The 72,089-nt window shown below is 36.8% G+C and overlaps 2 protein-coding genes and 1 pseudogene across 2 annotated transcripts; 2 read left to right on the forward strand and 1 right to left on the reverse strand.

The window, feature by feature from the left end:
- Positions 1-661: 661 nt before the first annotated feature.
- LOC143303919 (fatty acyl-CoA reductase 1-like) lies at positions 662-4,210 on the reverse strand (annotated as a pseudogene).
- Positions 4,211-16,918: 12,708 nt separating this feature from the next.
- On the forward strand, positions 16,919-25,511 carry LOC143303920 (glutamate receptor-interacting protein 1-like). Its single transcript, XM_076626118.1, has 5 exons — positions 16,919-17,905; positions 20,238-20,484; positions 20,870-21,115; positions 21,179-21,356; positions 22,251-25,511. The coding sequence occupies exons 3-5, from the start codon at positions 20,923-20,925 to the stop codon at positions 22,513-22,515; spliced, it is 636 nt and encodes a 211-aa protein (XP_076482233.1). The 5' UTR covers positions 16,919-17,905; positions 20,238-20,484; positions 20,870-20,922; the 3' UTR covers positions 22,516-25,511.
- A 19,237-nt stretch (positions 25,512-44,748) lies between these two features.
- On the forward strand, positions 44,749-47,123 carry LOC143303918 (putative fatty acyl-CoA reductase CG5065). Its single transcript, XM_076626109.1, has 7 exons — positions 44,749-44,994; positions 45,089-45,405; positions 45,505-45,752; positions 45,976-46,159; positions 46,441-46,626; positions 46,719-46,973; positions 47,045-47,123. The coding sequence occupies exons 1-7, from the start codon at positions 44,749-44,751 to the stop codon at positions 47,121-47,123; spliced, it is 1,515 nt and encodes a 504-aa protein (XP_076482224.1).
- Positions 47,124-72,089: the final 24,966 nt, after the last annotated feature.

Here is a 72,089-nt window from a genome sequence, read left to right on the forward strand (position 1 = left end):
ATATTTATTTTCTATCATCATTGTTTATATCTCAGTAGACTTTTCAATGGTAAATTATTATTGTTAACGAATAACTATCTCGTAACATTTGTATGTTGGAGAATGAAAGAAGTTTTTGTCATTATAATTGTGGCGGATCGGTATCAATAGGACGCCGACAGGTCGAGGCATCAACGCGGCGCAACACCTCACGGGCAATCCGCTGGTACCAACCGCCAATACTAGAGGGCTACGACGACAACGAGTCTGTCTAACTTACTAGCGGTCGAATATACGGACGATTGATACAAATACCGCACCTAGCGAGACTCCCTCTACGTCTAAGGCAGGGACTACCGAGCATAGCCTTACTGACGAGTCCACCGCTAGTCCCGGGACGAAACACAAACTCTCTTTTCATCCGCCACATAATATTGACATTATAATGGAAAAATGTTCATATTCAGTAAGCAGATGAATTACTTACAGCTTTAAAATCATGTTCGTATAAATACCTGCATTCTTATTAAAATTTTATAGAAAAAATAAACAATGTCATAAATGGATTTATTTAGAAAGGAGACGAATGATAAAACAAAGTGAAAAGGATGATAAATCCCTTCCTCATAAATTGTATTCATATTGTCTTTGGTTCAAAAATAAAAAAGTAACGTTCAAGTAGTCAGTATACAAAACATAGTATTATCCATAACAAAATTTTTATACCGGATATTTTGGTGATCTGATGTATCCAGTACAACCTGAAATAACCAACAATATATGTATTTATATGTCGGGTTATCATTAGGATTTAAGTCGCGTAATGTTTCTTCATTTGAATTAGCCATTGTTTAACAAAACAGAGAATATATTTACACGAATAAACAAGATTTTACAAAATATTATGAATAATGAGTTTTAAAATGATATGATTGATTAACAAATGATAAGTTTAATTAATAATTAGATTAAAGAATAATAAGTTTTATCGAACAATAACAGGAACGAATAATATATTTTACGAATGATAAATTTAACGAATAATGAAATTAACGATTGATAGGTTTTACGAATAATGGATTTAATTTACGCTATTAACAATGTTCCGGGGTTCAAACGAATCCACGGTCAACGGGATAACTCTAAATAATTTTTATAACACAAAAATACGTTTGCTGAATCACTCGGTAAATTACTTGATGTATCACTTTCCAAGGCGATCACACGAATGAATATCTGATTAAAATCTTTTTCGTTATACGACTGAATTTGTTTGTTATATTCTCGCTGGAGGCATCGAGAACGTTCCAATCGTTGTTGCTAGGCAATATCTGTCAAAAGTTTGTTGTATACTCTTTGGAAACGTCGAGAAAGATCCAAACGCCGATACTAGGCAATTTCTGTCTGGAGATTGATTCCAAATACAACGTGTCCCATTATATCAGCATCTCTAAAGTACAATTCTATGTGATTTCTAGGGAGAACAATACAACCAATCCACACCTTCATCAAGCAAAACGTTTATCCCGTGACCGTGGCTACGTTCAGCGACCAGTTGTCACCTCGAACCCAATTTCGCTTTTCACAAATGTCAAACAATTACAGACGACAATTGCTTAATTACAGTTATGATAAAATCTAGGCTAAAGCATTAGAAGGCTTCCTCAAAATTGCATAGGGAAGGCTCCGGTTTTCCTTTCATCTCCGACATATATTAGTTCCTATTTTTTTATTCGAAGATACTTTTATACGTACCTTGCTAATCGTTGACGGGCTGTTGACTGAAACTCTTGTTTTAGAACAAATTTCTTAATTCCCATCAGGTAAACTTCAACATACTTCTCTCAATTCATATCCCGTAAGTCTAGTTTGACCATATCGCTGTCGTTGAACATTTTCACCTTCCTGGCCAAGTCGGAACAGTTATCCCTTTGGAAAGTCCTTTCGTGCGTGGTGAAAACTGCTATCGACGTGAATAGCTTAATGCCATTTTTGAGAAGTTCCATCATTCTGAAATATCATTTTCATTTATTATTATAGATGAAGTCGGAGATTATCCCAGAAAGATTGCCCTCGTTGTTCGAGGATCGATAGAATACATTCATTGGTATACTATTGTTTACTATTGTATACAGTATTGGTATACTGGAACATTGGTTTACTACCTCGGAGTCTTAAAAAGATATCTATAAAGAACGCACGAAATACATGCGGAATTACACTCGGACCATTGTACATACATCTAGTAGCTAGGACTGAACAACCTGGATACCATAGCGTATCGTTCAGTGGCATTTCTGTGCTATATTTTTCCATAGCATTTATCATCGGACCTCATCTTGTTAATTGAAACATTTTCATTTGTATACTTATTGGAATTATACTTAAAGTAAAGTTTACTATCATCCGAGTATCTCGGGGAATATTATGGAATTTGAATAAATATTATATTGTATCGCTATTCTTCTAAACTAATGACATATTGGGATCTTCTACGTTCGATTGCGTTTCCAGTATCCAAATTACTTAAATAAATTCGAACTTTTAGAACACTCTAACATTGGAATTACATTAGTAGAAAAAAATTCGTAATAAATATTACTTAAAAGAGTTAGCGTTCCTCGTACAGTTGTAAACTTTAACTTCAAGATCACGATGTAGCGTGGCATGTCATTCAGTACATATTATCGTGTTGATTACAAAATCAACAGGCACTAAGTCCAATCTCTCCTGCCCCGTACTGCTGTTGCACATCCTCTGCCGATTAGCATAATGGTACCTGATAACATTAAATTGGTTTAGAAATTATTTGTGAATTTTGATTGCCAGAAATATAGCGCTAAATAGATAAGAGAGAATTCTCGTAATAATGAGCAACAACAAATATAAACTATAATAATGATGATCTAGTGGAAAGCCTCTCATTTATCCTCTTACAAACAAATCGATTAACTCCACTTTCGTGAAATGTAAGGAGCGTTGAACAATTACTATTGAAAAAAATCTATGAAAATACCTGTAAATGCAGAAATATTCTGTATCCATCCAGGACGTGGTTCTTCCACAGAGACTCCAATTATACTTGGTCGGACTATCGCAACTGACAGATCTTTGCACTTGCTTGTTACTATCTGCACTGCCAAATTCTTACTGAATGTGTATGTGTTTGGATCAGTTCTTAAAATTTTTTTTTCTATTCGGTTGATGGACGTTTTTCCTAATTTGTCACATATATCGATCACCTCTGAAGGTTTCAAACTCGTGCTGCAAAATCAATAATATGTGAACATATTCTTCACTTTACAATTATAAATATAATATTCGTAAACGACGGAACAACGCCTGTGTATAACTTATCCTTACGTATAAACTTCTTCCCTGATCTCATAAGCTGTGCTAACGTGGACGAAGCTAATCGGATGGCTCAGTTCGTTCCAAAGTTCGATAACACGAGTAGTACCATTCGTATTCACATTAATAGCTGCGTGCAACGGCTCGTTGAATCTCACAGTGGCCGCGACATGAAACAATATGTTTACTTTCTCTAACTACACATTTCTATTTTCTCGCGAAGAACTTAAATCCGGTAGACTCACGCCACCTTTCACATGGTAAACTTTGGTCAAAACTGAGGGATGTTTCGCTTTGATGTTGTCGTAAATCTGAAAACAAAATAACACCAGCTCAATTCCAGAAAAGAAATTTAATCAATTTGGCTCCTGACAAGCTTAAATATTGAAAGAAACAAGAAGAATATTTACGAACGGGATCATCTATGAGCTTCTTAAATCGCTGTTCTATCGTTTCGTTAGTTTTTGGGCGAATTAGTATAAAAATGGCAGCGATGCGTGTACGCAGTGATGCATCAGTTTTTCCAGTAGACCTACTCCCACGAATCCGGTCGCTCCAATCACAAGGTTCCCACTATCGGCGTTGAATTCCACGGGAGCGAGTTTGTCTTATTCAATCCTTCATTGGTCCCATTTTCATTTGTTTCTTTATTGATTGTATCCATGTCTCAGGGTCTTTACATTTTCAGTTCTAATATTTGCCATAGATTAAAATTTATAGATATTATATTTGCCATAGATTCCCGACAAACAGTGTTTAGAAAAAGTAAAGAATTATGTGACTTAACAGGCAAGAAAGTATGGAATCCATAGATATTTAAAGAAACTGTCAAGCAATCTTAATCTGTATTTGAATAAATGAAATTTCATATGAAAGTAATTTTTCCCACATCCGAGCAGTATTGTGTCCCTGTTAGTTTTGATACCGGAGGCTCTACTGTATTTCAGATTACTGGTTGAAATTTTATTGCCACAACAAACTGACGAATGTAATAATGTAAATGAGAACCGCGGTCAATGAAATCAACCATAACATTTAACATCATTACATGTTATATGACATATATTGTTACGCCGGGCTTCTTTGCCTGGCCCAGGTCACACACCGCGGGCCAGACGGACACCAGATGTCCGCTTTTCCGTACGGCGTACCCTCAATATCCTTAAGCACCCGTCATAAACCCGAGTCACTTGCCTGCTAAGGTCCTTCAAAACAAACATCTGTGTCCGAAGCATTTCTAAAGACTATTGTCTACCACGGCGGGACAAGGGAAAGTTAGTTTTCTCACGTGCGCTGCAACTTTCCTCCCACTAACCACTTTCTCTCGAGGACGGTTAAGACCCTTCGGTTAACCAATTAACAGCGGAACCTGTTTCCCTCACTCTCTTAACTAACATCGGCACCAACAAATCCGATGGTCCCGTGCACTAGACACACCCATCCTTAGCTTTCCTCCGACACAGCATCGTCACTCAACTTCACTTCTTCTACATCGTTGGACAAGTCACCTACTAAGTATACGCTAATGCCCAACGGGGCAGTCTAAGCATAACGCGAGAGTCGGTCTCGGTATTGTCGAGCATACATTTCCTCTCCTAAATCTCATAGTGCTACGTCCACTAATACACTAAATCTAATTATAAGAGCCCTGCTCTAACGCACATATCTATCTTAGCTTCGTGCGACAAGTTGTTAATTACTTATTTCTCTCCGTCAGTGTAATCTAAGTGCTGGAAACATATAATTTATAATTCTGTGAATCACAGGGTTATACAACCTCAATCACCCCTATTATCTCAACGGAAATCAGGGGATCGATCAATTCGTGGTGTCGATTGTTATAATCGTAACGGGGATTTACGACCCCCGTTGACGTCTCTCCTTGCGATTACGTCTCCCCGCGATTGGTCGAAGAAACATATATTATATCCACATTTTTATTATAATTTTCATATATCCTGTAACTTTATTATGTACGTATGAATGTATATATTGTTATATACTATATCTGTCATTGCATACATATATATGTGTAATATGTTTTTATATCATCATGCCTATGTATGTTATGTTGCATTATGTTCTACGGCATTTAGTTTTGTAATTTGTTTTCTGCTTGATCTTTATAATACCAAGCCTTTTATAGCACAAGTTGTTGTGATATAGAGATTTAATACGTTGAGTATTGTACACGCACATTTATACATAGTATAAAAGTGAGGAAAATTGATATAATCAACTAATAACAATTTTATAAAAATACTGAACATAAAACCCTTTTAACTCACAAATGTTTATGAAACGATGTTTATATTGTTATTCGAAGAGATATTTTGACGCAGCATCTAAATAATTAAAAAATATAATTATATTTAATTTTTTTTATTAATCTTAGTCCGTGCCTTTCGGCTTTGGACGACTTCCAGATTACATCTCTTATAGAGTATAATTATGAACAATGTGATTAATATAACAAGAGAAATATATTTTATCACCATATAGAGTAATTTGCTTAAATTTAATAAAATAATTACGTAATAACATACTCCCTCTACTGCCATTTCATTGTTTCTTTTAAATGTAATCAATATTATGTATGTACACTTCAGTTCATTTGCGTATATTTCAGTTTATTTATTAAAAACAAGGGATCTTACCAGTTAAAATGTAAAATGCCTGAAATATCTCGCATGGTTAATGTTGTTACCGCGGAGCGTATTTTCAATTTTCGTAAACGCGAGAGTCGACGCAAATCTTAACAATAACTTATGAAAATCCGTTCCTAAACTCAATTTTTGACAAAAATTAACCGATGTCTCACGCAACTATCACGCGAAGGCGAATGTTCCGATTACCTCTACTAACTGGTTGTAAATTATTGAAAAATCGCAATAATGAACCAGTTTTACTGTGTATAATGTAAAATACAAAATGTTTGAGCATTCAAAAACTTCGTTTAAACTATTGTAGTAATTAATGACCCGGTGATATTTTTGATATATATGATAGTGGTAATAATGAATGACTTAATGAAAGATTAGGGAATAACAAGGAACCGTCTGTTACCTGATACTATTTCCACTGAGTATCGTTTACCAAACATCGAACAAATATACGACGTCACGATAGTGGATACCGACACGTCTGTTGTAACGTCGCCCAGAAGCCAGGAATCCGCCGACCTCAGGATATGCATATAACACCTGGTCATGCGATAGCGCTGAGAATAGACAGTAGCCGGACTCCCATCCGTGAGATATACGAATCATAGTGAGGAGGTAAAGATCCCAGTCCTTTAGTCAGTAAGTCAGTCTGTATTTTGCTATTGAAGTGTAACTTCGCCTTGTGAATAAAATATACGAACGGGCTATTGTTAATTCGCCCCTTTTTTATATATATATTACCTCGTCATTTATTACGTGACATTTTGGCGATCCTACCAGGATCCATTCGGTTCAGTGTAAACGAAATCACGATTTCGGCGTACGCGCATCACTGAAGATTGAAGGATCAGCGGACCTCTGCATAGATCAGCTCACATTGCGTGAAAACGACTTCTACGGAAAGCGGACTAAGATCATCGTCCAAAACTGAAACTGGTCAGAGCAACATTCACGAAAGGAAAGATACCCAGGTGAAGAACTGGATTCTTTTAAGCACTATCGTACTCAAAGAATTATTTTTTACCTAAATAAGGTTCTCTAAGGTTCTCTAAGCTGTGTCTAATTATTTATAAACCTTTACAAAGCTAAATAAATATCATAGATATTACAAATAGAAACATTCTCATATTTTTAAATTTAGATGAATGAGTCAGAATTATTTCTATTTTTAAATCAATCAAATTTTAAATAATAAGCAATTTTGTAGTCGAATATTATTTTCAGGTAATGTCACTACCACATAGTTTAAATGCCGATCCAATATAACGTTACAAAAATGAAAGCAGAAACAATCATTGAAACGTTCCATTCATTTTAATTAATTATTTCTATTCATAAATTAAACACAATCTATTCATCTATCTACGCTCTCTGATGTTAAATACTTTATAATACGATAACGGAAGGGTACAATAATACAATACAAAGATATAGATTCCGTCATAATTAATTAACCGCAGCATAATTATCACTTATTAATTTGTGACCTAGAATAAAAATTTATCAATAATTTAGTGATATATTAAATCTCGTTTCGTCTTGAATGAAATGCTTATGAAACGTGATAGAATTAAATAATTAACAAAATAATCAACCATAGCTGCTTCAACTTGTGATTTTTAATAAAAGATGAATCGTAACCGATCGATCAAAATATCAAGACTCTTTTCTGTTTAGATTAAACATGTTCTTAGACTAAGCACGAAAAATGTGACGGATAAAGGAATAGAAGAAACACATAGTCATTTATTAATGAAATGTCGCGGCCATGGCACGGCTAGACATCGCGACCCTCCACTAAATATTCAAGAGAGGAGCCGGAATACGGTAGATCCTCAAAAGCAAAATGAAACTATTTTTATCGCGGCATATCCGCCGTCAAAGTGTCTGAGAGACGGCGAAAATCGTATTTTACTAGCGGCTATGTCGCTACTAAAGGAAGGATTACATTGTAAGTACTTCGCGTTGCTAGCTAATGCTGGATATGTGTCAGCATAATTTGCGGTATTCCCAATATGATAACAAAGCTGCCATTTTAATAACGCAATCATGCGTTTATGTACTTTAGTCCGTTGTGTGTTGCATTATTAGACAGCAGATATTTATTCAGCTATGGGAAATACAACGCAAAAATTTGTAGAATGTACATAATAATGAAAACTGTCAAGTTGGAGCATACGAGACGTTGTTTTTTTTTCCAAAAAAATCTTTAAATCTTAATTGGTAGCTTTTTCGAGTCATCATACATAGACATATTTAACAAACGTAATAACTTCTATTTTTTATCGAATCAATGCACGTTCGTAATGACCAAATATGTACATGATTTTATTCTTTCAAATTGAGGAAAATTATCAATCCTGCGATTAAACAAACCTTGAAATGGGTCTGTGAGTGTCTCTGTTTACGGTTCTGTAACCGTGTACATTAAAAATGTTGTTTATAATAAATAGAATAGCGCGGATCTCTTTGACCTTCTTCAAATGCCTTAGGCACATGGGTATCGAAGAGACATAATCAAAATTTACTAAGAGTAGCTAATCGACTGTTTACATATATTCTTAAAATGTATACTTGTACTAAACATTTCCCAGTACGTTTGTAATTTGACCAATGTTGTCGGATTACATTGTGTTATGTTTGAGTGTTTTCTATGACACACACGAGCTACTGTATTATAGAAAGCCATCGAATATTATGATTATTTATAACGACCAACAATGTGATCGTAATATTTCTATGATAAATTTTAGTAACGTCAAGTAAACGTGATTTATAGAAAATGTCTCCTTTTCTCTTCTGTTTCTTTCTTTAATACGGTTGATATATAATGGTGCAATGACAAAATTATTTTTTATCAGTACCTTCTCATCGGTAATTTCACAATTTCGGGATAGAAATATACAATTTTGCAGACTAGATTAATTATAGAAAATTTAGTTTATCTATTCTGAACACTTTACCCCTAAAATATATATCTTTTTTTAACCGAACAACACAGACATATAAAAATTGAAAGAAATATCGAATTTGTATGCTTTAGAGGAATTATTATAATAACGTCGTAACATTGAAAAGGTTGCTCTGAAAATGTAACATTTGAATAGAAGGGCATGCTCGTCAACGTTGCTTTCATTGCCTTGATAAAGCGGTCGTTTGAAATATTGTGTATAGCTAGAATAATTTGCGAAACTGGAATGGTTTGTCCGTTGGTGCTTGAAATATCTTTTACTTGAGAAATTTGATGAATTATTCAAGATCCTGGCATTGTGTTTGATATTTTTATTAATACTGTTATGCAGTATTATTCGATCAACGCGTTAATATGTGGAAAATTTCTTGCAAAACCGGCATTAGTGGAATAGCGTGATACGAATTCTGTGGATTTGCTATATTTATCAGAATTCTACCAAAGGAAGAGAAACTTCTATGTAGCCTGACTCTGCAGAACTAATTTCCCAAACGTGCTCGTATATTGCTAATTACTGACGAAATTACTATATTTAAAATATTAATTTCGCTAAACCATAGATAATTATAATTTCAAGTCTTTACTTTTTTCTTTTTCCATTTCTCGTTGAACGAATCTTTTATCAGTGTAATAGCGAAGCATTTCTAATTAAAACGGAACCAAACACGATATATGTAATTTGAAGCATATTTGATTATTTAATGATGTTAACTTATTTTCTTTCGTCTATTAAATATATGTACATACATGGAAATGAGATTTAAACTATATCGTGTTTGGTCTCATTTTGATGGGAAAAATCTGACAAATAGCTCAGTGAAAGTTTTATTTAAAAAGAATCAGAAATAAAAAGGTTTCGTTATTGTCTCACGAATAATTAATATTGTTTCATGGACAACTGAATTCGGTTTAGGTCGCACTGCTCAGCCGTCGAACTTTATGGTGTGTCAAAGGGAATACTATGACCCATTGAAAGAAACTTGGTCCTAGATGTGAGGGTGACTACGGGTCATTTATGGGGAACAGGCGATCAATAAACGACTGTACAGTTTTTGTTTCTTGATGAAACAATATGCAAGTTACTTTATGTATCTTTTTCAACAATGTTGCATTTATGCAAACTTTACTCATTATTCCACTGTTTAGTTTTCGTAAGATGGTTAAGAAGTGTGATTTTTGAAAATATTTGTTAAGCAGAATACTATAATGCGGTAATGAGTATTTAATTCAAATATGTAGAAAGGAGCAACCTTTTTTACAAATGAATCTTATCCTTTTTCAAATGTTATTAATATTTTATTTTATATTAATTCATCCTATATAGAAAAAGTTCTGGGTTTATTATTTATGCTATTGACAATGCATGAGTTTCCTTCTATAAGAATTTACTTATAAAAGAATTTTTTCTTATAAAAGATTTCGTTTTCTAAAAACATGTTATATGTTTTAATAAATAGGAAAAAGTATTTTATTTAATATTTTACTTGGAAAAGATCTTTTAAAAGGCACCATTTTCAGATATTCTTATCTGAGAAACTACTGTATTACAGAAAGTACTGTATTTGCAGTACAATAGGGTACAAATGATAACGGTCATGAGTGATAATTAATACAAATGATCTTTTGTGTTGCTAACTTCCGTTCGATTGACTCATCTACTACAGTTACACCAAGCAACTTCTAACTACTATTCCAGTATCAAAGCATTCATTTATGACATGGTATTGTTTAAAAGGTTATAAGCTACAAAGAACAGGTATTAATCTTTTTATAACAAAGTGTCATGTTTTCAAAAATTGACAATTTGTTAAAATATAATGGAAATTTATTTTCACGTTCATACATTTTTACCAGTATGAAAATTAGACGCTCGACATTACAATGTAATTTAAATTTTGTACATTTTATATTGTGATTGAAATCTTATTTGGTTGATTTGTGATATGTTCATTGATATTAAAATTTTTAACATTTACTTAGTATTTTAGTTAGAATTTTAATTCAGGAAAAGAATGAATTTCTGCATGAAAATTAAAAAGTCTTGGAATTTCCATTTAGTTCGAAAGCTTCAGTGTTAAATACTTCTTAATACTTGTTGTTAAATACTTTGCTTAATTTGTCTTTAACTAAGACCTAATAATTTCATCAATGTTCGTAATTGCTTGAAAATGTTATATAATAGTATCAGCTTCTTTTTAAAACATTTTATAGTAAAATCTTTATAAAATTGTAATATTTTTTAGATAATTTCAATTCATTATATTATACATCATACATTGTAGTCATTTCTAATTAAGTTACTTTTGCGATGTTTAACTTTATTTTACGTATATTCTTATAACTCTCTATGTTACAGGGCGTAAGATGGTGCGTGCGCCGTCTGAATCTTTATATTATATACTGATCTACTACATACTATATACTATAAACTGACTCTTTTGAAGTAATCTTAATAGCTTGAAGGAATCTCTAATCCTGTAAGTGTTTTCGGTTTACGGATAGTCCTTAGAACAAACCTTAGGTTTATTGTGCGCTATTACAAGTTACGGAAAAAGGGGGTAGTTATTTTTCCAATAAACAATGTCACCCACGAGCCATGTTTGTAGGAGACTTCCTCCTCCTACCTTCATTTATTAACGTTGGCTATAACCAATGGGCATCGCGGATCGCCACCCTCGCTTTCCTCACGAAAAGTGTGAACAACGAATTCGCGTTTTTCGTTCAAAAAGCACACCCACACCGAGATTTCTTTCTATGGCGGCATTCGACACCGCAAATATCACCACTCGACACTATGTAGCGTCGGACGATGGCAGCGCAGTGGCTAGCTCCTTAGACTACGAACGTTCGGATCCCGGGTTCGAATCCCGGCGCCCGTATTTTTCCGAAGTCCGATTTTTCTTCCACGACATCTGAGTAAGAAGAAGAAAATACAGCAGTACACCCCGGCATGCGACATCTACAGCCAGCAGCAGCTATAATTATCACGGATATTTGGAAGAAGGTGGAGAGAAGATGGAGAGAAAAGGAAAAAAAAAGTGTGTTTCGTCCAGAGCCTGCTAGTGGACTCATCAGTAAGGTTTACCCAGCAGGCTCATGCCTTAGACACAATGGAAAGGAGAAGGAAAAGGGGAGGGGTGTCAAAACGGGATTTGGCGGTCCCTCCCCTCCGTCTGCTCCAGTTCGGGACCATTGTATGGAAGGTCGGATTTCTTCTATCTTCTCTTGCCGACGGTTCCCAGTGAGAGGCGAGCTTTGTAACTTAAAAATAATTTAACAAACATCCGTGTGTGGCGCCCTACACACGGTTGGACGGATTTCTGGGGCCCCTCTTCTAGAGTGGACATCAACCAAGTTGGCGCCTGTGTTGAAGCCATCTTACATAAAAAGGAGAAGAAGGGACGTCCCAATCAACATGTTTGCTTTTTCATAAAGGTCGTCCCCTTGGGAATGTAAAGAAATGCTGCAAGAACAATTACAACTATATCTACATCCAGTTCTTCAACACTCCTTCATTCAATCCGTGGCGGTTATCATCCTCTTTCCTTTCCGTCACTCCATCTTACCCATATGTGTCAAGATGATGTAGGATGGATAAAGAAAGGAAATGGAGAAAAGAGAAGTAGTGTTTCGTCCGAGATCTGCTAGTTGGGACTCTTCAGTAAGGCTTACCTAACAGACTTGTACCTTAGACACTACTGGGATATGAAAACTTGTGTTGGAAGTTATATTTATTGAAACAAACAGTGTCAATGTGACCACTAGTGAGAAAGCATTAACATCGCTAGGCCCTATGTTGATATCGATGGCCCCCTGGTGACAAATGTAAGACGTATTCTACAAACGTGATTTAAATTGAAACCATTATCATGAGTTATGAATATATTGTACATTTATAGTACATAAATTTAATAATAATAGTAATAAATTTAAAAGTGTAGAAATGCACAGATTGCATAGAATAATGTGCAAAGATATTGAAAATAAAGTTTCTTTTATACTGTTAAGGATTAACGTAATAAATGAGTTATGATACTTAATTGTATTGAATGAAAGAAATTTTTGTTTAAGTTCAATTTTCATAATTGTATTTCTGTTATAGTGTTAAATAAAGCTACGAATTTATATAAACAGCCACGGTCTCATCATAATAGATAATCAAAGGGTCGATCGCGTTTTCCATTGGAAAACCCGTTTTCCGGTGGAAAAGTTAAGCTGCGTAGAATACCACGCCCTCGTCTTTATTTTGACCAGAAAAACTGATATGTACTTTAAAGCCAATTTGTTCTTCTCAATCATCGTTGTCGCTTTTCGATCAATTGTCATTCGTTTGAAATTCACTATTTTCCATCTATGTTTCACAATCTTCGTTGCTTTTGGCAAATGGCACTATTATTGATTTTGTATATGTGGATTTGATCTTTTTTTTCTTTTTTTTTCTCTTTTTTTTCTTTTTACTTCGCGGAATACAGATTTTACTGATAAACAGTGAAAAATAAGCTTCGGCTATGTAGAACGTTTGATGGGCACGTGATAACATACCCTTATATGCAATGTTTGCATGTTTTATATGGTTGTGAGATTAATTTCATTTAAAAGAAAATAGAGATAACATTGGAAAGTTTTGCACTTGATCAGTTAGTAGATGAATATTATTTTGTAAATATCGTTATATAGACACAAGCAATATTCATCCCGGTATATCTATAACGTATTAGAACAAAATTTTTTGACGCATCGAATTCTCAAAAACTTTTGGTACATAGAACAGACTAGGATTAAGGTCTGTCAACTGAAAAACCAAATATCAACACAAAACCAATCAAAGTTCCTTCAGTGTAAATATTGCTTCGTCAATACAATCACTTTTCTTTTAATAGGCTGTAGTTTAACTATAAAATTGATCGATCAATGTACAGTAACAAAATTTATGTTTGTAATCTTCGTAAAATTACTTTACCGCTTTAGAATCTGTGTCTTCTGGTTATTTGGTTCTTACACATTTTTCCAAAGTGATAGAAAACTGGTCTAAATAACTAGTATCAGATGTTTGCTTGTCGCGATTGCTAAAAACAAACAACTATTTTTGATAATATTAATGCTTACTTTAATTCAGACAGAAACACAATCACATATAGTTATTTATTTTCTTCATATTGCATTAATTCCAAGTAACATTTTTAGGTACCTGTTACATTAAACGATAGTATTTTGATCTAAATTTAGCTTAAATTTTAAAAGATATGAATTTGCATGGAAGTCCACAATCTAATAATGACTATTATAAAATATGTTGACATTTCCAATGTCCAAAGAAATTCGATTGTACGACTCAGAGCCTGATGGGCCTGATTTAAATTCGTCAGGCGTGAAGACAAATCTTAATGTGGAAGCAAATCGGACTCGCAGACAGGAGGATAAACGCGAGGTACGAGCAAAGAGAGGAGGAGATCAGGTTGTCTACGGTCGAGCAAAGGCAAAAGAAGCCCGGCTTCGTGAAAGACGTGGAATAAACATTGTGTAGATAGCCGACAGATGAATTGCGATAATAAGGCGGAAATGGCTGGATCGATTGTCCCTTCCGTTTTCCAGCGAGACGCCGCGATTTTGATTAGTTATTAGCCACCTTTGTGGATTGATATCGCCGTGTACCTTGTTTACAATAATTGCGTAACTGGTTTCGGTGGCTTGATATCGTCCTATTTATTCCTTAAACACGCCAATTACAAGGTTTCAGTTTCGCGAATAGTTGTTCTATCGTGCCTCTTGTCGTTCTTGAAAGGCGGCTCGTTAGGTTACATTTTCCAATGAGGAAATTGATGGAGTCATACATTAAGATATCAATTACACGCCAATAATCTCTATAAAAAGATGTGAATAGAACGTAGAAGATTTATAATTGAGCCGATCGTATAAGTTTTAAATAAACAAGACACTTTGTCGATTTTTCTTTCGTTCATAGAGCGTTGGCATCGCGTATGCATAGATTTAGTACGTGATTTCCGCGATTTAGCAAACGACCGTTCTAATTTTAGAGGCGAATTTGATCCATTACTGCTCTTCTTTGAATTTCATCTTAACAGGCACTGTATAGGTAAGGTACTGTATAATCACAGTTTTCTGTGGAACAGAGATAAATACAAAACTTCTTCTTATCAGAATAGATAAAAGATTGGAAAGGGAATTTTAGATCTTACCAAGTCGTTAAGTGTTTTATACACACCTTGCTGTAATTTGAATATTTAGTTCATTATAAATGTATTCATGTATAATGTTTAAATGGTAGACATGAATTAATGATTAGCTAAATCGAATTTAAAGATCATATAGCAAACGTTATTAGTATAAAAATTAATCTACTGATTTTGAAGCGTACGTAGTCTTCTTTCTCTATGTACTTGAATTAGTGTGCAAAATACTTTCAGTAATTATCAATTTCATTAATTAATAACAATTACTTTATACGATACTTTATACAATTACTTTATATGAGCAGTAATATTGTAAGAACAAATGAAAATTGACAGACTTTTACTAAGGTTACGATTTTTAATTAAATTTAACCGAGGCTAAGATGATACGCTTTCTTTTATTTTTATGAAAGTATCCTTTCCTAATAATGTAGAGTATAATTCAATCTACAATTATGTGCAAGGAATTACTTCATTATTGGAATTTACAATTCACTTACAAGTTAAAAACTTTCTGGATGATAACCAAGTATTTCAAACTGTAGTGATAGTTTAAATTATTTTTATAGCAAATAAAATACGGTTCGTGGTAAATGAATACATGTCAATTAAATAAATATCGAACGTCGTTCGTTTTCTATTCATTTTTGTGCATGTTCATTATTACCCATATCTTTTCTCTTTTCATTGAAAATCGTCAGTGAATAGAAACGTAAATTACTTTTACGTGCAGCGAACCTTAATTCCTGTGAATACTTGGAAAATCTTTTCATTCTTTATTATCGGATATTGCCTTTTTTTAAAAATGAATGTACCAAAATCAATCAGAAACAGAGAGGCTACAGAAATAAATAAGTTATACCAAACATTTAATAATGAGCAATGATATTCAAATAATAAACATTAATTTCATATATCTACGTACATCTTTTATGTTAGTTACACGATAGTTTTATTTTGTATTTTAATTAAAGTGATATAAGTATTTATATTCATGCTTGATAATTAAATTAAAATCTCTGAAATGCTTAGACTAATCTAAAATAATCTTTATAACATCAATAGCGTCATGTCAATAGTGCATATTGTCGATATGCATTATATACAAATGTATATACGCGCATATTGTTTCTCTCTCTATTTTTATTATGTTTATTAGTTACACTATTTGAAATACTTCATTATTAATCATTCAATTATGATAGTCCTTATGCAATATAATCTTCAAACATGGTTCCCATTTCTTATTAGCAGATAACAGACAAATCCCTATCTTACCCTTTCCCGACACTCCAGAAGCATGAAACAAAAACAGATAACAACTCATTAAACGAAACTCTATTAAAGTCATCGATATAAGAGAAAAAAAGTAAGGACAATTAGTGAAATGTGAATGAGCAGTTTGATAAAACAGACAGGCCAATAAGTGAGATAACAATGGTGGGGTCGCAGGTGAAAAAAGGGGTAAGGGGTTCCGATTAGCCGGATCCAGGTCCAGGATAAGTTGGAAAAGAGGATGTGCGTCGAAAGGTCGAAAGTGGCGAGGGTGTAGAGTCATGGGGTGCCTGTGTGGTGGGGGGAAGAAAGGGATAGCACCTGCGCTAGATCCTTGGCTTGAAAGGCAGGTCGGGTATCGCGTTAACGCGAGCCGCGAGCAGTGTCGTATTGTGTAGACGCGCACGCAGCTTCGCCTCACTTCACTCCCTTTACACCTGTCGCGTTCAACTTCGCGCCTCAGCGTCGCGACCCGGCTGGCTTTCGCGTGGGCTCTTTCTCGACCACCGTTAACCTCATCGTACCGCGAGTCAAGTATACTGCCCGTCATACTAAATTCTACAACAGGAGTGATAGTTGCATCTACACGTCGCGTGTTACCGCGTGACGCATCATGAGACACGATTTTCATGCGAATGTTGTCGCAGTGTGTCGTCGACCAGAGAACGTTTGTATCGGTGCAATCGTTTGAGCGGTAACATTCGCAGTAATATACGGTGGAGCATCGTCGAAACTTTTGCTCTTTCTCTCTCTCTCTCTCGCTCGCGTATCGATTCAACTAACTCGTTGATTTACGACTTTTTTCTCTCTCTGTGAGACAGAGATCGGTGCGCGGATCATCGATGCAGCGATCGAAGTTCGATTGCTTGTGCCGAATCGATGAAGGCCATTCGAGAATCGAATTGTCACGAGAGCACTTGACTGTTTGAAATTCGGGTGGTGATCATCGAACTAATTGCCGGTGAGCATGGCATCCATCATCGTCGTTTTTGGTCTTGATAAGTGGCTTAACTTGCTCGTGACTTCCGTACTCTCGCGAGTCGAGTCGCGTCAAGTCGAATCGAGAGTCGATTGTGTTTCGAGTTGAATCGCGACGCTGTCATGCTTTATTCGTAAGAAGTATCGCGTTCGGACAATCCCTAATCGGTTTTGTCTCTCGCGAATGATGAAGAGAGAGGAGAAGAGAAAGTCTAATCGTCTTTCTTGACGCGTTGTCATTGTGTTCGCGGGTCTCTTTCGGATTCTCGCTATTCAAGGCTCGAGGAATCTCTTTGTCCGAAGTGAACTGTGACAGAGTTAAATTGCGATCGCCGGCGGTGGCTGTGTGTGCGTGTGTGAGATCCGAATTCAGGAGAATTCAGCGAATGGGCCACAAGTGCAGCGGAACTGCCAAGTACAATCGGCTGCTGTGCAACTAAGTGCATCAGCTGGTCATCGAGGTTGTCGAACAAACGTAATTGGCATTGTCATCACTCGTAAGTGAAAAAAGCTTCTGTTTATATTTTCTGGATTTTTTCTTGGATTTACTACGTCGCGTTTGTGTCCGTGGTGTTTATGCCGTTGTTTGTTTGGTTACTGTTAGAGATCGAACTATTTTGCGTGATACGAAATAAGATCGGAAGGTTAAATATTCACTGTGGAATAGTACGACATGGCACTATGATTAATTTTTAATTGTTGGTACTGTTTACTAATATACTAATAGGAAATAGGAAATACTAATAGGATATAGAGTGCTTACGATTAAACACAACTATCTTCCTATAAACATTTTTTTATTTATGTAATTTTGTTTTATCTATTCATGTAGGTAATTTTCCTTATTATTAGTTATTTCTTCTATAATTAAATATTATATTTTTCTTACTACTAATTAAGATAAATTAGATGTATTGGTTTAAATTGAAATTTCATCGTCAATTGATAAAAGGAATATATTTATGCATAAAGTGTAAACGTAAAATTAAGATGTATCTAGGAAATATGTAAAAAAAATTATTCAGGTCATTGCTTCAATCTTCAAAATTGCATTGCATATACGCAAAATTGTTCATGCTTTCGATATATGGTACTTTTAAACGTATGCACACTTCAAACAGAGTTTCCCTATCAAATTCTACGAAACGGCCCCACCGTCTGTGTCCCTTAATGCTCGAACGGCGATCGATTTCCTTAATTTCCCGTGCACCGGATTTCCTTAAAACGTTTTCTCTCTTTGGCGACTAGCCAACAAAGATAAATGTCGAGAACTCGATTTAAGGTGCTTGAAATGGAACGATCGCGGCACGATTTTATTTTCACTTGCGAATAGGTAAACGTGTGTACCAAAAATTCTCTTTTTACTATCGTTTTTTCCACCATCAGCGGAAATTCCCTATCAGTATGTTAAAGGAAGTATTTCTTTCACGTTTAAAAATTATTTATTTGGAGTTTCTACATAAGTAATATGTGGTAAATTCCAGTCGTTCATCTTTATATAAAATTGCTTTCAAGCAAATTTCTCAATTAACTTTTATTGTATAAAACGCTTGTCAATGAGAAAATCTCCGCACCAGTATTCCTCAATTCTTCGAATCGTGCATCTTTCTACTGGCAAATTAATTTGTAGCAGTATTAGTGCTACTTTTCTATTTAAATATTAAAAGCTCCACGTAGTAAATGATTTCATATAATATAAAACATATGGAAAACGTATTGAAATTGTGATAGTTTTTAATTGTTTAATTTCGAAATACTTTTATCCAGGAATCACTAATTCATTGGAATAGTGTAACATCTGATTAATCGTCAATTTTGAAATATCTGCCAGAATCAATTATAAAAGCGAACTATATTCTAGGATGTGAGTGTCATTATTTTACCAATGTTTAAGCATGTTCGACAAAATCGTAGGATTATATGTAGTATACGTTATATTACCTTTATCTCATTATTATACTATTTGTATTAAATTATATTATTTATCTAGAATCATGTTTCAGTATTATATATGTCGGGTTCGCATTCTGATCAAGGTTAGGGGCGTGAAGCGAATCTTTATTTGGATTAGACATTGTTGTTATTGCTGTTAATTGGTCAACTTCCATATTGGTGGTCAGAGAAGGACGCTAGCCGCCCTTGAGAGAAGGTTGCTAGCGGGAAGCGTCGTTCGTTAGAAAAATAGATTTCCCTTATCTTCCCGTAGTTGGGACAAAGACTGTTTGTCTGTCTAAAGGACTTTAGTTAACTAAATCTTAAGATTCATAACGGGTCCTCAGGCTAGCTGAACATGTACTGTGGAGATGCGTCGACATCTAGTAATCACCTTACCTAAAGAACAGGGTCTGCTTGTGGCGAGCCACGGGACAGAAACCGTTGGAATGTTTACTGTCGCGTGTCGCTACAACTATTTCTTTTAACGAGAGCTATAGAATTACTCCACACCTCTGTTAGGTAAAAACGTTTATCCCGTGACCTACGTTCGGCGACTGGTTGTCGCCTCGAGCCCAAGCTCACTATCATAAATCTCGAACAAATACAATCGGTTTAAATGACGACAATTGCTTAATTACGGCTATGGTAGAATCTAGATTAAAGTGGTAAGGGACTTTCCCAAAATTCCAAAGGGAAGGTCCGGTCTTTCATCTCCGACATATATAATACCTTTAATGGGAATGTTTGTACTTTGACTGGTATTTACTTCCAAGAATGATAGAAAAGTTCAATATATGTTGTTTCGTGTATTTGTAATATATCTTAGCTTTTTGTATAAAAATTAACCAATATTGGAATCAATTGGAATCGAAATGCCTTTTATGTTTGTTTTAGATGAAGACTTCAAGTTTACCGAATTACGGAACATCCATACAATCGAGAGGTTATCGGAAGCCGAGTTTGTCGCGTCATCTAGGGGTGAAAATGAGAACAGGAGCGATCTACAGCAGCCTCGAGCAGGAATACACCGCCCTTACCGATGATATGGAGTCGCTATCATCAAAATCAGACACGGAGTCTTCGATTCAGTCATTGTCTGCATGATCAACAGAATCTCCTTTATCGGAAGCATATGTGCTGAGTTAGTAACATTCCTACTTCGACTAGATTTTTCAAGTATGAACAATTATCACTCGAACCTATATTTAAACGTACACAACAATTAACAAATTTTTAATACAACGCTATGTTATGGATACATATTGTATCGTCATCGTACTATATATTATTCCTATATTTAATTGCATTTCTTGAAATCAATCGCGTTATGTAATTCAGTAAATCAGATAACATATACAACATAAGATATTTTATCTTCTTAATCCTATATCTCAAGAAGTTAAGGAATTCTGCAAACATATTAATTTCAATATAAAAATATCTCTACGAACATGATGCATTTCATCATCATGCAAGGATTATATGATTTGTAAATTTAAATTTTGTATGATTTCTATTTCCAACAGACGCTGACATCCGTACAGATGACGAGACGTTCCGTGTGCGGGAGGACGAGTCGATGTCCGTTTCCTTAGCAGCGCCTGTTGAAGAGTTGTCGTTTGCCGAGGAACGAATCCTGCAGACCATTAAGTTGGAAAGGGGCCACGGTGGCAGCATAGGGTTGCAAGTGACAGAGGGTAACGATGGTGGCGTCTATGTCCAAGCGGTGTCGGTAGGAGGATCGGCCGATATGGCCGGAAACGTGAACAAAGGTAAGCTTGAAGCGCCATTCTTTACCGGAGCTGCATTAATTCGGAGAAATTTATTGACCGCAGGCGATCGCATCGTAGCGATAAAGGGGCAGAATTTATTGCATTTGCGGTATGAAGACGCTCTGAAGATGCTGCAGAGCTCGTCCGATACGATCGAGCTGGTCCTCTCTCAAGCTACTTCCCGTAAAAACGCAACCTCCAGGAAGAATTACGAACAAACTGCGGAAAATAACTATTTGGAGTGAGTATGAAGATGTTCCTTTCCTTGAATCTTACTTCATCTTTTACGTTTTATTAATTAAATTTAATTTTAATATTAGCTAAGCGAGGGAGCAGTTGCGTCTGAAATGAAAATAAGCTTTCTTGTTTACGTTGAAGAATTTTCAGTTGAAGAGGTTGATTCTTTCATTGCGACTGGGTGATGTAGAACTTTATATTGTGAATTTGTTACATTATTTTTAATTCGTTTCAAGTAAAGTAATCAAGTGAAACATTCCAGTACTCTGTTTCGCTATGCGCTTAATTTTAACGAGAATGGAAGCAAAATTTTGGGTCTGTACTTAATAGTTTTAAACATATACGGGATATTATAAACGGACTGTTGATTATTCTTGGTATGTAGGTTATCTTTGAAATTTGAAATTCTCTAGATGTCATGCTCTAAACTCTGGACAAATATTACAGCATATGATATAGCAGAGAATGTAATGCGGTACGCGTTGGAATTTGTCAACCGACCACATTTTGTCTTTTGTGGAAAATATAAACGAGGATAATTAAAAATTAAAACAGGAAAATTAAAAAAGAAATTAAACGCGCTATTTTGTGCAAACAGAAACTGAAAATGATAAAGTTTTATAAAATATACTTATATATCGTTATATTCATATAATAAAATATATAATAATGCTGCAAATGTGCGTATATTTGAAAAATGTGTATTAAGACAAATATTAAACAATTACATGTGTTTTATTTAATCGGTATATATTAATATAAGAGTTGATTAAATTAGTAAGTTGAACACGGGGAGAAACTCAATGTATACGATAGAATGGCTTTTCAGTGTCTGATTGAACAGTGTGATTATTGATTTTTCAAGCAAACTTTATAAGTACGCTTTCATTGATTTCAGTGACATCAGATTCGACGTGTCCTCGGAAGCAGATACGTCGAGCATGACAAACAAATGGCTCGTTCAAAGGACCACCGACGTTGCATCTGTACAAAACACCTCGAGCGCGTACAGCAGTGCCGCATCGAGCGCAATGGGTAATCACAATGCAAACAGCCTATACATGGCCGATCTTGTCGATAATGATGCACTCAAGTCCGCAAGTATGCTGCTGAGTATAGAGGACTTCGACTTCAGCAGGACAAGTCGCCAAGTTTTTATTTAATCGTCGATAAAGCAAGTTGGTACTTACTCTACAAACCCATTTCTATCTAACACGTATGCTACTTTTCTTACCGTGCACTCAATGGGTACTTAATTGCAGTGAAACAATTTATATGCATTTTGATTTTCGTGTGCTGTTCAGATACGTGTTATATCGAAAGTTTTAGTTGAGAATACTATTAAAATAACGATAACGAGAAGAATAACGTGTCGTCGATATAATAGAAATACGTAAATGGAATGCTTCATAAGACTTAGTATTATTATATAGGCACGGTTCGATCCGTTTGTGTTCCTGCACGATGTAGATTTTGGATAAATGTCGGAGAAATCGATTTTCTTATCGAGTTTCCTTCGTTCCGTATATTTCGTTCGACCGACTTTTGATTTTACTCGTTGCACATTTAAATTCCTTTCGATGTGTGAACGTATCCATGAGCAGTTAAAATTAATAAAAAGTTTACCATTTTCGAATGGTAAAAATTTTGAGATGTTATTATAATTGTAGAAAATGATTTATGATAATAAGATGTAGAAAAAGTTCGATCGATGTTAAAAGTTACATCGTTTTTTATGTAAAATAGTACATGATTTTATTATTGTATAAGTATCCATCATTTTATCACACGTTATAGGAAAACGTCATTAATAGAATAAGTATAGAAGTATTTCTTTAGAATACTTTCTCTCACAATCAGAAAGTTACATATGTTGTATTTTATTCTGGAATGCATTATAATAATATCAAGATCAATAGTTGTACACCTCAAGTGTATGTAGTATGTACATGAAATTTATATTCACATGTAGATTGTGTAGATTGAACATTACATCGTTTCAAATTATAATTATAAACAGTGTAACGGTAAATCATCTTTTATTGCAAAGTATCAATTTAAATATTATTTAGATACGTAATTATCAGAATTTCGGCAAAAGTTAGTGAACATTACGGAAGCAGGTCAATACAATTTTTACTATGCTATTAACGTGCGCATCGATTTCTTTTACTTTCAATCGACATCTACATTTAGCACGAAGACAAGTGGATAAATGATCGTGCATATATTTCTATACACATATGTATATGTATATGTACTTGTACAAGATGAATGTGAGTATTATTACGCGATAACGATTCTGTAAAACGCAATGAGATTTATCCAATTGCCCCGTTGGTTATGCGATTTTTTATAAACTTTAATTTACATAGGTAGGTAGCGTGAAGCAGAGAAAGTGCGAGTCGTACGAGATTTGTCGCATTTAAGAGGATGTTGCACGTAGCGATGCACTTGAGAACGCAGCTCGAAGAAGCAATAAGCCGCGATGCATTTATTTCTTTTAACACAACCTACCTTTCTAAAGATTTATCATTAAGTAAAGATCAATTGGAAATTGTACATTTTATATAGTTAGAAAGTTTATGTCGATCAATTTTTAATTGTCTTCGTTTCATTACTTTATTTTTATTATGAAACATTATACGTAATTCGTTTACCGATATCGGTATATTATTGAATGAGATTTATAATATTTGAATAATTTTATTATTTTGTAATTTTTAGAGATCAATTTTATTTTTAATTTATCTTTGCACGCATAATGATTTTTTTTTATAATTGATTATAGTATGTTGCATAATAGTACGAATACTTTGTTACGTTTATCGAGTCACGAGTTTTAGATTTGTTATACAGGTTTTCGTGCATGTTGCAAACGACAGCGTTCGATAAAAATGTTCAGTCAAATGAAATGGTCATTATTTTATCATCGTTAAATGAATAGAATGTACATATCTGCAACAAACAACAGAATAATTTGGAAATGACAAATTGGAAACGTCGATCATACGCGAATAAAGTTCCAAAAATATTTGCGAATATTTTTAGAAAGTTATTGCATACAAATTGTTCTATTGCAAAGAACGATATTTCCATAAAATTCTTTTTAGCATTAAGGTATCAGTTTGTTTTTCCAAACACGTTTACTATCGCTAAAGAAGATATAATAAACTATATTTTGCATTCTGTATGGAACAGTGGCAGAATAAAGCAGTCGAAAAAGCGGAAATGAAAATGAAAATCAGAAAATCGAATAAGTATCGAATAAGTATCATTCGAATATTTATGAATAAAAAATTATAATAACCGTAACCACGATATTTGGATAAAATTCGGCGCCGTTAAAACATCGAAAGTCAGACATTGCAATAACACGATATTTGCATCGATGGAATTTTCTATTGAAAATTGTTATTAACTACGATACAAAATAATCAATTGCAGTAAAATCAATATTCTATCACAATAGAAAATACAGGCTACCTTTGCGTGCACACTAAAACTTTCGATCGAGTTGCATTAGTCTGAAATATTTGCTCGGGGAACAGTGTAATCAATACAAAGAAATGCAAGTTCCATTCGTTTGACTCAACATGAGGCACGAATCTAAATTTGTTCTGTCTCGTTGAAACAGTATGCTTCGGATTTAAAGATAAAAGAAGAAGACGGGAAAAAGGAAAAAATAAACACGAGGTGAATTGTACATTCAGGGGAAAATAGTACGAAAACACGCGCGTAGAATCTATTCGTGTGTGTGTATATTCGTGTGTGTGAAGCACGAAAACGCTTGAGACCGAGCTAGTTCCGTTTTTTAGGGGACAGAATCGCCGATCAAAGTTTAGAAGAATTTACCGATTAACCTCCTGAAATACGTTTTTTCTAGACGTATACGAACAACTTATTACTATTTTATAACGTGTAGAGGATGACAAAGGTGATAGCGTAGTGGATGAAACAAGTGCGTGTACCAACGATGCCTCATTGTACGCAGATAGAGTCATTCGCTGTTAAAGTGTAGTCGACACTTTATGTTCATTTCGAGAGAAATGTTTCCCTGCAGTACACTGTACGTTTATATTTCCGCTGAACGCTGAATAAATTATCATTTTCTATGCTACAACAAACGGCCTTTGAATTTTATTGGAACACCTGCTGCGTAACGAAATTGAGAAAAATGTCGAACAATTTTCGTTGGAAATTGCTTGTTATTTATAAGATGATATAAATTGAAAAATTCCATTTTAGAAATAGATTCGAGATATTTGACGAAAATTATTTATTGAAAATAAAAAATTTGAAGCAATGGTATATAGAAACTAGGAATAATAAATATAAATAACATAGCACTTGAATACGGATAAAATAATAATGAGTGAATCGTAATGCGAGATATTCGGATTGACACAACTGCACTGTGCACAATTACACTGTGGACTGCAATTGTTCGATATTTTCATGTAATTTAAAATGTTCCTTGCCCCGGTAGAATATTCCAGAGCTGAGTAAACGAGAAATGCGGAAATCACAGAGAAATCTTATATCCGCGAGCAACATCGATTCGTTTACGATAACAAAGAAAGGGACTCGTTTGTCAACGAGGAAATAATATCCTTTCTTATTTCGACCATGAAACTGTTATCGTTCCAATTTTTATTATTCCAACGCACCGTCAATCTGCCGTATTGCTTCATGACTTGGTCATGAAAGTAAGCAAATGTTCCATAGCTATCGTGCAGTCGGTTTTATCTTGGCAAGCAATGTCATGGCACGAATCTCGTTGATACAATCTCCCTTTCAGCAGTTGTTTTTCGACTTTGGTCTTGTTTCTTGTCCCTCTGCGGGAAATGATCGTCGACTTCATAATTGGTACAGTCTCCTTTCTCGTCAAACTTCCCTGTGAAACTGGGCTACGAACGATTGAAAAGGACAATGAGATTTGTTTTGGTTCCTGGTTTTTACTTTTGTCTCTTAACCATTGAAAGATGGTGCAGGCTTTATTGAGGTCTCATTTCAAGGGGAATCGAAACTTTCAAACGTAACAGAATTGGCAGAATAGGTTTTGTATATGTATCGTAGAGGCTGCAAAACCAAGTGTTTTTGTTCCAGCAATTAAGAAACGTTGCGCATGTCATTATGTGACTGTGAAATGTGTATGCATTTATGAGAAATTTACAGTGGCTACGAAAAGTATATTCAATTGTTTCTTTTATCAAGCTCTGAGTTTCATTTTCACAGTATCGAATTTTTGTAGGCAGATAAAAGTGTTGCTAAATGATACACGATAAACTTGGATCTAATTAATTAGTAACAAAATCAGTGCTGCAATAATATATAAAATGGCTTGCGAATGCTTTTTACAGACACTGTATAAGTGCGAAAATTGAAAGAATACAATTGAATATCAAAAATGTATAAAATAGACAAAATAGCGTACTCGTAATATTTACGTCGTAAAAGGAAAAGAACATTTGATCATCCTTCGAAATGTGAAATAATTAGAAATTCGTTTATAGTTTGAATAAAGAAAATGAAGTATTAATGTGTGATTAACTTGATTGATGGCTTATACAGCAATTGCATTTTTTATTCAAAGTGTGTGACAAGTGATTTGGAAAATAAATAAATACGTAAAAATAATGATTTTAGAATAAAGTACTATTTCCAGAATAGAACTGAGAAGAATAATAGAAACTGTAGACTGAGATTTAATGCTCCACGGCTATGTGATTTTTAAAAATAGAACAGGATGCTAATTTAATGTCGTGACATAAAACTGAATGGGGTAGAAAATTAAGTTAAAAAAATACGGAAGGGAGATACATCAACTGGCATCGAATTTTTTTAAGGATTTTCGAGTCCTTTCGGTAAGATTTATTCCTGTTTCCCTTTTCGATTTCATGTTTCTTTTCTAATTTGTTATTTCAATAAATTTTCAAGGAAATTTTAAATTGCAGTTATGTACAGTCTTCTTTTTAAAACAATGAAATGTTAAAACCTACTATTTGTAATAAACCAGGAAGGTCATGTTACAAAAGAATTATTTTTTACCTAAATAAGGTTCTCTAAGATTCTCTAAGCTGTGTCTAATTATTTATAAACCTTTACAAAGCTAAATAAATATCATAGATATTACAAATAGAAACATTCTCATATTTTCAAATTTAGATGAATGAGTCAGAATTATTTCTATTTTTAAATCAATCAAATTTTAAATAATAAGCAATTTTGTAGTCGAATATTATTTTCAGGTAATGTCACTACCACATAGTTTAAATGCCGATCCAATATAACGTTACAAAAATGAAAGCAGAAACAATCATTGAAACGTTCCATTCATTTTAATTAATTATTTCTATTCAATAAATTATTGGGTAGGGTACAATAATACAATACAAAGATATAGATTCCGTCATAATTAATTAACCGCAGCATAATTATCACTTATTAATTTGTGACCTAGAATAAAAATTTATCAATAATTTAGTGATATATTAAATCTCGTTTCGTCTTGAATGAAATGCTTATGAAACGTGATAGAATTAAATAATTAACAAAATAATCAACCATAGCTGCTTCAACTTGTGATTTTTAATAAAAGATGAATCGTAACCGATCGATCAAAATATCAAGACTCTTTTCTGTTTAGATTAAACATGTTCTTAGACTAAGCACGAAAAATGTGACGGATTAAGGAATAGAAGAAACACATAGTCATTTATTAATGAAATGTCGCGGCCATGGCACGGCTAGACATCGCGACCCTCCACTAAATATTCAAGAGAGGAGCCGGAATACGGTAGATCCTCAAAAGCAAAATGAAACCATTTTGATCGCGGCATATCCGCCGTCAAAGTGTCTGAGAGACGGCGAAAATCGTATTTTACTAGCGGCTATGTCGCTACTAAAGGAAGGATTACATTGTAAGTACTTCGCGTTGCTAGCTAATGCTGGATATGTGTCAGCATAATTTGCGGTATTCCCAATATGATAACAAAGCTGCCATTTTAATAACGCAATCATGCGTTTATGTACTTTAGTCCGTTGTGTGTTGCATTATTAGACAGCAGATATTTATTCAGCTATGGGAAATACAACGCAAAAATTTGTAGAATGTACATAATAGTGAAAGCTGTCAAGTTGGAGCATACGAGACGTTGTTTTTTTTCCAAAAAAATCTTTAAATCTTAATTGGTAGCTTTTTCGAGTCATCATACATAGACATATTTAACAAAAGTAATAACTTCTATTTTTTATCGAATCAATGCACGTTCGTAATGACCAAATATGTACATGATTTTATTCTTTCAAATTGAGGAAAATTATCAATCCTGCGATTAAACAAACCTTGAAATGGGTCTGTGAGTGTCTCTGTTTACGGTTCTGTAACCGTGTACATTAAAAATGTTGTTTATAATAAATAGAATAGCGCGGATCTCTTTGACCTTCTTCAAATGCCTTAGGCACATGGGTATCGAAGAGACATAATCAAAATTTACTAAGAGTAGCTAATCGACTGTTTACATATATTCTTAAAATGTATACTTGTACTAAACATTTCCCAGTACGTTTGTAATTTGACCAATATTGTCGGATTACATTGTGTTATGTTTGAGTGTTTTTTATGACACACACGAGCTACTGTATTATAGAAAGCCATCGAATATTATGATTATTTATAACGACCAACAATGTGATCGTAATATTTCTATGATAAATTTTAGTAACGTCAAGTAAACGTGATTTATAGAAAATGTCTCCTTTTCTCTTCTGTTTCTTTCTTTAATACGGTTCATATATAATGGTGCAATAACAAAATTATTTTTTATCAGTACCTTCTCATCGGTAATTTCACAATTTCGGGATAGAAATATACAATTTTGCAGACTAGATTATTTATAGAAAATTTAGTTTATCTATTCTGAACACTTTACCCCTAAAATATATATCTTTTTTTAACCGAACAACACAGACATATAAAAATTGAAAGAAATATCGAATTTGTATGCTTTAGAGGAATTATTATAATAACGTCGTAACATTGAAAAGGTTGCTCTGAAAATGTAACATTTGAATAGAAGGGCATGCTCGTCAACGTTGCTTTCATTGCCTTGATAAAGCGGTCGTTTGAAATATTGTGTATAGCTAGAATAATTTGCGAAACTGGAATGGTTTGTCCGTTGGTGCTTGAAATATCTTTTACTTGAGAAATTTGATGAATTATTCAAGATCCTGGCATTGTGTTTGATATTTTTATTAATACTGTTATGCAGTATTATTCGATCAACGCGTTAATATGTGGAAAATTTCTTGCAAAACCGGCATTAGTGGAATAGCGTGATACGAATTCTGTGGATTTGCTATATTTATCAGAATTCTACCAAAGGAAGAGAAACTTCTATGTAGCCTGACTCTGCAGAACTAATTTCCCAAACGTGCTCGTATATTGCTAATTACTGACGAAATTACTATATTTAAAATATTAATTTCGCTAAACCATAGATAATTATAATTTCAAGTCTTTACTTTTTTCTTTTTCCATTTCTCGTTGAACGAATCTTTTATCAGTGTAATAGCGAAGCATTTCTAATTAAAACGGAACCAAACACGATATATGTAATTTGAAGCATATTTGATTATTTAATGATGTTAACTTATTTTCTTTCGTCTATTAAATATATGTACATACATGGAAATGAGATTTAAACTATATCGTGTTTGGTCTCATTTTGATGGGAAAAATCTGACAAATAGCTCAGTGAAAGTTTTATTTAAAAAGAATCAGAAATAAAAAGGTTTCGTTATTGTCTCACGAATAATTAATATTGTTTCATGGACAACTGAATTCGGTTTAGGTCGCACTGCTCAGCCGTCGAACTTTATGGTGTGTCAAAGGGAATACTATGACCCATTGAAAGAAACTTGGTCCTAGATGTGAGGGTGACTACCGGTCATTTATGGGGAACAGGCGATCAATAATCGACTGTACAATTTTTATTTCTTGATGAAACAATATGCAAGTTACTTTATGTATCTTTTTCAACAATGTTGCATTTATGCAAACTTTACTCATTATTCCACTGTTTAGTTTTCGTAAGATGGTTAAGAAGTGTGATTTTTGAAAATATTTGTTAAGCAGAATACTATAATGCGGTAATGAGTATTTAATTCAAATATGTAGAAAGGAGCAACCTTTTTTACAAATGAATCTTATCCTTTTTCAAATGTTATTAATATTTTATTTTATATTAATTCATCCTATATAGAAAAAGTTCTGGGTTTACAATTTATGCTATTGACAATGCATGAGTTTCCTTCTATAAGAATTTACTTATAAAAGAATTTTTTCTTATAAAAGATTTCGTTTTGTAAAAACATGTTATATGTTTTAATAAATAGGAAAAAGTATTTTATTTAATATTTTATTTGGAAAAGATCTTTTAAAAGGCACCATTTTCAGATATTCTTATCTGAGAAACTACTGTATTACAGAAAGTACTGTATTTGCAGTACAATAGGGTACAAATGATAACGGTCATGAGTGATAATTAATACGAATGATCTTTTGTGTTGCTAACTTCCGTTCGATTGACTCATCTACTACAGTTACACCAAGCAACTTCTATCTACTATTCCAGTATCAAAGCATTCATTTATGACATGGTATTGTTTAAAAGATTATAAGCTACAAAGAACAGGTATTAATCTTTTTATAACAAAGTGTCATGTTTTCAAAAATTGACAATTTGTTAAAATATAATGGAAATTTATTTTCACGTTCATACATTTTTACCAGTATGAAAATTAGACGCTCGACATTACAATGTAATTTAAATTTTGTACATTTTATATTGTGATTGAAATCTTATTTGGTTGATTTGTGATATGTTCATTGATATTAAAATTTTTAACATTTACTTAGTATTTTAGTTAGAATTTTAATTCAGGAAAAGAATGAATTTCTGCATGAAAATTAAAAAGTCTTGGAATTTCCATTTAGTTCGAAAGCTTCAGTGTTAAATACTTCTTAATACTTGTTGTTAAATACTTTGCTTAATTTGTCTTGAACTAAGACCTAATAATTCCATCAATGTTCGTAAATGCTTGAAAATGTTATATAATAGTATCAGCTTCTTTTTAAAACATTTTATAGTAAAATCTTTATAAAATTGTAATATTTTTTAGATAATTTCAATTCGTTATATTATACATCATACATTGTAGTCATTTCTAATTAAGTTACTTTTGCGATGTTTAACTTTATTTTACGTATATTCTTATAATTCTCTATGTTACAGGGCGTAAGATGGTCCGTGCGCCGTCTGAATCTTTATATTATATACTGATCTACTACATACTATATACTATAAACTGACTCTTTTGAAGTAATCTTAATAGCTTGAAGGAATCTCTAATCCTGTAAGTGTTCTCGGTTTACGGATAGTCCTTAGAACAAACCTTAGGTTTATTGTGCGCTATTACAAGTTACGGAAAAAGGGGGTAGTTATTTTTCCAATAAACAATGTCACCCACGAGCCATGTTTGTAGGAGACTTCCTCCTCCTACCTTCATTTATTAACGTTGGCTATAACCAATGGGCATCGCGGATCGCCACCCTCGCTTTCCTCACGAAAAGTGTGAACAACGAATTCGCGTTTTTCGTTCAAAAAGCACACCCACACCGAGATTTCTTTCTATGGCGGCATTCGACACCGCAAATATCACCACTCGACACTATGTAGCGTCGGACGATGGCAGCGCAGTGGCTAGCGCCTTAGACTACGAACGTTCGGATCCCGGGTTCAAATCCCGGCGCCCGTATTTTTCCGAAGTCCGATTTTTCTTCCACGACATCTGAGTAAGAAGAAGAAAATACAGCAGTACACCCCGGCATGCGACATCTACAGCCAGCAGCAGCTATAATTATGAGGGATATTTGGAAGAAGATGGAGAAGATGGAGAGAAAAGGAAAAAAAAAGTGTGTTTCGTCCAGAGCCTGCTAGTGGACTCATCAGTAAGGTTTACCCAGCAGGCTCATGCCTTAGACACAATGGAAAGGAGAAGACGAATAGTGTCGGGGTGGTTTCCGCTTCCCCCTCCCTCTTCACCAGCGACCGCCATCATTGTATCGAAGGCTGGATTCTTCCACCATCGCTAAGCCGACGTTTCTCAAAGAAGCATCAACAACAATTGAGCAAATGATTGCTCCTTTGAGAATGATTTAAAGAAGAAGTGACGGAAGAACAATAAACAATACCAACAATTAACAATAACACTTCTTCAATCAATCCGTGGCGAATATCATCCTCTTTCCTTTCCGTCACTCCATCTTGCCCCATATGTGTCAAGATGGTGATAACACGAGGGAGGGCGATGGATGATGTAGGGTGGATAAAGAAAGGAAATGGAGAAGAGAGAAGTAGTGTTTCGTCCGAGATCTGCTAGTTGGGACTCTTCAGTAAGGCTTACCTAACAGACCTGTACCTTAGACACTACTGGGATATGAAAACTTGTGTTGGAAGTTATATTTATTGAAACAAACAGTGTCAATGTGACCACTAGTGAGAAAGCATTAACATCGCTAGGCCCTATGTTGATATCGATGGCCCCCTGGTGACAAGTGTTAAGACGGTGTATTCTACAAACGTAGTTTAAATTAAACCATTATCATGAGTTATGAATAGATTGTACATTTATAGTACATAAATTTAATAATAATAGTAATAAATTTAAAAGTGTAGAAATGCACAGATTGCATAGAATAATGTGCAAAGATATTGAAAATAAAGTTTCTTTTATACTGTTAAGGATTAACGTAATAAATGAGTTATGATACTTAATTGTATTGAATGAAAGAAATTTTTGTTTAAGTTCAATTTTCATAATTGTATTTCTGTTATAGTGTTAAATAAAGCTACGAATTTATATAAACAGCCACGGTCTCATCATAATAGAGAATCTAATATAAACCAAATTAGAAGAGTATGAAACAGAATATCGGACGTTAGTGAATTCCTGTTTAGAATATCGTTAACGTGATATGTTTCAAAGGAAAAAACAAAAGAAAAAATAATGCACGGTAATGTTTTTCTGGCTTGATGTTTTCTTTCTTTTTCCACATTGTTCACGTACGCAGCATCGCGATGAATCGAACTGTTGAATCTCGGTGACAAATAATAGGAATGACGTGCTGGATGCTAGATGACCTCTATTTGCGCGTTCAATTGCTCGCGTTAGACTTGTACACGGTAATTATACAGAAACACGATCCAACGATTATTGAAAAAGTATTGGATGAACTAAATGTTGATGGAAGCTCTTACGATCGGCAAGTCGTAGACCTCCGTTATAGATGTTTCTTACATTTTAAACGTTTTTTTATTCAACAGAATTATGTAATTGTAAAAGATCGATTATGTAAAATAATCCGGCTGGCAGCGGAAACGGTCGACACATCAAGCATAAAAAGAAGATTAAAAAGGAAACACCCAACAGATCTCACAAAGGACATAACCTAACAAACACGTATTATCTGAGATAATTAAAGAAATAAATCAATCAAATTCGAAGATGGTATCCCACTGGGGGTAGCCATCCACATGTTATAATACTATATCACTAGGCTATAATATTTTACCAAATGTTCTACTGGACAAATTGTAAAATGTAAATAAATAAATAAAAAAAAAATGCACAAGTCGATCGTACGACTGATTCATGTAATAGGTATGATTAATATTCCGATCTTATTATCAACTCATCAATGAGGTATTTGAAATTGGTCCAAATACAATTATAATTTAAAAAATTGTTTTATGCAATTATGCCAGGTATTTGTACAATTGTGATATCACCAGGAAGAAGATGATCGTGAAAACGTAACGAAGATCGACGAGGAAAATCAACAAATAGTATCGAAATATTAACAGAAAGAGGGGAAGATAGTTATGACATTGCCCGTTATAAAAAGTATAAAAGGATTAAATTCAAATATATTATACCGACATTGGAAAAGAAGAGGGTATCTCAATTCGATAATTATATCTTTCTTCTCATCTATGTTTGGCGCTTTCTCCAACACAATGGAGACATCTTCTCTCGTTAGTCCCGTCAGGAAAGATTTTTGCATTAATTTTCCGTCAATTACTATTTTGCAAAAATCCAAACCTTATGTACATGCATAGATTGCTTTGGATTGAACTAAGCTATAAGGATGACAACATAAGCATAAACAACACCATACGTCATTCTTCATTTGATATTCCATTGTTTATCATATACATCAGGGTGGTATCATATATATCAGGGTGGTTGGTAACTGGTGGTACAAGCGGAAAGGGGGCGATTCTACGCGAAAAAGGAAGTCGAAAATATAGAATAAAAATTGTTCGTTTGAGGATTTGTTTTCGAGAAAATCGACTTTGAATTTTCGCTCAGTATGCGCGCGGTACGTTATAACGGATCTCACTGTAGCTCGTTGTCTCGATGAAAAAATAAAAAAAAAATTTTTTTTTAATTTTTATTCATATTTTCGACTTCTTCTACACCGTTGGAAAAGTCAACTACTAAGTCTAACGCTAACGTCTATCGTGGCAGTCTAAGCATAACGCGAGAGTCGGTTCTCGGTATTGTCGAACATACATCTCCTCTACTAAATATATGTCGGAGACGAAAGGACGCCGGGGCCCCTCTGGAACTTCAGGATAACCTCCTAACATTGTAATCTAGAGTCTACTATAGCCGTAATGAAACAATAGCAGTTATCCAAGCCGATGGTAACCGGATTAGTGACGGTGAGCTTTGGCTCGGGGCGACAGCCTGTCGCCCAACGTAGCCGCGGTCAACGGGACGGGCGCTCCGTCTAACAAAGGTGCGGAGCGGTGTTATGACCCTCATTAAAGGAACTACCCATAGAGGTATCGGACAGTAAAACATGCTAACGATTCCTTAGGACAAGTAATACCTGAGGTTGAGGCACGTACACAGCACAAGTCCCGGTAGCCCGAGGACCCGCGATAAAACCTGGGTTTTTCGGCAATTAAGATGTTTTGCAAACGGACAGGCAGCTTCTGTCCCAAATTGACCAATCGACAGCGACGTCGATCCGAGGATCTTGGGTACTTAGACACCCCACCAGAGTTTATCTCGGTGGCGTCGTTGGGACGAAGAGGCATTCCTGACTGAGACCTCATCGAGGAAGGGAATAGCGCCTTACGATCAGTACACGTTTGAGTTAGAGCAAGCATATCCATCCTCCCGTTGACCGTGGATTCGTTATCGAACCTAAGACCACTATCACTAGTGTCGCGAGGGCCTAATCGCCGCTGTTGATTGTCGAATCGGTAGTGTTCATACCCGTTGTATCAGGCCGTATCTTCGTTATAACACGACCCTGGCCAACTCCAAGGGAGGTCTAGCAAATGCCCACAACTCTATTACTGACGCTTCTCTGACATATATTATAGTGCTACGTCCACTAATACACTAAATCCAATTATAAGAGCCCTGCTCTAACGTACATATCTATCTTATCTTTGTGCGATAAGTGATTATCTATTTATCTATGCTCAACAGTGTAATCTAAGTGTTGGAAATATATAACTTATAATTCTGTGAATCACAGTGTTATACAAACTTAATCACCCCTATTATCTCAACGGAAATCAGGGGATCGGTCAATTCGTGGTGTCGATTGTTATAATCGTAACGGGAATTTAGGACTCCCGTTGACGTCTCTCGTGATTACGTCTCCCCGCTATTGGTCGAAATTCCATTATATGTACAAATATTTGGAATGATTCATTGAATTACTTTTATATTTAGTTTATATATGCTCTATACATTTCTGTCCATGCTGGAAATGTAAAGAAAAAGGAGCTTATTTAGGAAGTTGCGAAAATTATTCAGCGAAAATGGAGCGGGCAATTGTCGATATTGCTATTCCAAATGAGAATTTACCATGGAAGATGAAAAAGATACTCAAAGAAATATAAATTTAGCAAAACATGTATTCTTGTGAAAACAATAGCTATATGTATATTAACTATATGTATATTGATGTTATATGCTACTAGTACTGCATTCATTGTAGCTAAAATTCCTTTTTTCAGCCTCAGTACAATTACAACTAACGTAATTAACACAATCTTCTGACGCTAATCTTCCCGAAACGTGCAAAGGTCTGTTCTAATTAATTTTATTTCTTTCGTTTCTTAGAATTATTGCGAGTTCGAATGAGGAGGTATAGAGATCTGGTGGCCATCTTGACCAAGAGATGGAGTATGGCTTATGTTTGCAGGACGCAACAGTTTTCTATTTGTACCAGTATTTTTAAGTATTTCTCTTTTTGCTAATACTAAAGCATACGTTTGATATTGAATTGTCATATATGCGTCGGAGATGAAAGAACGCCGGAGCCTTTGGAATTTTGGATAATCCCGCAACATTGTAACCTAGAGTCTACTATAGCTGTAATTGAACAATTGTAGTTATTCAATCCGATTGTAATTGTTCGAGAGTTGTGATAATGAGCTTGGGCTCGGGGCGACAGTCAGTCGCCGAACGTAGCCGCGGTCACGGGATGAACGCTTTGTCTAACAAAGGTATGGAGTAATTCTATAGCTCTCCTTAAAAGAAACATTCGTGGCGACACGCGACAGTAAACATTCCAACGGTTTCTGTCCCGTGGCTCGCCACACGCAGATCCTATTCTTCGGGTATGAGGGTTACCAGATACCGACGCGTATCCACAGTACATGTTCAGCTAGCTGGAGGGCCCGTCATAAATCTTAAGATTTAGTCAACTAAAGTCCTTCAAACAGACAAACGGTCTTTGTCCCAACTACGGGAAGATAGGGGAGACCTATTCTTCAACGAGCGGCATCTCCCACTAGCAACTTTCCCTCGAGGGCGGCTAGCATCTTTTTCTAACCACCGATATGGAAATTGACCAATTAACAGCAACGTCAATTTCCCTTACTTTCTGTACGAGGGCTATCCTCGACGAATCCGCTGATCTCGTGTCCTTAGACACATCCCATCATAGTTTTCCTCTGTGGCATCATCGGGACGGAAATTCTTTCTTTTCTTGCGATCTCATCGATGAAAAGAGTAACCCCTTACGACCAGTGAATATTACGCATCCGACTTAGATTTTGTGAGTACGTTCATCTATCATCCCGTCGACCGCGGATTCGTTATTGAACCTAGGATCATTGTCATTAGTTTCTCGAGTACCTAACTACCACGGTTACTTGTCCGGTTCTATAACAATCGTATTTGCACTAGTCAATGTCTTCTCCATTGCATAACGACAACGTCTAACCCAAACGAAGATTCGTTTCACGCCCCTAACCTTAATTCTAATGTAAACCCGACACATATTTATTTTATTTCGCTTTCCAAATGCTTCAAAATAGCTTGTATCATTTCCTACTGTTGTTGCCATTATCGATCTATTATCGCCCAAATATATATTTACCGGTTCTTTAAGGTCGATAAATTTATCAAAATAATTTACATCGTTAATTATGTAATCGGTACAACCGCTATCTAATAGCCACATTATTTCGTTATCACTTATCTCGTTCATCTCGCTGCTGTGTGCTGCATGCGCCGTTGCCATCCACGTGCCTGCTCCTGAGTTGCCATACTCGCTCGTGTCAGCTGCTGATTGACGATGGAACTTTCCACGTCCCCTGCTCGTATTGCCAGTGCTTCCCCTTCCACTGCTGCGACCACGTGTTGGCCCACGCCGATTACTGTTACTGCTTCCCGCTTAGACGCCATTTTGACACTCTCTCGCAAAATGTCCTACTTTTACACATTTGAAGCATCCTTCCTCTTTTGCAGCAAAGAAAGTTAGTTTTCATTTCTCCTCGATTAGATTTATCTTTCTTCTCCGCTATTTCTATTTCATTCTTCACGTACGCTACCGTTTGATTCTCTTCTTTCACTGCATCTATTATATCCGCTATGTAGCTATACTCTTCGGGTAAAGTATTTAGCATGTAATTTAGTTTTTCCTTCTCACTCACTTGTGCGCCTGCGCCTTTTAATTCATTTAATTCACTGTATTTATCAAGACTTATCTTCTCCAATCTCCTTCTGCACACGATCTGTAGTGCCGTCAACACATTCAAGTACATTTCATCGAACTTTTTCATTATTTCATACGCTGTTTTTTCTTTACTAATATATTCTTATTGTCTATTTGTGATGGCATTGTAAATTATGTTTACTGCCTTCAGATCCTTTATATTCCTGTCTGGATGGTCTGTTTCAGTCTTCTTTCTAGTTATAACAATATCACATTCTTTATACCTCAGAAATGTCGTTATTCTTTTCTTCCACATACTGTAATCCTCACCATCAAATATCGTTATCATAATTTCCGATCTCTCCATTTTTATTGATTTCTTATCCTTTACTCAAGCATTCCTACGTGCTCGAAGTATTTCTAGTCTACATGTCTCCAGTTTTATTAAAAGCAGTCTCCCCATTCCCGACCTTTTCCTGCTAGTAAAGTTTCCTTTTGATTCCATTATGTTTTGCAAGTATCGCGACATTGAAATTATCAAATTGATGAATACACTACTGAAAATATTTCTCCATTTTTTAAAGGAAACCTTCTGTAAGTGATTATACTATATTATATTATAATATATACATTGTATCCTATGAAGCGCTAACTGTACGAATATATATTACACATATATTTTTACAATTACCCAGATATATATTAATATTTTCATAACTGGTAGCGAATGCTTTTTTTAAAATTATTTTGAGGGTTTGCATGTATATGTATATGTCGGAGAAGCGTCAAGAATAAGGTTGTGGGCGTTTGATAGATCTTCATTGGAATTGGCCATCGCTGTGTTATAACGAAGGTACGGCCTGATAATACGAGTATAGATACTACCGATTCGACAATCAACCGCGGTGGTTGAGCACTTGCGATACTAGTGACGTTGGTCTTAGGTTCGATAACGAATCCACGGTCAATGGGAGGGTAGGTATACTTGCTCTAACTCAAACGTGTACTACTCCCTTCGCCGATGAGATCTCGAGAAAGAATGAATTTTCGTCCCAATGACGCTACCGAGGCCAACTATGGTGTGGTGTCTAAGTACAAGATCCTCGTATCGACGTCGCTGTCGATTGGTCGATTTGAGACAAAAGCTGCCTGTCCGTTTGCACAAATCTTAATTACCGAAAAACCCAGGTTTTATAGCGGGTCCACGGGCTAACCAGACTTGTGTATATGCCTTAACATCAGGTTGTAAACTTTAATTACGATTTTACGGATTTTCCCGGAGTTCCAGGGGAAGGTCCGGTGTCCTTCCATCTCCGACATATATATGTCGGAGATGAAAGGAAAACCGGAGCCTTCCCTTTGCAATTTTGGGAAAGTCTTCTAATGCTTTAGCCTAGATTTTATCATAGCTTTAATTAATTAATTGTTGTCATTCAATCTGATCGTAATTGTTCGATATTTGTGATAGGGAAAGTGGGTTCGAGGTGACAACTGGTCGCCGAACGTAGCCACGGTCACGGGATAAACGGTTTGCCTGACGAGATCGGATCGCTTGTGGATCGGTTGTATAGTTCTCCCTAGAAATCACATAGAATTGTATTTTGGAGATGTCGATATAATGGGACACACGTTGTATTAGGAATCAAACTCCAGACAGAAACTGCCTAGCAACGACTATTGGAACCTTCTCGATGCCTCCAGCGAGCATATAACAAACAAATGCAGTCGTACAGTGAAAAAGATTTTGATCAGATCATCATTCGTGTGATTGCCTTGGAAAGTGATACATCGAACAGTTTACCGAGCGTCTCAGAAATCGTACTTTTTGTGTCTAAAATTATTCTACGCATAGTAAAGAGTTATCCCGTTGACCGTGGATTCGTTTGAACTCAAGAACATTGTTAATAGCGTTAATTAAACTCATTATTCGTTCAACTTATTACTCGCAAAACCTATTATTCGTTAATCTCATTATTCGTTAAACTTGTTATTCGTAAAACATATTATTCGTTACTCTTATTATTCGTTAAACTTATTATTCTTTAATCTAATCATTAGTTAAACTTATCATTTGTTAATCGTATTATTCATTAAACTCAATATTCATAATATTTTGTAAAATCTTTTATATACACGTAAATATAATCTCTGTTTTGTAAAACGATGGCTAATTCAAACGAAGAATCGTTACGCGCTTTAAATTCTAATGTTAACCCGACATATGCAGCAGGGCACGACCTAATAGGCAATAAAGCAATCAAGTAACTCCCCATAAAAGGGATAGCACTCATCACATCGATCTTTAATGCTATCCTTCGCCTTGAACACTATCCTAAGGCCTGGAAAATCTCACTGATTACCCTCATCCCTAAACCCGGTAAACCGATATACGAAACCAGCTCCTATCGCCCAATCAGTCTTTTACCTACCCTGTCTAAATTATTCGAGAAGATGCTCACGATCGACTCCTTCCACTCCTAGAGAACTTGAAAACACTCCCAGATCACCAATTCGGCTTCCGAAAACAACATTCAACAGTAAAGCAAATCCATCGCATAACCCATACGATCAGCCAAACCCTCGAAAAGAAAAAATATTGCTCAGCGGTTTTCCTAGACACCCAACAGGCATTCGACAAAGTATGGCATGAAGGGCTACTTTACAAGCTTAAAAAGATCCTACCTCACCCCTACTACTCCATCCTAAAATCCTACCTAACCAATAGACAATTCATGGTTAAATGCCTAGACGCCACTTCCGCAACATTCCCAATAGAATCCGGCATACCCCAAGGTAGTGTCCTCGGACCCCTACTGTACTCCATCTACACTGCCGACTTACCCATATCAAACGAGATAACAATAGCGACATTTGCAGACGACACAGCGCTATTAGCTACCCACGCAGACCCGGTAATAGCCTCATGCACTCTCCAGCGAAGTCTCGACTCCATGGAAAAGTGGTTTCATAAATGGGGCTTCAAAATTAACGAAAAAAAATCCTCACATGTAACCTTCACGCTCCGAATACAAACCTGCCCCCAGGTCACCATCAACAACACAACAATTCCTAGCAAGGACTTAGTCAGATACCTGGGCATGACCCTGGACAAGAGACTAACGTGGAAAAAACACATCTCAAATAAAACGAAGCAACTAAAGGACAAACTAAAAAAATTCTATTGGCTCACGGGCCGACGCTCCAAACTAAACATACAGAATAAAATTACCCTCTACAAAACCTGTCTGTCTAATAAAACCTGTCTGGACCTACGGAATCCAACTATGGGAAACAGCAAGTAACTCCACCATTGAGATACTTCAACGCTTCCAATCAAAAACGCTAAGATCCTTAATAGACGCATCTTGGTATGTTTCCAACGAAACAATACATCGCGACCTCAAGATACCCACAGTCAAAGAGGAAATAGCAAGATATAGCGACAGATATAGCAAAAGAGTCAACAAATACCTAAACCCCCTAATCACTGGACTACTTGATATGGCGGACCAGATTCGCAGGGTGAGGAGGCACTACCCGCTAGACCTAAAAGCTAGATTCAATTAGCTATCTAAATTTAAGTAATATTCACTTATTGATAACACTTACTTGTAAATTATACTTATCTATAATAAGTATTAACTTATTATAAATAATCAGCCATGTCACTGCACCACGCCAGAAAAATTACTGAAAATTCTCAACGCGAGAATTGATTGTAAATTTAACAAATAAATAAAAAAAAAAATATGTTTTACTGTCAGGTACCTCTATGGGTATTTCCTTTAATGAGGGTCATACTATCACTGTCGCCTCGAGCCAAAGCTCACTGTCACTAATCTCGAACAATTACAATCGGATTGAATAACTACGATTGTTTAATTACAGCTATAGTAGACTCTAGATTACAATGTTAGGGGATTATCCTGAAGTTCCAAAGGGGAGGGTTCGATGTCCTTTCATCTCCGACATAAATATTTTTCATTTGTTAAATATTTCATAATAAGTGATGTTATACCATAATTTTATTAAGGTTATGCACTATATGTATACGTTTTACACTGCCTCTGAGTTAGTGCTTTTTAACTCCACTACAATAGATCATTCGTAATCATCAGAAATGGTATTTGTAATGCAACCTTTGTCTTGACCGATAAGAAGTTGTATGTAATGCAAATGTCATTAAAATGCAAGCGGTGGAAGCAGTCAGTGATAAAAAGTCAATTCCCGTCGATCTTTCACGATCAAAGCTTATTCAAGGCTATTTCTTGTTTGGTTTTGGAGATAAATATATAAATCGAATCATTTATGCATAACATTATCCAGTTTCAGTAGTAGGGTATGTTACTAAAAGTATATTTAGAGGAGTATCACATCGAATATCGTTGCAGTACTGTGACAAACGTATCGGTATCTATTACCGTGAAGTCGCATTTTTGTTCGAAATAATACGCAGTGGAAACAGTATCAGGTAACAGGCGATTCCTTGCTCTTTTGTATTCAGTTGAGTGTTTCATTAATGTCATTCATTATTATCAATGTCATATATGCCAAATATATAATCGGATCATTAATTACTACAATAGTTTAAATGAAGTTTTTGAATTCCCAAACATTTATTTTATATTTTACATTTTGCAAAGCAATATAGATATACATGTATACAATAACAGATACATACATAGCAATAAATACATACATTCGTACATAATTAAATTACAGGGTATATGATATAATAATAAAGATATAAATATAATACGAGACACCTAATTTGTAAAAATTTTATGTTTTGGTTGATTTCATTGGCCGCTGTGCTCATTTACATTATCACACCTTGCTCATCAGTTTGCAATGACAGTAAAATTTCAACCAGGTAATCTGAAATACAGTGGAGTCTCCCGTATCCGAATTAACAGGGAGGCAGCACAGTCCGGACAATGGAACAATCACGTTGATATGAAATTTCGTTTATTGAAACATAGATTACGATTGAATGACAATTCTTTTAAGTGTATATGTATTTCATATCTTCTTGGCTGCTAAGTTATATAATTCTGTTGACATAATTAACTGCAACGAGCTACAATCTTTTTGTACTCTGAGTCATTGAGGCCATTTCTCGAACATATACGTTTCAAAAGGCACTTTTCATTATCATTTCATTAGCTGTTTCGCAGTGAATCCAGTACATTATATCAGTACAACAACGTATGTCATGTGGCCATCCCCAACACCATGTATATTTATAAATTTTACTCCATTGTCACCACTTTAGAGTTTTTCTTTTATTTTGTTTCGATGGCTACAGCACTATAAGTTTCATACTAAAGTCTTATAATCAGAATTTATTGAACCGAATAAAGGAAAGAATACGTTAGAATACATTGCACATGAACGCTAATAAAATATGTATACAGTATACATTTCACACAGAAGATAATAGACTGTTCCGGTATTAGAATAATCGAATAATTGGTGTTCGGATAAATCGGGACAGGCGGTCAGGTACTTTTACAGTCTATTCGGTTGCAGAATCTTGAAACTAAATTAAGGTGAAAATGGAGAACAACAAAATTGCGCTTTGTTTTTTACACGAACGCGAATAATCATCGATTATAGATTATACTCATTGTTATTTATTGATGTTTACTCACTGAAATCTTTAACGACTTATCGGAAATATGCTTCCTTTTGACTCCATAAATAATTAATGAATAACAGCATATATAAACAATGTTTATACTGATTTCACATACGCACCGCGACCGTCTCGTCCATGGGTGCACAGAAAAATCACATACGTATTAAGTATTCTGGAGGTGCTACTAAATGTGGGCGAACACTGTCTCGTACGACCACGCACATTTTCCACGCAAATTACTGATTACTACAATATTCATATACATGTACATAAAATATGAAATGAAAAAGTCAAAGGAAATTGGAAAATGCTTGACTCGAATAAAGTTAAACTCGAAGTATTAATTATACTTTTATGGAGTAATGTGTAATAATACAAATTAATGTACAGCCACATGAAAAATTGAATTTAATGCTTGAATAGTTCTTTCAACTTCTCGCTTTTTTTAAATTAAAGTCTACCAAGTAGGAGAAATATTTTTTAAATTACAATGGAAGCGCCATTGACATAACGCAATTTTTTGATTCGTTGAAAACGAAACCATTATTGGTGGATTATGTTTCTCTTTGTGAAGATTAACTATGGATTTCTTTGGAAAATAATATGTAAAAAAATCTCAGCTATAACAAATTTTGTACATTATCTTAACAGTTTTTCCACTTACTATTTGTTACTCTATGGCAAATATTGGGACAGAAAGTGCGAAGATTCTGAAACATGGATACAGTCAATGAAGAAACAAATGAAAATCGGAGCACTAAAGGTTTGAATAAGACGAATTCTCTCGAGAAATTCTACGCCAGTAATGGGATCTTTGTAACTGGAGCAACCGGTTTCCTTGGAAAAGCTCTTCTGGAAAAACTGATCCGCATGTGTCCACACATCGCTACCATTTTCATACTAATTCGTCCAAAAATTAACGAAACTATAGAACAACGATTTAAGAAGCTCATTGATGATCCCGTTCGTAAATATATACTTGTTCCTTTCAATATTCAAGGAGCCAAATTGATTAACTTTCTTTTCTGGAATTGAGCTGGTATTTTTTCGTCCTCAGATCTACGATGACATCAAAGCAAAACATCCCTCAGTTTTGAGCAAAGTTTATCCCGTGAAAGGTGACGTGAGTCTGCCAGATTTAGGTCTTTCGCGAGAAGATAGAAATCTGTTGTTAGAGAAAGTAAACATAGTGTTTCACGTCGCGGCCACTGTGAGATTCAACGAGCCGTTACACGTGGCTATTAATGTGAATACGAAAGGTACTACTCGCGTCATCGAACTTTGGAACGAACTGATGCACCCGATTAGCTTCGTCCACGTTAGCATCGCCTATAGTAATGCGAATCTACATGAGATTGAGGAAAAAGTTTATACGTAAGAATAAGTTATACGTAAACGTTGTTCCATGATTTACGAATATTATATTCATAATTATAGCGTGAAGAATATGTTCACATATTATTGATTTTGCAGCACGAGTTTGAAACCTTCAGAGGTGATCGATATGTGTGACAAATTCGACAAAGCGTCCATCACCGAAATAGAAAAAAAGATTTTAAAAACTTATCCAAACACATACACATTCAGTAAGAATTTAGCAGAGCAGATTGTAGCAAGCAAGTGCAAAGGTCTACCAGTTGCGATAGTGCGGCCAAGCATAATTGGTGCTTCTCTGGAAGAACCATGTCCTGGTTGGATAGAGAATATTTCTGGATTTACAGGTACTTTAATAGATATTTTTCAATAGTAATTCAATATCCCTTACATTTCACAAGATTGGAGTTAATTGCTTAGTTTGTGAGCGGCTAGATGAAAGGCGTTCCACTAGATTATCATTATTATAGTTCAAATTTGTTTTGAACTATAATACAATTGCGAGTGCTGCATTTCTGCTAATCACAAATCACAAATAGTTTCTAAATTATTCCAATTTTATGTTACCAGGTACCTTTCTGCTAATCAGCAGAGGATGTGCAACAGCGATACGAGGTAGGAGAGATGCAATATCGGATATAGTGCCTGTGGATTTCGTAGTCGACATGATAATATGTACTGCATGGCATGTCACGTTACATAGAGATCATGAAGTTAAAGTTTACAACTGCACGAGTAACGCATGCCCTTTTAAGTAATTTTTATTACGAATTTTTTTCTACTAATGTAATTCGATTGTTAGAGTATTCCATAAGTTTCAGTTTATTTAAGTAAGGTGGACAATGGAAGCGCACACAAACGTAGAATACGAAAGTCCAATTTTGATTTCAATACGTTAATTTAGGAAGATAGTGATGTAATGTAATACTTATTTAGATTGTATAATATTTGCTGAGATACTCGGATAACAATAAACTTTACTTTAAGCGTATTTCAATTAATTAATAATACAATGTAATTGTTTCAATTGGCAAGATGGGGTCAGATGAGAGATGCCATTGTGAAATGTAGCACAGAAACGCCACTGAACGATACGCTATGGTACCCGGGTTGTCCAATGATAGCTAATAGATATATTTACCAGGTTCGGAGTATAATTCCGCATGTTTTGCCTGCGTTCGTCATAGATATATTTTTAAGACTCCGAGGTAGTAAACCAATGTGAGTATTCTATCGATTCTCATGCAACGAGAAAAATGTTTCTGGGGAAATCTCTGTCTTCATCTATAATAAAAGTAAAACTGATATTTCAGAATGATGAAACTTCTCCTAAATGGCAATAAGCTGTTTACAACGATAGCATATTTTGTCATGCACGAATGGACTTTCCAAAGGGATAACTGTTCTGACTTAGTGAGAAAAGTGAAAATGTTGAACGACGGCGATATGGTCAAACTAGATTTACGGGATATGGATTGGGGGAAGTACGTTGCAATTTACCTGATGGGAATTAGGAAATTTATTCTGAAACAAGAGTTTAAGTCAGCAGCCCGACAACGGTTATCAAGGTGCATATAAAAGTATCTTCGTATAAAAAAATAGGAACTAATATAAATACATTTATTTTCGGTTATTTCAGGTTATACTGGATACACCAGATCACTAAAATGTCCGGTATAATGATCTTACTATGGATAGTATACCGTATCGTGTACTGACTATTCGAACCTTATTTTTTCTGTTTAAACCAAAGGAATATAAATACAATTTTATGAAGAAGGGATTCAACATCCTCATATCCTCTTCATTTTGCCTTTTCACTCGTCTCCTTTCTAAAGAAATCCATTTATGACATTGATTGTTTTTCCTATAATATTTTAATAAAAATGCAGTTATTTATACGCACATGATTTCAGAGCTGTAAGCAATTCATCTGCTCACTGAATATGAACATTTTTGCATTATAAGGACAACATTATAATGACAAAATCCTCTGTCATTCTTCACCAAACAAAAGTTACGAGATAGTTATTCGTTGACAATAATAATTTACTATTGGAAAGTCTACTGAGCAATAAACAATGATGGTAGAAAATAAATATATTTTAAAATATAATAGTGCTAAAGTAAATCATTTTTAAGAATCCTTCAATTGCTCTAAAGGCTCACTTTGGTTCTCAAGTTGTTTGCTCATGAACCTTGTAGTTGCTTGACCAATCGGCGTTAAAATATATGATACAGTCAAAGAAATAGAAACTAGATGTGGCATTCATGCTGGATAAAATATTATTTCACATAATAAGTAGTAGATAGGTTTCTATTTAAGTTAGATATACATAGGATGTAGGGTTTTATTTCATGTGTATGTATGTGAATATCGCAATATAAGTGATCAATGATTTGTACAGAAATTGTGTGTGATTCATACAAGACAGCGTATTGCCACATTTATCAACAGCTCATAAATTCGTAATGCGTACGCGGTTTTTATGTGAGTATGGCTATTTTTATTACGATTTATCTGGAAACAGTCCGGCCACAACAGCGCGTTTGTGATTTTCCTACGCTAGGTAAACTTGTAAACAAATTGTTTACATATGTTGAGGTTGACTGATAGAAGAACAAGTGGATGAATTTGTAATAGAAAAATTTAAATAAATAAAGGTATAAGTATAAGTACAAGTATAGTGTATAAGTTTATGCTGATCCATATCCTCACTCTCATAGTGTTGCAATACGATAGAATCTTAATAAATGATACTGGTGGTTGTACTACACATCGTCGCCTTTAAACCTAAAATAAATTAAGTAATTGTAATATTGAAAGTATAGAAGCTGATGAATATATTTCAATATTGAATAATTTGATAAATTAAGAAAGAATATTACTCACATGTGGTATTTATTACCATATGAGTATTAGGCGTCATGATAAATAATTGGAAAGTACGTTTGAAGGGCCGGGTTTATTGACAGTATTTTCGTCAGGAGCCATTTATCAGAAATTAATTAATTATAAATTAATTATTAAATGGATAATTGCCAAAATGTTGGTAGTATAGCTTTTAAGTATATAAGGGATATAAGACATATACATACATATAAAGTATAGATAACGATAAGTATTATTTAAAATTGTCGTTAAATAAGGTTATTTGGGTCAGAGTCATATAAAGTCAAATTATGAACGAAAAGGAAAGTAAATAGAATTTAGCTATGACTAATAAAAGTGAGGGATTATACGAGCCTCTAATAACAATGTCTCAACAGATTAAGACTGTTCATTTTGTTTTATTTTGTTTGTTTTCGTTTTGCTGAATACCGTCAATGGTATATAGTTAAGTTAATGTTAATTGGTAACATAACAACAACATCAAGATGAAGATGACAGTTAAATAAGAGAGAGATGTAAATAATTATGTTAGTTTTATGCAATTATATACATGATGAAGCGGTAAGCGAACTGGTAAAATTAAGGAATGTACACACATATGATGATGTACACACATCGACGCCAATAAAAGTGAGGTTAAAGGAGTTATTGGATGATACGCAATATACGAACCTGGCAAGATTATACGGACAATGGAAACAGAATAACGACAATATGACAACATCGGCAACGTAACTGGACATGATAATGTCCTATTGTAATGGACTATTGTAATAGTCTATTCTTAAGTTATAAAAAAATATGGATAGAGTGACACGGAAGAATGAAAGTACGGCTCAAGGGGATTCGGAGGCCCCAAGCCCCGTCAGTTCGACGAGTGGTACCTCCCCAGGGTCGCCCCGACGATCGTCACACGACTGGGCGAGGAACGAGGAGAGGACGGTCGGTCCGAAGGCCGTCTCTCGCTCGGAAAGAACGACCGGGCATCATGCGATCGATTGCGATACAGAGAAGAGATTCTAAATAGTATCGTTGATTCCGGTCGACAAAAGGGAGAGTGCCAAGGAATTACTAAAGGGGAAGGTGGGACAAAACATCGAAATGGAAATTAACTCTCAAGCGGAGTTGATCGACCAGAGGTACGAGCAACCTCAGGAAAGGAGCCAAAGCGGAGGAAATGGAGAAGGTTCTAGTGAATAAGAGGGCGTTGTGAACCAAAAGAGGAGGTGAAATTGTTCTCTTGGAATTGAAGTATTGGCGGAGAACATATCCACTGAACTGAACTTAAAGGAAGAGGAGATGGATAGAGGTGAAGCCCCTAAGCATGACGCCGTGGGGAACCCAGCAGACGGTGGTTGTGCTGTCTGCGAGTACTGCTCCCTGGGACAGACCGACGATCAAGATTAAAACGGGATTGACGATTGCGTCGGCGAGGATTCTGCCCAACGTAGTAAGATGCTATAAGTGTCACATGCTGGGGCATACTGCGGCCAGGTGTATGGTAGCGAGCCCTGGTAGAGAATTGTGCAGACGATGTGAAGACAGGGACGACACCATAAACCAATGCACGAAGGAACCAAGGTGTGCTATCTGCCTGAAGGAAAATAGGAATAACCTGAGGCACATTACCGGTCCCAGGAGTGCCCTGTAGTAAAAGAGAGGACGAAGAGAGGAAATCCTAGCGGAAGATAAGGATTTCAATAATTAACTTGAATAGGTGGAGGCTTGCACACGAATTGATGTGCCAGTATGTCTGCGAAGCTGGAGTAGACGTTGTATTCATATCGGAGCCTTATAGGCAGCAGACATATTGGTACAATGACGATAAGGGCGATGCGTCGTTGTGGGTGACGCTCTTCAGAGGGAAACAACCAGAGATTAGTCGCTAGATGTGGAATCGTAGGAGTCAGCGTGGACAACGTGTTTTGCATTGGGGGTTATTCCTCCCCCAATGTGAATATGGAACAGTTTAACAGGAGTTGGACACTTTGATTCAGGCGACCAAGAGGAGTTAACCAGCAACGATGATCGCCGGAGATTTTAACTCAAAGGCAACCGCATAGGGAGGCCATGTAAATGTAAAGGAAATGAAATGGTAGGGGAACCAGTCTCCTGAACATGTTCGCGAACAATGTGATCGTCCCGATCAAGATGAACGAAGATCATACATTTTGTAAAAACGGAAGGAAAAGTTTCCTCGACATTATTAGTACCAACGAGGGATTGGCTAAGAAATATGCAGGTGGGAAGTTGCCGAAGGTCTGGTAGGCATCGGACCACAGATACGTCTTGCATAATTTTATGATTAAAAGGTCGAGGGACGCCGATATGGACAAATTTGTTTTAACTTTTAATGACAATTATGAGAAGTTATTTATTGATAATACGGGCGACGAGGAAGCGCGTGGGGAATGTTTACAGACTATTCTGGAAACGACATGTGTCTCCGAACTTAAAAAAGTGTACCCCCCGCCAATGGGTAAGAGGAGATGTAACTAGGGGTGCCCAGGTCCGGTATGGTCACTTCGCCAAGGTATGGACCTGTAATTAGAGCTGCTACGGCGGCAGACACTAAATGTACCGACGGATGATCAGGAAGGACTGCAATGGTGATAGTGACGATGCCGAACATGTGCTGTTTCACTGCCCCAGGCGGATAAGGGAAAGGACCGAATGGGAGAATCACCTCGGCACATCAATAACAATTGACAATTTGATCAGGCTACTGGTGAAGAAAGAGAACAACTGGACTAAGTTCCAGGCTTTATGTAATAAAATAATGAAGTCCAGGCTTGCGCAAGAAAAGATCGAAGAGAGAAAAAGAAGACGATAGAATAAGAGTAAATAAGAGAGCCCATCGCGGCAATAACATCTTTGTCACCTGGTCTGAAACGATGAACCGGCTCGGGAACTTTGGGAGACCTACCACCTAAAGGGGTTAGAATAAAAGATTTAGGATACTCAGTTTCTGGAATTATATCGAGCGATTACAACAAATCCTAACAATTGTACCAAGCTACGGTAATGAATCTATTTATTTAAATATAATGACTTAAAAATATGGCGATAAAATATTAATTGGAGAAAAAATAGATCTGCCATGTTTGAATAATTGTTGTATCTGTTACGACCGTCCGCGGGGAACGCGATCGCGAGGAAAGCGCGTTACAGAGAGGCGCGAATTCTCGTTACGATTCGGATAATCGACGCCGCGAATTAGTTGTTCCCCTGTTTCGATTAAGATAGCAGAGGTGGTTCAAATGAATTTAACACTGAATTAACAGGGTTAATATAAACTTGTATATTTATCAATATTTAATATTATAATGAGCACGTCACAAATTATTTAACGATTATACAATTAGTTTGTTAGCAATTCGACCCAACTTTATTATATTTCTGGATATATTCGTTAGACTAAACGACTTCAATTTTATTCGTCTGAACCTCTCGATACATAACGTTTCGATCCTCAAATGATACTGATTGCCCTTCGATATTTTTCTTTGTCTTTTCTTTTTCCGAGACGAGCCCCACTACGCTCGGGTCACGCCACCGTTCGCGCCTATGATCACGTATGCCCCTTCTTTGTGGAGATGAAATAACGGACCGAAGGAGAATCGACGTTTCTAGAACTCGCTGCTTGGTGACAAATATGCGCTTGTCGCTACATTGTATGTTTTTCGTCGGTCATATAAGACGATCTGTCTGCGACACTGTAGTACCACGAGCGACGGTTACGAATACGGTCTATGGTAAACCTCGGGGCGTAACAGTATCGATTAAATAAATATCAATCACGAAAAATGACAATACTATAAAGAGCGTTTAATTAATTTAAATTTCCGAGGCAAAACACGGCTAACTGCAATTTAAATTAAGCAGTGATTTTGGAAAACTAAATACGAAAAAGTAATATCTAAGGATGATTTCGTTTTTTCATAATAACAAATACAAATTTTTAAACAATAATAAATAAAGTTTTAATTACCTGTAATGTTGCAAGGAAATAGAACGTCTGATGGAACCTGTATTTAAAGTTCGCTTTCATTTCGCGCTGATTGTGGGAGTGTTCCCTCATCTTGATTATTTGCTCCGAGAAAATATGTTTCATTAGGTCATACGATTCAATCATTACGATCTGGATGAAGTTCATTTTGTGATTTCACTTACTCAAACATTTTTTTTATACGTGGAGAAATCCTCATAGCCACCCCCCCCCCCCGCTTGGAAGCGGCGGGTAATATCGAACTATACCAACTAAAACTCCACGGTGGACCGCCCGACGCTCAGCTGGAATGGCAGGGACCCATTTCGAATTACTGCCGGCGCACTTCTGTGTCTTCTCCTAACTGAGGGAGTCGTTCCTTGGTTAGTTCGGGTATTGGGAGGGACCACATCTCTCTACGCTATCTCCTGGGCAGTGGTGCAGGTCTGAGGAGGTCCAGATCCTCCTCGGCGTGTCGGCTTCTATGACCATCTAGGACGGCGTAGGGTCGTCCTTCGGCGCGGAACCCTGCAAGGGTGGGATGTTCTCACCCTCTCCCGCTCTGTTCGTTCCTTTACGAGCATTACGCTTTCGCAATATGAGCGTACTGTGACGAGCTCCTGCCGCCCCCTCAGTGTCACTTTCACAACTGACGAGGGGTCTAAACTTCCGCCAACCATCAGCCGTAGAATACGACGTGGGAGCTCCCACGCCGGACAAAATTCCAACGTGTGCTGGGCCGTGTCCTCGCCCACACCGCAGTGCTAACAGGTGCACGTTACCTCTCTTCCGATTTTATTCAGGTGTCACGTCCCGCGCTGCGCACGCGCCGTAACGTAGACTAAAACTACCAATAGCGCGAGTGAATCTCAATTTGAGATTCAAATAAACTTTAACAATTTGTATAGAAACCAAATTCGAGCCTCACAACCCCCACGGAATAACCCGTCGCATGACGACCCCTCCACGGTAGACCTAAATATAGATAAGCATAGCGACATAGAAGAGAGAAAAATAATTCAGTTCTTGGTGATTAATTCCTTGGTTCTTGGCGATCAGTTCCCCAATTCTTGGCGAGTAATTTCTTTGTTCATAGCGATTAGTTCTCAATTCCTTTAGCTCTTAATTTCTCAATTCCTTTGCCTTTCAATTCTTTAGTTCCTTAGCTTTTCAGCTCTTAGTTCCTTTAGCTCTTAGTTTTTGCTCTCAGTTCTTAAGTTCTTTAGCTCTTTAGTTCTTTAGCTTTTAGTTCTTTGATCCTTACTTCCCAGTTCTTGTCAGTTTTGTTAATCAACGTGTTTATATTTGTCAATTTGTAAATTATTGAAAATCAATCAAATTAAAATCTTGTAATTAATAAGAGTAAAAAAATATTGCGAACGATTGCAACTTCGAGTATTCGAAATCTCAACGACAATTCTGTCAATATCCAATTAGAATACGAATAAACATTTGTTGTGAAGAATATTTGTCTAATAATATAATAGGATTAACCGAACATTTATTTTCACCAACTTTGATCCTCTCCCGTGCCAGTAGCAGGTTAGCTAAAACGTGGAGTTTAATTGCCAATCGCATTAAACATCAGACAACGCTACAATTTAATCTAAGTTCAAAAATTGACGGCAACACAACCAAAACGAACCAAACAAAAACGTAACACAGGTATTCCCCGAATACTCCATGTCCTGCGAGCACCTGCGTTATCCGGAAGGACAGTGGAAGCCCTCCGCTTTCTCACCAAGCCTCACAGTTTGGCAGGACCGATCTAGCGGCTCGGTGGCCCCGGATCTGGTCTCAGTAGTCTGGTCTGGTCACACCACTCGTCTAACTTCTCCCCGAACGTCACGGGCCGCCTGCTCGGCGGGGTCACTTACACAAACATGGAATCAAATCTATTTTCAGTAACGCAAAAATGACGAAAATTCCTATTACGTTACTAATATTATTTCGTCTAGAAACTAGGAAACTGTACCCGAAAATTCAGTTTCTTATAAACTGAGTTATGTCGCGGACAAACTTGATCGATACACGAATTACTTTCCATATAAATTGCCTTTTAAAAGAGTCGCCCAAAAGGAAACATATTAAACATGACTTTATTTACAATAGTGATAAAAGTACATCGCTTCATTTGGAAGCAATGATTTTGAAACTATGGATATCATATTCTTTGAAAAATTTCTTTCATTTAATATCCATATTATATGATAGATATAACGTGATTTTCAGTATCTGGATTAATATCCATCTTTCCTAGTAGATATTGTAAAATGAACAATATTAATTCCAAGATTAAAACAGCGAAGGGTAAGATATTGCCATAAACGTAACAGTGTGTTAATTACTTATGAGTCCTATAGCACTTTTCCCATTAAATTGCGCGATGTTGTTCAATATATTAAACTGCGTTGAATTACATTTTATTTGTGACTTAAACCACCTATAAATATCTTTTTTTTAGTATCATCAATGCTTCAGAGCAAAAGTATCTTCAATGTTAGAAAAATATTTTTCCACCTTCTGCATCACTTTCCTATTTTATAGTTTTCAGAGCATCTCTCGTTTCATTTCGACAATTAGTATCGTACTGTAATATCGTAGAATAGCTTTGATTGGAGATCGGCTGAAATTAGAAAGCACCGTGTACGTCGTCTTTCGTGGTTTGTTTACATCCAAGAGCGCCTAGTAACAGTAACGCGAGAAAGGATAAGCAGCGTCAAAACAGAAGTACGGTTTCATATTTCAAGGAGTGGCAATCGAGAGGCCAGAGTATGTGAGCCGAAAAGTGTGTGTGTGTGAGAAGACGAGAGCAAGAGCGAGCACGACCGGGCAGGAGTGTATTGGCGAAGATCAGAGCTAATTGAGTCGTTGAAGAGTAGAGTCGTTAGAGGTTTCGAGTTGTCGAAGAGTAGAGTTGTTAGAGGTTTCGAGTTGTCGAAGAGTAGAGTCGTTAGAGGTTTCGAGTTGTCGAAGAGTAGAGTCGTGAGAATTGATAGAGTTGTTAGAGAGAGAGTGTGTGTGTGTTAGATTCGTTGTGACGAGAGTGATCAAATAACTGTAAAGTTATTTGATATAGATACGAGTATTGCATTTAGTTTCCGTTAAATAAATATCGTTCTCTGTCTAATTTATATCTGTATATTCAATTTAATATTAATAAATTGTAAGTAATCGGAAAAAAATTTCTATCCTTATTTTCCGATATTACAGTACGTTTTCCCTTAGATGGCATTATGCACAATGTAATCGACGCATACGATATTGGATGCCATTGATATCGGATGATTCATGTACAATGTACACCGAGAAAAATTTCAAAGAACATCACAAGTGCCAAATAAATGGAAATGAATAATGAATGAACTTATAGTATTGTAGGGTATGGTGTTTAAAGGTATTTTAAAGCATTAAAAATAAATTTATTACACATGATGATGAAATCTTCATAATCGATAACGGAGTATTAATAAATGAGTAATTTACACCTTTACCATTGCATCCTTAAACAATATTAAAACATTCAATTTTCTCGCGCTAAGAAATTTCTGGTAACATCCAGTAGCATCGATACTGCACTGTACCAGCAGTACATGTCTTCACGTGCAAGGTCATTGAATTCGTTTCAATAATCTTCATAGTACGTACTAAGAAAGAGAAATATTTATGTGGTTCCATGGGACGACGAAAAAATATTCGTGCCACTGGAATTATTGCGCGATATTGTTATTCTCACACTCGTCTATCTCGGATAGGCAAATAGATGTGAACTTTTCCGTAGAACCATACAATTAAATAGGTTCTTGTAGCGTGGAACACTATAGGTTCTTGTCTATGCTAGCGCGTAACCAAACAGAGTGGATCCATAATTTTATAGAATATTGTATATGGTAGCAAGTGTCATCTTCAGTACCTAGCCGCATTGTGCAGTACTAGTCCGGGAACAACCATAAGCTTGAACGCTCTCATTCCTTCTCTAATACTACTAAAGTATTCGAAAAATACAACTGCTAATCAAATATAAAGGTACTTTATCTTTTCTTATCTTGCCCATTTTTGTGTCTATCTATTTGTCTGCCTGACTTACCGTCGTTATCACCTGAGTATGTTCTCTTTTCACCCGGTAGGTGGCACCGTTTTACCTTTCCTTATCGTATTAATTTTCTCGTATTATCGTACCGATCTGCCGTTTGTGTTTATCGTTTCACGTTAATCGTTTATCGCTCTAATTTCTTATTTCTCTGAACAGTTTCAACTTGCTTACAGACTGCCTTTTCTTTCACTTTCTTTCTGTATCTTTACTTTTTCGGGTTAATCACTTCTTCCTCTTACCCTTTTAATACTATTTCATCTTCTTCATGAAATCATGAAAACTACAATTTTGTCTTTCCTCCCTTATTAACACATGTTATTTCTACACTTATCAGCTCGTGACCCCAATGGTAAAAATAGATTCAATCTTTTTCTATTTAAATATACATACAAATAGTTTTTTCAAATGTACAAGATATATAGATTTAATTATAAAAGAAATATTTGTTTAACAGTAGAAAAAGAACATTTTTTCCGTATATAAGAGAAATATTTATATGAATAGTGTTACGCCACGAGGCTTACCACAGGCTGTATTTTCTAACCGTCGCTCGCGGTCCTACAACGTCGCAGGCAGACCGCCTTATCTGCCCGCCGGATCATATACAATATATCGACGAGAGCATAGTTGTCGCCAAGCAGCGAGCTCTAGAAACGTCGATTTTTGACCGTTAGGTTTTTCACACAAGAAGAGGCATACGTGATCATAGGCGCGAGCGGTGGCGTGACCCGAGCATAGTGGGGGTCGTCTTCCAAATGAGACAAAGGAATAATCGAAGGGCGAGCAGTTCCTTCTGACGAGTCTAACGTGACGCTTCGACAAATCTGACGAGCAAACGAATTTATCTAGAGATATCGCAAGGTCGAGTCAAATTTCTGTAACATATTCATCATATTATTGTAAAATATATTATTCTATGTTAACCTGTTAATACAGTGTTACATTCATTAAACCACCTCTGTTATCTTAACCGAAACAGGGGAACGACTATTTCGCGGCGTCGATTAACATAATCGTAGCGAGAATTTACGCCTCTCGCTGACGCGTCGTAACAAATAGTTTATTTTAGCCTCCAGGCCGTAAAAACTGTGCTTACCATTCATATCTCTTCATTCACACGCATATCCCTAAATTGACCCTTATTTTCTATCAAATAGAATGAAATATTTATTTTATATTAAAATCAAAATGTCTTTCGCTCTTCTTTAGATATTGAGTGAATGCGTATACAGTATTATTGCTATTAGGATATGAAACGAGTATCGAAATTTGCGGGAAGTATAAAAAGGATGTCGAAACTTCCGCGCGATGTCCTTTTTATACAGTATTAGTTCGGTATCGATTAGAAAAGGATCAATATCGATAAAGGATACCATTGCTTTCGATATGTATTGATAACAGATCGAAATGATTTTATATGATTTTATGTTCTGTTAATCAGTTGTTAATTTCGATGATTCCATGTATATTATAATAATATTACTTCCCATATGTTTTCGCACGTTCGCGGGAGACACGATCTCGAAATCACGACACGAGTCGTAAATTCCCGTTACGATTTGCTAATCGACGCCGCGAATCGTTCGATCCCTTATTTCTTTTGGGATAATAAGGGTAGTTAAATTGAAGATAACACTACTGCTAACAGGTTATTATATATTTTCACAATCCAACAACTTCGGTGTAATATAAAATGAATGTAACACTGTATAGTGTAATATCGTAGAATAGATTTGAATTAGAGATCGGTTGAAATTAGAAAGCACCGTGTACGTCGTCTTTCGTGGTTTGTTTACATCCAAGAGCGCCTAGTAACAGCGACGCGAGAAAGGATAAGCAGTGTCAAAACAGAGGTACGGTTTCATATTTCAAGGAATCGAGAGGCCAAAGTATGTGAGCCGAAAAGTGTGTGTGTGTGAGAGGACGAGAGCAAGAGCGAGCACGACCGGGCAGGATTGTATTGGCGAAGAGCAGAGCTAATTGAGTCGTTGAAGAGTAGAGTCGTGAGAATTGATAGAGTTGTTAGAGAGAGAGAGAGAGTGTGTGTGTTAGATTCGTTGTGACGAGAGTGATCAAATAACTGTAAAGTTATTTGATATAGATACGAGTATTGCATTTAGTTCCGTTAAATAAATATCGTTCTCTGTCCAATTTATATCTGTACATTCAGTTTAATATTAATAAATTGTAAGTAATCGAAAAAAAAATTTCTATCCTTATTTTTCGATATTACAATAGTAAGCTATAAATCACCGTTTATTCTAACAACTTGTAAAGAAGATAGTTACGCTGGTGCGTATGTATAAGATGAGCGAGTGACTGATCTTCGGGTGTAAACCCGGTCGAAGGATGTTGACTTTTCGAAGGATAGAAAATCAGTGATGTTCGGAGACGATACTGTGGCGGAGGAAAGCTAAGGATGGGCGTGTCTAGCGCGCGGGACCATCGGATTTGTTGGTGACGATTTTGGCTAAGAGAGTGAGGGAAATAGGCTTCGTTGTTAATTGGTTAAACGAAGGTTGGAGGACTAGGAAGGGTCTTAGCCGCCCTCGATAAAAAGTGGTTAGTAGGAAGAAAGTTGCATCGTACGTTAGAAAAACGAACTTTCCCTTGTCAAGCCGTAGTAGACAATGGTCTTTAGAAATGAGTCGGAAAACAGATGTTTGGTCGGTTTGAAGGACCTCGACTAGAAAAATTCCTGAGATTTATGGAGGGTACTTGAGACTATTGTGGGTAAGCAGTAAGTATCCGAAGATATATGGTTGCCATCTTGCCCGCGGTGTGTGGCCTGGTCTAGGTAGAGTGTTACGCTACGTAACAAATATAGTATAATCACTTACAGAAGGTTTCCTTTAAAAAATGGAGAAATATTTTCAGTAGTGTATTCATCAATTTGATAATTTCAATGTCGCGATACTTGCAAAACATAATGGAATCAAAAGGAAACTTTACTAGCAGGAAAAGGTCGGGAATGGGGAGACTGCTTTTAATAAAACTGGAGACATGTAGACTAGAAATACTTCGAGCACGTAGGAATGCTTGAGTAAAGGATAAGAAATCAATAAAAATGGAGAGATCGGAAATTATGATACCGATATTTGATGATGAGGATTACAGTATGTGGAAGAAAAGAATAACGATGTTTCTGAGGTATAAAGAATGTGATATTGTTATAACTAGAAAGAAGACTGAAACAGACCATCCAGACCGGAATATAAAGGATCTGAAGGCAGTAAACATAATTTACAATGCCATCACAAATAGACAATAAGAATATATTAGTAAAGAAAAAACAGCGTATGAAATAATGAAAAAGTTCGATGAAATGTACTTGAATGTGTTGACGGCACTACAGATCGTGTGCAGAAGGAGATTTGAGAAGATAAGACTTGATAAATACAGTGATTCAGCATCGTTCTTTAGCGATTTTGAAAAAGTAATAAATGAATTAAAAGGCGCAGGCGCACAAGTGAGTGAGAAGGAAAAACTAAATTACATGCTAAATACTTTACCCGAAGAGTATAGCTACATAGCGGATATAATAGATGCAGTGAAAGAAGAGAATCAAACGGTAGCGTACGTGAAGAATGAAATAGAAATAGCGGAGAAGAAAGATAAATCTAATCGAGGAGAAATGAAAACTAACTTTCTTTGCTGCAAAAGAGGAAGGATGCTTCAAATGTGTAAAAGTAGGACATTTTGCGAGAGAGTGTCAAAATGGCGTCTAAGCGGGAAGCAGTAACAGTAATCGGCGTGGGCCAACACGTGGTCGCAGCAGTGGAAGGGGAAGCACTGGCAATACGAGCAGGGGACGTGGAAAGTTCCATCGTCAATCAGCAGCTGACACGAGCGAGTATGGCAACTCAGGAGCAGGCACGTGGATGGCAACGGCGCGTGCAGCACACAGCAGCGAGATGAACGAGATAAGTGATAACGAAATAATGTGGCTATTAGATAGCGGTGGTACCGATCACATAATGAATGATGTAAATTATTTTAATAAATTTATCGACCTTAAAGAACCGGTAAATATATATTTGGGCGATAATAGATGGAGAATGGTAACAACAGTAGGAAATGATACAAGCTATTTTGAAGCATTTGGAAAGCGAAATAAAATAAATATGAATAAAGTTTTTTATATGAAAGAAATGTCCGCGAACTTGATTAGTTTAGGCAAGTTAACACCGGTTCCCGGGCCCCTTTCAATCGCAGCCGGGTCGGTCATCGTGGAGGTTTTAGTCGGTTGGAGTCCGGCACTACCACGCCGCTTTTCCCCAGAAGCGACCTGGTGTCCGTGCGGATTGCTTCCACGTTAATAATAATAATAAAAAAAAAAAGTTTATTTTGTACTACAAACTATGACATTCGGAGACGTAGACCATCCTGCGTAAAGTTTTTTAAGAAAAATCATCGTATGCTTAATCATTAACATCCACAGCAGTATATCGCAAACCGCTTTATGATATTTTCGAATAGAGAGGATTAGTGTCTCTTCTAATCCTTTGTCTCGATAAATGAATAATAAACAAAGGCACATATAGACAATGCTTGTGCAAATATCACACACGTTGGAAAATCGCACACGTACCGCGAGTGTGCAGACTGATGCGAATTTTCAACTAAATGGCGACCAGTCAGATTGCAACTGATCGGTTGATATCGCGAACCGTGGACGCTGTTAATGCTCAAGGTGGAGGTAGATTAAAGATGCAGAGTAATGTGACAGAGTATAACTTTATGCTGGAGACTGTTCTAGGACTTGTTTATGATTCCCTGAAGAAACCTCGCCTGGTCCTCATATACTGGCTCTCTGCCTTAGGGCTTTCCTACTCACCATGGTTTTTGTGGGGTGCGAAACTATTCCTTCCAATCTTCTCTGGTGTTGCCGAATATCAGCTGTTTACTTTAGAGCGAACCCATCGAACACTTAGTGTGTTAATTAGCTTCCTGCTTCTTACGAGGCAGGCGGAGACGAATAAAGTATCAATGTTTCTGTCCGTGACATTTATGCCACGCATACGTAGAATGCCCTTCTTGTCTTTCTTCATCACAACACAACTTTCGGACCATTTCTTCTATGCTTTCGGTATATGAGTGTCAAGAACTGTCTACATGGCCGTGGTCCTAACTACACGTAATCGGCATCAATGGAATTAGGGCGCTAACATTCAATGTATAGTGTTTAGTTTTTGATTATGACTTTGTATTGTTGCATTTCTTCACATAATTTTGGACCGTAGACAATAATCGTTAAATTGTCTAAAATAATGAAAAGAAATAAAATTTAAGAAGTTTTAACGAAAATTGTCGCTGACTATGAATATTTTATCAATCTTTTGGTTAAACTGTAGGAAAAAAATAGAATATATAAAATGAAGGATTACCTGTAATCATTAAACGGGAAATAGACGCTCTTAAATTTGCTTGTCAGCAATGTCATAAGATATCCTACACATAGTATACTCTATTTTTATCTACAGTTTAATAAAATTGAAAACATGAGTTGAACTGGGCAATAATTTTCATACTTCACTTTACTACATACTGCATAATAATTATGTTACAAATGGTGGATGCTTGTACTAAAATGTATTCGCAAATATAGGATAAATTATTTTGTTCCAAACATCTTTATGTTTCATTTTCTCATTAACATCTAAATGTTAGTAATAAAAGGACTTATATGCATATATACATCATTAACATGCTCATACACATATCATGTAGATGACGTTAGACGTAATATAACATTTATAATGTAGAAGTTTCGTAATATTCTTTCAAGAAATCTCTACTAAATCAACAATTTTCTTGCAATGGGATTAAATTCTGATTTTGTTACATAATACATACATCAAAGGTAGTTACGCGTAAACAAGGCTAAGCGTTCGATTTCGATAAATTTTAAACATGTTGTATAACTTATCATGAAAAACATATTCTCATAAATACATCGCTCGACTTTAGTTTCCGAGATATAGGAAACAGAGAAACAAGGACTGAGAGTCGTAACGTTCGGCAAATGTTAATCAAAAACCCGCGATAAGCTGAGATCTTTAACTCAAAAATCAAACTTTCTTTCTATCTGACTCTCTTGCAATTACGTCCGTTTATTTATACTGGTCAGAAAAGAGTCGAAAAATTCGAATTCGTCTTTATCCGACGGTTGCATGTAGCGGCGATATTGTTTTGCTCGGAGTTTATTTAGCATTACGTTTCATGCGTGAAAGCTGTGTCAATACCCCGAGGCAAAACAACAACATGAGTCGCTCTCGATTCGCATCGTCCTCTGACTCATGTGCCGCTACATTTCCATCATTGCGAGAAATCTCTCGTTAAGGATAAAGTAAACAACGTCATATGTCAATTGTACGAAGCATTGCAACATTGCTGTTGCATTTATCTGCGACTTAGACCAACTAATAAGAAAGTTTCGAACGAACTGAATTTTGGAACACAGAAATCCCAAAACTCGTATTTCACATATTCCTCTCGCCAAAATTACACGGCTTTTGCATTTAATGATGGATTTCCTTTTTTGGATTATCTTTATTCTCTACATTAAAAAAACACATTACAAGGGACTATAGTGAAAAAGCTTTCGCTGTAAATCGCAATAGAGATGTGACGGATGAAAAGAGAGAGAGAGTGCGTTTCGTCCCGGGACTACCGGTGGACTCGTCAGTAAGGCTATGCCCGGTAGTCCCTGCCTTAGACGTAGAGGGAGTCTCGCTAGGTGCGGTATTTGTATCAATCGCTCGTATATTCGACCACTAGCGAGTTAGACAGACAGACTCGTTGTCGTCATAGCCCTCTAGTGTTGGCGGTTGGTACCCGCGGCTCGACCTGTCGGCGTCCTATTGATACCGATCCGCCACAGAGATCTGAAGGTCACTTTCGAAATTACTCAATAGATGTTAGCCTCTGACTCAAATAGACAAAAACTATCTACAGTGGCTAATCGTTTTTCCGGAACGATCGCTGAAGATGCACTGTGATGCGGCAAACAGGTTTTTTTTTTTATACAAGGTGATTACGATGTTACATCAAAATTCATGAAGTTAATAACCTAGTGAATCGATATTTTTAATACCAAATTTCTAACGGATCTACAGACTGTTCGGTTATGAATGTAACAAAATTTAGCAGTGATTCTTGGAACCAAAATAAAATGAACGTTCTGAACAAGAAGGTTATGTATTCGGCTTTCTTTTTTAGTTGTATTCTATTACACATCGGCCGAAATATCTCTGTGCGGGGATAACTCTCCTTACAGGAATGAAAGCAGGTTAGCCTGAACGACAGAGTGCAGAGCGATTGCAAATCGAACGATGCATGGGTAGTGCCCTACCTCGTACAAGTCGTAGAGAAGAAGATTATGGGATTCGCAGACGTAAACTATCCTACGAGACGTTTTATAATAAAAATCATACATTATACGTTAAACCTGCTTACTCATTGAGTCCTATACCGGCATGTCGAAAACTGCTTTATGGAATTTCTGAGTAGAGAGGATTAATATGTTCTCTAATCCTTCGCCCCCCACACACATCTGCCTTTTTTTGTAAAAGTTCGAATTTCCTACCTCTCAAGTTGTAAACTTTACGATGCGGACCTCATCAAGAGGCTAATTAACATACCAAGTGTTCGATGGGTACACTCTATAGTTATCATGTGTTGGTATCAATCGGCAACACCAGAGGATATGTGCCCACGAGGATGCACAGTTACAAGATTAGAAATAATAGATTCTCACCCCATGAAATCCATGGTAAGAAGGAAAACCACGGGATGAACAGTTAGCATATAAGGACCAGGCGAAGCTTCTTCAAGGAGCCTTAAAACAGTCTTCATCCGAGCGTCATACTCTTCGTGTTATATTATACAGTGCAAATAAATCAATTACACATAACATTACTCGTCATCTTTAATATATCATCTCGGGCGTTAATAACGTTCACGGTTCGCGATATCAACCGATCAGTTGCAACCTGACTGACTGTCACCTAGTAGTTGAGAATCGCAACACAGACCGCGCACTGGGATATTTGGACCGATTTCTCACTGTCAATAATTAAAGAACATAGCCGAATACCCTGTATATGAACCGACGCGTGATAGGACACTTTCGATAGAGTAACTTGAAAGTAATAACTAATGAAACTTGGGAAAGATTAATAACGGCACTGTCACAGAATAAAAATTTGGACCGTATTACATAATATTTAATGAATTGGATTTACAACGAATTCTGCTTTCGTGTTATCAGCACCGTTGTTTTTCGGCAAAGAGTGGAGGAATGTTTACTTCGACAAAGTTCTTGCCCTTCAGTTGTGTTCGTGTCGACCACGTGAATTCCCCGTAAATAATTATTTTCGATTACTTTCACTGGATGAAAATAGTATAATCGCACACAAGTGGAATATATGTGGTCCTTATGCAGATACAGTTTTCATATGATTCTGAAATCGATGAAGAAGGCGGTTCGTTTAACAAATGATAGCAACTTCCTTTCCCTTCTTTCATCAGTAAGTAAATGTGATTTCTAGCATATCGCTGTATTTGGTCTTATCTTAATCAGCAAAATTTCACAAACACGTTAGTAAAAATTTAATTTTAAAGAATTTCAAACAGTAATCAAATTCCACTGTTGCATTAGTATTGCCTCATCGATATTTGAATTCGGATCAGGTTGCATTACTCGACCATCCAATGCCTTGATGCATCAAGGGGAAAGATAGCGGGGGTAATTGCCGAGCATTTAATGGCGTATACTTTCAAGTAACGCCAACTATGGCGTTGCCCACATTCTTCCAGCTTCTTAAAATAAATACATACAGCGTCTACAATTCCTTTCTTTAATCACTTATTAAGTAAATAAATCATATGCCGGAAATCTGCAATAATTGCAACAAATTCGTGACCTAAATTTCGCAATTAGAGAATAAAATAGAAGTAGAAACGATTCCTTTCTATTCCTGAAGCCAGTGACAATAAAGAGTTAAACGTGGCAAACGTAGAAAAGAATAATCCGAGTGAAAGAGGATGAGAAAGAAGGATTGAGAGTCGAACAACATATAAAATATGGAGCCACGCAGTAAGCTGAGACCTTCTTCAGCCGAAAAATCAAATTTTTTTACTTTTAATTTGTAATGAATAGAACTTTCACCAACTGTTCGTCAGATGTTTCCAATTAAACTGATAAATAGCACGATACACAATTCGTAGCTTATTTGCTGATCCTAAAAGTTGTTTAATGCACATTAGGAAGTAAATATAATTGAAATTACACCGTGTTTGGTCTCATTTTAATCCAAAAGATTTTACAAATACGTTGGTAGGTTTCATCTAGAAAAAATATAAAAGAAACATACGTTATCTAGGTAATATCTGATATTCGGTCATGTTACACTAGCTAGAAAAATTTACCGAATGTCTAGGTGGACAAATTGTAAAAAAACAAATTGAATAATAATAAAAGAAAATGTTACATTATTCGACCTCTGTGGTGGAAATGACGATTATGTAAATATGAAAAGTAGATTCTTTTTCTCCACTGGAGATCTCCTTTCTCCTTTCATTTCTGGATTCATGCACGATTCACGTTCAGAACATATCAATGATACACTATATATGTATATACTTTAAACATAAGCAAAAGAAGAAATAAGTAACTAACTAAAGCAAAAAGATAGGAAAAGCGCAACATTTTCGAAAAAGCTGAATTTCATGTTGAATTTGTACGTCCGACGAGGACTGAGAAAATGTTTCATTGGTCAGCGTATTACCTATTGTGTTATTACCTTTATTCACAAAGAACTTAAATTATAAGAACAATATGATAATGAAGTACCACAGTAAAAATTAAATATTACTATTGATCCAACATTGGTTCTTATTTTAGAACATTTGCTGATTATAATTTTCGTCGTTTCTATATAGGCAAGTACGAAGATTATCACACATCCTCCACTTAGAGAAACTGTTTTTAATTTCTCTAACCATCCCTAAGTTTCGTCCTTCTGTGAATTTTTTTACGTCATCGAGAACGGTCTTTCCGAAGTCGGACACAGAAATTTTTTAAATAGCGAAGTGAAATCCCTACTCTTGTTTGAACAATTGGTTTCCAACTGGTTTGGAAACCAACTGGTTTCAACAAATTGTTCCACAGATTATTCGCATCTTGACTCCGGCACCTCTTCACAAGATGCCTGAGGGAGGGAGTCTACCCCCGGCGGACGGCGAGGCTGGTCCTGCTCCATAAAGAGGGCCGACCGACGACCTCGCCGTCAGCGTACCGGCTGATATGCCTACTGGACGAGGTTGGCAAACTACTCGAGAGGGTAGTCGCCGCCCGCTTGGAACGGCACATAGCGGGCCAAGTGCCAGGTTTGCACGAAAGCCAGTACGGCTTCCGGAAGGGGCGCTCGACGATTGACGCGGTCAGACGCGTACGAGCGATTGCGGAGGACATGGTCTCCCGGAAAGGCGTGGCGCTGGCGATTTCCCTGGACATCGTCAACGCGTTCAACATCATGCCATGGGACAGGATAGTGACGGCCCTGGAGCACTTCGAGGTTCCCAGCTACCTCGTCCGATTGATCCGAGCCTACCTCGACGACAGGTGGGTGTGTTACGCCAGTAAGGAAGGAGAGGAAAAGCGATCCGTCGAGCGTAGTGTCCCGCAGGGCTCGGTGCTGGGCCCCATACTATGGAACGTTGCGTACGACGAGGTACTGCGATGCCCGCTACCCCCAGGCGCGGCCATGATATGCTATGCGGACGACACCCTAATCGTGGTCGAGGGTCGTGGCTGGCACGAGACGCTGCGCATTGGCGGAATCGCAACGGCCTGTGCGATCCATGCCGTGAACGAACTGGGCCTGAGAGTCTCCCCTGCGAAGTCGGAGGCCACCTGGTTCTTTGACAGGACGAGGCGAGGGACACCACCGCCCGGCCTATGCATAAACATGGCAGGTAAAACCGTCCGGGTGGGATCACAGATGAAGTATCTGGGACTCACCATCGACAGCCAGTGGACGTTCGAGCCGCACTTCGACTCACTGATCCCGAAGGTGTCAGCGGCTGCCAATGCCCTGTGCGGCCTACTACTGAACATCGGCGGGGCCGGAGACGCGGTGCGCCGACTCTACGAGGGCGTCGTTCGGTCACGAGTGATGTACGGGGCCCCAGTATGGGCGGACGACCTGATGGCAAGCCGTCGCAGCATCCTGCTCCTGAGAAGGCTGCACAGAGTGACCGCCATCAGAATCATTAGGGGATACCGGACGGTGTCTCACGCGTCGGCGTCCACCCTAGCCGTGTCCCCCCCGTGGGAGCTGCGGGCGCTGGCGCTCAAAAAGAGATACATCCGCCGGAGAGAATGGCACCCGGGAGAAGACCCCACCGAGCAGGCGGCTCCAAACGACACAGGAACCGCCGAGGAGGACACATGGAACCTGTGGCGATCCCAACTGATCAACGGGAGAAGCGAACACCGAGGCGCGGATGCGGTCCTACCAAACTGGGAGGCATGGAGGAGCCTCCACGGCCTCCCACTCACATTCAGGATGACACAAGTACTCACCGGACACGGCGTGTTCGGCGAGTTCCTGAAGAGAATAAGGCGAGAGACGACAGACATCTGCCACCACTGCGGAGAGGGCAGGGACACAGCGCAGCACACCCTGGAGCTCTGTCCGGCGTGGGAGCTGCCCCGCTACACCCTGCGGCACGCCATAGGAGAAACGTTGACCCCCTCAGCGATTGTGGAAGCGATGTTGAGAGGGTCACAGGAATACGAGGCCGTCCGCCTCTTCTGCGAGCGAGTTATGCTCGCGAAGGTGCGAGCGGAAAGGGAGAGAAAGAAAAACTCTCACCCCTGCAGGATAAGACGATGGAGAACTATGGCAGTCAGACTACCCAGAGCTGCCCCGCCACCACCCCAACGGACTACGACCAGAAGAAGTGACAGCACTAGGGGCAACGACCTCCCCCTAACGCCCACTCAATAGCCGGCTCGAACAAGAGAACGCGAGAAGGGGATGCAACTGAAGTTAATTCATAAGAGGTTCCTGGAGCACCCCTGCAACGCGCATAAGATGGTCATCGTGGAGTTTTAGTCGGTAGGAGTCCGACACTACTCTGCTGTTACGCGATTATTGCAGCAGCGGAGTGTCCATGAGGATTTCTCCACGTACAAAAAAAAAAAAAGATTATTCGCATCTTGGGAAACACAAAACATTTCTGATTATCAACGTAACACTCATGAAATAATTGTATAGTTTCATCTGTTAAACTCACATAGTGCATGTAGTTTTTGACTCCAATGAAAGCAATCAGCGTTAAGATATGAGAGGTCGGCAAATCCATTCTCGGCAAGAGGCATTTTTGCATGTTCCAGAGTCGGTAAAATTACTACGGTGAAGTCATTTCTATGAAATTCTGGATAATTAGCGACTTCTTCGTCAATCTCTTGCCACCTAAAAAATGAAACAAGCTAGCATATTCTTCATATGCATTTTAAAATAGATATCAAACGGTACTTGAAATGTGTTAGGGAAATAATATCGTATAAATGTGAAATAATAAAAATAAGCTGATTGCGGTGCGAAATGTCGCACCGCACTGAGACAGAAGTAAAATTCCTTTGCTAGTTACCAAGACCTCGCATTTTTTCAATATAAACATCTCACATTTTGGCTTCGTAATTACACTTCGTGATCATCTGGATTATCATAGTAACTAAAAGTTCGTAGTTTTTTATAGCATAATTCTTGTTATACGTAGGAGATTATGTGGAATAATCCACTGCCAAAATTAACGATTTCCGATACACGGTATGGTAATGAAAAGGTGCAATATCTTTTCAAGATAATTAGGATAAATGTGGCATTCCTAATCGGGATAGATGCCATATTGATTTAGTAAAGGCTAGAGGTGAATTTAAACTATATCGCATTGAAGGACCATTGTCGATGATTCATTTACGGCGAAAAAGAAGGATGCCATATCGATACGATATTTTCACGGAACTGGTCAATAGACTCTTTGCGTCTCCATAATTTCTGCGTTCACTCGTCGTTCGAGTAAGGGTCTCGCCGAATTTCGTGATAAGAGAAACGAAATGTTAGAGGTCCTGCGTAACACCAAGCTTCTGGTTCATCAGTGAGGGGACCTTGTCATGTTTATTGCTACGCATAAACTCGATCAGCAAACTCGCGCGGGCCGCGAGATCCCACTAGGCGCGTCCTGCGCGTATGTCACTTACCTCATCATCGAAGCTTCCGCACGACTTCCGTGCATGCTCACGAAATGTCGAAAGTGCTGAGTTTATGTTAGGCATCGAGGCGACGACATTTAGGATACCCTCGAACGGGACGATCGCGGTGCATGTATCAATTTTGTATAAACATTGTTTATATGCGCTAGTATATATTAATTACTTATGGTGGCAATGGACTAGAGGAAACATTGATCCTCTCTACTCGAAAATTTAATGTGACGATTTTCGGGTTGCTGTTATGGATTTTAATGAAAAAGAAGATTTAACGTCTAACCTCTTACACGGATGGTTTATGTTTTCGAATGCCACAATCTTATGTGGTATTTTAAGTACAGAAACCAATACCTTTACCTTACAAACAATACCTAAACAATAAAAAACCTAACAATAACTAATACCTTTGCCTTTGATATTAATCGATAACAGATTGAAATTCGTAGATCGCTGTCGATAACATCGATACCGCATCGATCATATCACTAGATATGTGTTATATAAATGCGAACTCGTCGTCTGAATAGACGCTCATAATATACATTTGTAAGTATACTTATCGGTGTTTTTTCATCCAAAGTTGAACCCGACATTGCCCGAGTCGTCAATAAGATCTTAATGTGAATTGAATTTGTAGCGGATCTGTACCAACAGGACGACGACAGGTCGAGGCATCAACGCGGCGTAACACCTCCCGGGCGATCTGCGGGTACCAACCGCCCAACATCAGAGGGCTACTATGACGACGAGTCTGTCTATCTCGCTAGCGGTCGAGTATACGGGCGAATGATAGAAATACCGCACCTAGCGAGACTCCCTCTACGTTTAAGGCAGGGACCACCGGCTTCGCAACCTAAGGCGCTAACCACTGTGCTACCGTCGTCCGACACTAGTTAGTGTCGAGTGGTGGGGTATTTGCTGCTGAGTGCCGCTACAGAGTAACAAAGATTAAGAGAATAAAAGTAGGTTTGGAGAAGTAGTGGCAAAAAGAAAATGGAAGCAAGGAAAGAGAGAAAAAGCGCTGTTCTAGATTTGTACTTATTTCCCACTGACTAGCAGAAAAATTTTATGAAACTACTAGTGGAAGAAGAACGAACCAGGCAGAAATAAAGGAATGCAAGAATGAGAGGGGTCAGTCGAGCGTAAACCTCCGAACGGGACGGACCTCTTAGCCTAAAAAGTGACATCAGGCTTAGGTCCTGACAGTGTGCGCGTCAAAGTAAACAACCATCCTCTAAAGGAAAAAGGAAAGGAAAAAATCGCTATAAATAAAAAAATAAAAATAAAATTTAAAAAATAAGGCAAAATAAAAATATATACAAAAATAGGACATCGATAATGAAGCAAAAAGCAAGGAAACGGAACCCACCTTAGAATTAATAAAAAATCCCACCAAAAGAAAAATAAACCCGCAAATAGCGGCCAAAGAAATCAATAATATTTATAAATTATACCTATCTATAATAAGTATTAACTTATAAACAGCCTTATAAACTTATAAACACAATTAACTAAATAAACAGCCATGTCACTGCGCCACGCCAGAAAAATTACTGAAAATTCTCAACGCGAGAATTGATTGTAATTTCAACAAATAAATAAAATAAAATAAAAGAAATCAACAATAGCTTAAGACTTTCCGCGCAAAAGACGCGGAAACTCAACCCCCAACCAAACCTAGTTGCCAGGACCAAAGGATTAGAAGATATCCTAAAAAACATAAAAGAAGAGTATCTCTCCGCCCAGGACGAAAGGACTAAGGAAGTCAGAAACATGAGACCCATAAAAGCTGTCTCGCCCCCAGCGATCACAACATAAAACAGATTTAGCTTACTAGAATCAGAACCACATTCACAATCACAGCCGGGACCAGCTAACTACCCAACATCGAGCTCAACGCTAGAGCAAATAAAAAAGAAAAACCAAGTATTACGTGGCAAAATGGGAAAACATAGTCCCACCATACCGCCAAAACAATCAACACCGCAGGGGCGACAGGCCTCATCGTACAACCCAGGGGGCCCAGCGTCAACAGCATCATCACGGTGGGGTGGGGGGGGGGGCACCCGACGGACACCCCACCAGATACACCGCAGAGGGGCGTACGAACGACCCATCCACTACAAGGGAAAACAAATCGCCGTCTATCAACATAACGCTACAAGACCCAAAGGACACGGTAACGCTTATAGAGAAATAGAGAAAGTTGCAAACATCAAACAATTCCATATTAAAAGGATACACTCAGGTAAACGTGCTCTCTACCTCCGAAACCTACCCGATTTCCACAAAGCTAAAGAAACACTCCTTGCAGCCAACACGACCTTCCATACGTATACACCCAAAACAGAGAAACACCACACATACTTGTTAAAAGGCTTAGACAATAGTTACACCGAAACGGAAATATTCACAGACCTACAAGCTT

Source organism: Bombus vancouverensis, chromosome 17 (genome assembly GCF_051014615.1).
Source record: "Bombus vancouverensis nearcticus chromosome 17, iyBomVanc1_principal, whole genome shotgun sequence".
Lineage (NCBI taxonomy): Eukaryota > Metazoa > Arthropoda > Insecta > Hymenoptera > Apidae > Bombus > Bombus vancouverensis.

Excerpts from the sequence above, each read along its gene's own strand:
- LOC143303920 (XM_076626118.1), top strand. The coding sequence starts at position 20,923 with ATGTCCGTTTCCTTAGCAGCGCCTGTTGAAGAGTTGTCGTTTGCCGAG. Across the intron at positions 21,116-21,178 it reads GGCCGGAAACGTGAACAAAG|GCGATCGCATCGTAGCGATA; the intron begins GTAAGCTTGAAG and ends TATTGACCGCAG. Across the intron at positions 21,357-22,250 it reads GCGGAAAATAACTATTTGGA|TGACATCAGATTCGACGTGT; the intron begins GTGAGTATGAAG and ends CATTGATTTCAG.
- LOC143303918 (XM_076626109.1), top strand. The coding sequence starts at position 44,749 with ATGGATACAGTCAATGAAGAAACAAATGAAAATCGGAGCACTAAAGGT. Across the intron at positions 45,406-45,504 it reads ATTGAGGAAAAAGTTTATAC|CACGAGTTTGAAACCTTCAG; the intron begins GTAAGAATAAGT and ends TTGATTTTGCAG. Across the intron at positions 46,160-46,440 it reads AGTAACGCATGCCCTTTTAA|ATGGGGTCAGATGAGAGATG; the intron begins GTAATTTTTATT and ends TCAATTGGCAAG.